The 72,089-nt window shown below is 33.1% G+C and overlaps 5 protein-coding genes across 6 annotated transcripts; 2 read left to right on the top strand and 3 right to left on the bottom strand.

Moving 5' to 3' along the window:
* The first annotated feature begins 9,880 nt into the window (after positions 1-9,880).
* On the top strand, positions 9,881-11,956 carry LOC131601395 (universal stress protein PHOS32-like). The gene is made up of 4 exons (XM_058873199.1): positions 9,881-10,121; positions 10,251-10,360; positions 10,456-10,574; positions 11,696-11,956. The coding sequence occupies exons 1-4, from the start codon at positions 9,947-9,949 to the stop codon at positions 11,787-11,789; spliced, it is 498 nt and encodes a 165-aa protein (XP_058729182.1). The 5' UTR covers positions 9,881-9,946; the 3' UTR covers positions 11,790-11,956.
* Positions 11,957-14,605: 2,649 nt separating this feature from the next.
* Positions 14,606-15,930, bottom strand: LOC131606342 (probable glutathione S-transferase). Its single transcript, XM_058878590.1, has 2 exons — positions 15,540-15,930; positions 14,606-15,217 (listed from the first exon to the last, which is right to left on the bottom strand). Exons 1-2 carry the CDS (start codon positions 15,846-15,848, stop codon positions 14,861-14,863), a joined length of 666 nt encoding a protein of 221 aa, XP_058734573.1. The 5' UTR covers positions 15,849-15,930; the 3' UTR covers positions 14,606-14,860.
* Positions 15,931-21,685: 5,755 nt separating this feature from the next.
* Positions 21,686-23,673, top strand: LOC131601394 (probable glutathione S-transferase). The gene is made up of 2 exons (XM_058873198.1): positions 21,686-22,143; positions 22,865-23,673. The coding sequence occupies exons 1-2, from the start codon at positions 21,820-21,822 to the stop codon at positions 23,201-23,203; spliced, it is 663 nt and encodes a 220-aa protein (XP_058729181.1). The 5' UTR covers positions 21,686-21,819; the 3' UTR covers positions 23,204-23,673.
* Positions 23,674-24,762: 1,089 nt separating this feature from the next.
* LOC131601393 (rop guanine nucleotide exchange factor 7-like) lies at positions 24,763-27,521 on the bottom strand. Of its 2 annotated transcripts, XM_058873196.1 has the most exons (7): positions 27,210-27,521; positions 26,990-27,112; positions 26,732-26,886; positions 26,440-26,514; positions 26,071-26,361; positions 25,618-25,974; positions 24,764-25,289 (listed from the first exon to the last, which is right to left on the bottom strand). In XM_058873196.1, exons 1-7 carry the CDS (start codon positions 27,409-27,411, stop codon positions 24,930-24,932), a joined length of 1,563 nt encoding a protein of 520 aa, XP_058729179.1. In that variant the 5' UTR covers positions 27,412-27,521; the 3' UTR covers positions 24,764-24,929. The 2 variants fall into 2 exon arrangements, with proteins under 2 accessions (XP_058729178.1, XP_058729179.1); XM_058873195.1 differs by having other exon boundaries at positions 24,763-25,289; positions 26,071-26,514.
* A 27,584-nt stretch (positions 27,522-55,105) lies between these two features.
* LOC131604276 (uncharacterized) lies at positions 55,106-57,806 on the bottom strand. Its single transcript, XM_058876728.1, has 5 exons — positions 57,684-57,806; positions 57,258-57,342; positions 55,552-55,733; positions 55,271-55,331; positions 55,106-55,161 (listed from the first exon to the last, which is right to left on the bottom strand). Exons 1-5 carry the CDS (start codon positions 57,804-57,806, stop codon positions 55,145-55,147), a joined length of 468 nt encoding a protein of 155 aa, XP_058732711.1. The 3' UTR covers positions 55,106-55,144.
* Positions 57,807-72,089: the final 14,283 nt, after the last annotated feature.

Here is a 72,089-nt window from a genome sequence, read left to right as displayed (position 1 = left end):
TCTCATTGCTAAGGTATCCTCGTCGGTTGCCTAAAGATTAAATGACTATTCTATCCTTCCCTGAGACTACCTACCCTCTATATGGTAGGAACAATTTTATGGCGAACGATAATTTCTCGATGACCCTTAACATCCAATGAAAGGACTTCCTACCCTCTCATGGTATGGATAGCCTTTTCAAACTAAAAAGCTTAAAGAACAGAAATCTTAAAATTAGGGTAGTTGCTACTAATTGCTTGCTCTGATTTAAATTCAAAACTCTTTTTCCCACTCATTTTCAAATACTTTCAAAAACAAGGCTACACTTATTTACAAGCTAAAGTCCTTAACATAGTTTTTCAATTCACACACGACACTTTTCAAACAATTTAAACAAACTAGTGAACTAAGCAATTAAGAGCCCATAGATAACCATGGATACAAAGGGTGCTTACACCTTCCCTTTGTATAACCTACCCCCCGAACTCCAAATATTTTTAAAAGGTCTTTTCCTGTTCTTTTAGCCTTTCTATATATTGGATAAAATACAAGTCGGTGTCGACTCTTGCTATCCGCAACATTTCAAAAAAGTCAGTTCTCCCACCGTATTACACTCACCCCAACAGAAATTAAGACTACAAAAAGGACTTGCAAAACTTTAGTATTCTACTCTGTAGAGATTAATCCTAGAGAATAAAAGCCAAGGAAACGTTTGAGTCAAGATCACAATAGGATAAAAGAACAAAAATCTAGTGTTACAAATATTTACAGTAGTAGTGAGGTGAGTAAAAAAGAAGGGGGTGTAGAACAAAGAGATGTGATATAATGTGAAAGAAAAACAAAAACAAAGGATAACTGTTTTTATAATTGTTAGTAATATTGTTTGAATTTTAACACTAATTGTAAGGGTAATTGTGTTCAGCTCATAAGTGTTTGCTTGCAGAGGATTGCCGGGATGAGGATTCATCATATCTATCAAATAGCCAACTAAATGCTTATCATAGAAAAAAAAACAAAGTTTTGATCAGTAAAATGCAAGTGAACCATTTTATATAATTCTATCGTAATGGTAATAGTACACTATTTAATATAATGCATGAAGTTTGTATTTAACTGTGGTTATGAGAAATGGTAGCTACAGGTTGTTAGGATGTATATATCACAACATTAGAATGTAAACGGAATTCTGAAATATACGATCCGAAAGTAGCATTTGTTATCAAAATAAATGAAATTGAAACTAAGGAATTTATTAGAAATCAATAATCTATTGCAATATAACTCTTTCATATTACAGTGAACAATATCTTGAGATGTTATTCAAATTTTGTTCCAAAAAGCCAATGCAAAATCTGGAAAAAACAATAGTTACACAATATGTACGTATCGATAAGCGAAACATAATTGTAATACCTGATTGGAATCTTATTGCTCTTATCATCTTGCACTGCGTTTGAAATTAGGATAGAAACCTACATGACAAATGCATTAGATGGATCAATATTGAAATCTCAATTCTAAATTATCGATATTTTGACAGTTGATATCAACTGTAAATTCTAAATTACTAACCATAGTCCATGAGGCTCATACAGAGTAAAAAGCCAAAAACATGCATCTGATTCTTATAATTATAAGATACACCATATAAATTGAGATGAATGTATCTGGCTCAGATAAATAACTCAGAAGCAAGATTCAGGTATGATAAATTTTGACATCAGTAAATATATTTCTAGCAAATATATAACACAACCAGCACAAAATCATGGTTCATGTAACACTTGAAGGCTCACCAGTAAGTGTAACTTTTACACTGTCAGATTATAGATCAAAAGGGAAGAAACTGGATCTAGAAGAAGGAAATGAACATGAACATCTTCACACCTTGACACCTAAAAACTGGATCAGAAAAAATACAACCAAGTAAAGATTGTAGAAGTCAGGTTGGGGGTAGAAGTACACATGAATGAAATCAAAGATTAAAGATTGTACCTCAGGAAATCTCATTATTACTTGATTTGCACTATCAGGATCGAGAGGAAGAATATTGAAAGGGACTAAGATCTCCGTCTTTTCAGCAATTTTATTTCGTGTTTCCAAAATCTACTACAATGGAAACACAAATCAACCAAATAAATAGTACAACAGCAAGTATAAAGCTAACATGATGGAATTGAAATTGGAGCAGCTCCAGACTCGGTGGAGAAAGGGGCGGCAACGGCGGAGCTAGGGTTTGAGGGGGGTAAAGAGAGAACAGAGAAAAGAGGGAAAGAGAGAGAGAGAGAGAGAGAGAGAGAGAGAGAGAGAGAGAGAGAGAAATGGATGGTCGTGTTATACAATGGTGAGTGAACAGAGAGACGGGGCAGAAAACAGACCAATGAGAACACAACGTTTGGCATGTTCTATTTTTTATATTGTTAATTACATGATTAACCTTTTGTATGGATAAAGAAATTTTAAGGGAAGGACAAAATGGACAGTTTGGGCGATGTGGCCCTGCGATGGTATATGAGCTTATTGAGATTTTCATTCGTCAGTTATCAAGATCTGACCAAGAAGAAGGTGCAACACTTCTCGGCTAGCAAGCATAAAAATGTGTCAACCATGAGCCTGTTCAATGTCTGCCAAGGATATTCTAAGTCACTCGGGGAATATTTGGTGCGATTCAACAAAGAGTTTCGAAGGAATACATTTTTATTTTTATTAGAATAAAAAGCAACATAATATATTAATAAATAGAATTTAAGTACACACTGAGGATCCTGTTAAATGGAATGAAATGGAGGAAAAGAGCTTAATGCAAAGAACAAAGATAAACTGGATCTAGATGGGAGATAAAAACAATGCTTATTTTCATGTTTATTTGAAAGCCAGGGGGAATGCAAAGAGTATCCAGTTCCTCCAAAAAGATGATGGGATAATTGTGACAACTCAAAAGGACATTGAAGAGGAATTTTTGAACCTGTATAGAAATCTTATGGGCAAGGCTGATCACAAAATTAGTCATATTGATGTAGATGCCATGAGAAGAGGTAAGAAGCTTGGGATGGGTTATAACAATCTTTTAATTATCCAGGTTACTAATGATGAGATTATTGAGGCTCTCAAAGGCATTAGAGATCTGAAATCACAGGGGTAGATGGGTATGGATCCAAGTTCTTTAAAGCTTGTTGGAATATTGTTAAAGAAGATGTCATAGCTGCCATCCAGGAATTCTTCAAACACGGTAGGATTCTAAGGAATTTCACTAGAACAGGGGTGACTTTAATCCTAAAAACTAATGACGCCAAGCAAGCAAGAGATTACAGACCTATAGCAGGATGTTCTACTGTCTATAAAATAATTTCAAGGATCCTGACTAAAAGATTGGGTATTGTCCTCCCTAGTATAATTAATCTCAATCAGGTAGCTTTTATTCCTGGCCAAGTGATTCATAGCCACATAATGCTAGCTTTTGAGATGCTTAGAGGCTACACTAGAAAAGGAGGGCCTCCAAAGTGTATGCTCCAGCTGGATCTACAAAAAGCTTATGACATGGTTGATTGGTATGCCTTGGAAAAAGTGCTGCAAGAAATAGGGATGCCTCATCTATTTACTCAGTGTATAAAAGTTGCAGTGACTAATGTGTCCTATGAATTTAATGTGAATGGTCATACATCATAGATTTGCAGACAAAGAGAGGTCTTAGGAAAGGGGACCCTATATCCCCCTTGCTTTTTGTACTCATGATGGAATACTTTGATAGGCTCATGATCAAGAGGCAAGTTAATCCTGATTTTAACTATCACTCAAAGTGTGAGAAAGTTGGTATAACCAATCTCACCATTGCTGATGATATCTTATTATTTTGCAAAGGATATGCTATATCAGTGCAACTGATGCTTAAAACTATGTAGGCCTTTTCTGAGTCAACAGGATTGGTGATTAATCCTAAGAAGTGCAAAGTTTTTTGTGGGGGAATGAATAGAGAGACCAAGGATCTTATGAATCAGGCTACTGGGTTTGATGAGGGTCAATTACCTATGAAATATTTAGGGGTGCCTATAACCAGTAAGAGATTAAATATTAATCATTATATGCCTTTGATTGACAGGATTATACAAAGGATGAATCATTAGACTACAAGGCTGCTTAGCTATTCAGTAAGGATTATGCTTGTGAAGAGTATTGTGCTGGCAATCACCCAATATTGGATGCAATGCCTACCCCTGCCTCAGTTTGTCATTAAAAAAATTGATACTATGTGCAGAACTTTTGTGTGGACAGGTAATCTTGAAGCTAGCAAGAAGAGCCTTGTGGCTTGGAGTACTGTGTGCAGCCCTAATGGATCCACATGTATTATATGAAAAGGAAAAATATGATGGAGGCAAGGGTTACTCATAGTAGTTCTTGGGTGATAAAGAGAATCATGGATCTTAGGGATGAGGTGCAACATTATCAACTGGTTTGGGACAGACTGTTGACTCAAAATAAGTTCAAAATGAAGATGCTATATGATGCTATGAATGAAGATGCTAACCTTATGGATTGGAGGTGATTATTTCAAAGAAATGCTTCCAGGCCTCGAGCTAAGTTCATAGCCTGGCTACTCTGCCATGGGAAGCTTGCCACTAAAGATAAATTGCAAAGATTCAACTTGATAACTGATAGTACTCGTAGCCTTTGCCATAATGCTAAGGAAAACATTTCCCACTTGTTTTTTTGATTGCAGGGATAATGTTTATACCTGGAGACAAGTTCTAGTTTGGCTAAACAGAAATCATCAACCTCTCCCCTAGGCTGATGAGCTGCAATGGCTGTTGCAGGAAGTATCGAAGAAAGGGTAGAGAGCAAGTGTCTTGAAAATTGCTTTTACTGAGACTGTATATGGCATTTGGAACAGGAGAAATAGTATAGTTTTTACAAATACTACCAATAGAGATATTGTGAAGAGTATTATAAATAATATTGTCTGTAGAGGTTGGAATTATAGGAGAACTAGGAATTACATAGCACAATTGATGTTGTAGGTTTGTTTGGTTGGAAGGTTGGATCTTGTGATCACCTTTTGTATTAACTGTTTTTTTGATAGTAATATATTCTTTATTTACTTCAATTTTTTTTTTTTAATTGTTATGCAAACTGTCAGTATAAATTTTTTTACACCATCACTACATAATAATTATTCAATTATATTATTTTAAAAAATTTAAAATAAAAGATCAAATTTCTAACTTATTAACGGTTGTGATTAACATGTAAAACTTTTTTGCACTATCTGTATATTTCAATTAAATTTTAATATATAATGTTTTATTATTTTTAAATATCAAATACATATTAAAATATAGACATGACTTTTCAAAATTCATACTTCCAAACCTTTTAAAAACTAACTTGCAATAAGATCTCAAACAAATTAGTTAAGCCTCTGTTTGGTAAGTCATATTTTCGAGCTTATATCTTATGTCTTATAAGCTTATATGATAATTTAGACCAGTTTAGTAACGGTTTTTTCATCACGAGCTTATAGCTTATTTTATTAGCTTATAGCTTATTTTTCAGACGCTATTTCAAATAGCGTTTTAGCTTATGTCTTATAGTTTTTTCTCCATTTTTTATCCTTATTATTTTAATAAAATCCATTTTTAACCCTTATAATTTATTTTAATTTAAAATAAAATAATTATATATTAAATATCTTTTATGTCATTTTATATTTATAAGTTAATTGAACCGCTAATTTTACCAAACACTTCAATGAGCTTATAAGCTATCAGTCTCAACCATCCGCTATAAGCTATAAGTCATCAGCCATCAGCCATCATTCATAAGCTATAAGCTATCAATTAACTTATCAGTCAACCGCTATTTTTACCAAACAGACCCTAATATAACTATGAATCGACTTATACAAAACAAAAGCAAACCAATAAGTTAATATCATAAATATATAATTTTTAATTTTTAATGAAGAAATTGTTCTTGACCTTATCTATTAAAATAAAGTATTTGAATCTACATGAGAAGCATGACTCACTTAATGTACATCTGAGATGGGTGTAGATAAGACTCCTTTTTTATAAACAAAAACAAAAATTATTGAGTTGTCCCACCACTTTATAGCTATATTCTATTTGATGTGAGCACATGTTCCTGTCTTATTTATATCTTCCTACAGCAAGGTTCTCGTTTACTTGTACTTTAACTTAAAAAAAAAATGCTGTTGATTTTAGTTTATTAATTAAAATGTGACTGAGACTGTTAAATTGCGTGATTATAAAAAATAAATTTAGAGATAATACATTTAAAAAAAAAGGATTATTTTGACATTGTATTATTAGGCTGGTTAATAGTCCGCAAGATCAATCCAATGTGTTTAATCTTTTTAAAAATGGATATAACTATTCTTTTTATGGGTTTATTTTTTCTTTATCAAGTAAAATTAACATAAATTTAAAATATTAAGAACTATAATTAGACACTTATTAAATTATATGTTTTTTTTCCATTTTTTTTTTATGTTTACAACATTAAAATTTTAAATTAAGTTTTCTATAATGGTTATTTTTATATTGTAAATCCAAACATTGTTTCATAACGATATTTAAATTTGTGAATTTGAATGTTGTTTATGATAAAGATATTATTAAAAAAAATGAAATAAAGAAAGAGTATATCTATGTAAATTAACTCTAAATTTACACCATCATGATATTTTTTTATTTGAAACCCTTTCCGGATACAAATTAGAAATAATAGTTATGTTAAGAAATGTGGTCAGACTTAACTCAACCCTATAAGATTGGTTTGTAGGGTGAGGATTGCCCCCACTTATAAGGACATGTTCAAGCCATATGTTATCCGATGTGAGACTCTTAACACACCCCCTCACGTTCAGGACTAGACAACTGAAGCGTGTAAATAAATGACGGGTGGCCCGCTAGCGGAAACCATAGAAGGTGGCCCACCGGATCTTAAACGAGGCTCTTGATACCATGTTAAGAAATGTGGTTGGGCCTAACTCAATCCTATAAAATCGGCTTGTTTGGTGAGGATTGTCCCTACTTATAAGGACATGTTCACGCCATATATTGTCCGATGTAAGACTCTTAACACACCCCCTCACGTCCAGGACTAGACAACTAGAACGTGGAAATAAATGGCGGGTACCCCGATAGCAGAAAACATAGTAGGTGGCCCACCGGATCTTAAACTAGGCTCTGATACCATGTTAAGAAATGTGGTTGGGCCTAACTCAATCCTATAAAATCGGCTTGTAGGGTGAGGATTGCCCTCACTTATAAGAACATGTTCAGGCCATATATTGTCCAATGTGAAACTCTTAACAAGTTGTCATGTTATTCCAGTTTAATAGGTAGGAGACATCCGATTATAATGATGCAGGTTTGATCTGGCAACATCTAATAGAGTTTCAAACTTTGTGATCAAATTGACAAAAAATATGAGGGAATGAAAGAAGGGATGTTCAAAACCAAATTGGCCCAATAGAAATCACAAATTCGAACAAAACTAAATCGAAACCGTAAAAAATCGCATTTGGTTCGAATGTGGTTGAGCCATTTTCTAATAAACTGCGCGGTTCGGTTCGGTTTGCGGATTGTATTTTACATACCGAATCAAATCAAACCAAACCGTATTATGTTACAAACCCCAAACTTCGCTTAACATATATCTAACCCTAACTCAAACCTATTATGTCTAAACCGTACGATTATGAATGATTTTCTCTTCCTCACACTTAAGGTTTTAGTTTAAGTTTTCTCAAATCTCTCCTAGCGGTATTGCGCATTGTTCTCATCTTTTTTTTCTTCCAAATGCATATCACCTCTTATTTTCTAGTCTTTCATCACTTAAGCTCTTTCTTTTTCATCTTATTATTTTTATTCTATTGTTCTCTCTTCCAATTACGTTTTTAATGTTCCTCTTCTTATTTAATCTCTCCTATCGTCTGCTCTTTCTTTTTCATCTTCTCTAATTTTTCATCTCCTCTTTTTTCTATTTTATTATAATGTTTTTGATATTGTTTTATGCTACTATTTTATGTTTTTTATGCCAGTTTTATCTAATCTTATTTTTGTATATTAAATGAAAATTTGTTATCCAAATATGATGAATTTTGTTGTTATTTGATAACACATAAATGACTAAATACAAAGTTATGTTGTCATCTATATAATATGTGCATGTATGACTCAATAAAATTTTTTCAAAATCGAACCGCATTGGTTTGATTTGATTTGACTTGATTTTATTTCTAAAAGTCAACCGAACCAAATCGAATCGCACATTTTTTCTCTTGCGGTTCAGATGGTTTTTTATGTCAAAATTGTCCAAACCGCACCGCGAATGCCCCTAAATGAAAGTATTGATTTTCATTAACATTAAAGTAAAAGCAAAACAAACTTGTCTGACCCGCTCTTTTTTTTGACAGACTTAAGGCGGGGCAGACTGTCCGTTTTGCTACCACTAAATTACCATAACAATGTTTCAAACTCGGCGATAAAATTGATAGAAAACATGAGTGAATGAAAATATTAATTCTAATTAACATTAAAGTGAGAGTAAAACAAATTTATATAAAGGCAGAATTCAAGAGCTAATTAATTAAAAAAGCATAAAAAAAAACTGCCTTAACAATTAAGCATATATCATATTTTCTAAGCAGGGCCGGTGGAGGAGCTGTGCAAACAGACCTATTGCACAGGGCCTCTTAATGCATAGGGCCTCATAATTTGTAGTATTTTTTTTATTTAAGGTATGTCATGATATAATTTCAGTATTTATAACAATTATATTATGAAATTGATGACACAGCTGTTTGGAATTGGAACCATATACTAAAAATAGAGAATAAATATATACTAATAAGTAATAACTGTCTAAAGCTATTTCTTCCCACTGTCTAAAGCTATTTCTTCCCCCTTTTCCATTTAATAATATGAAATGAATTAATGGCATAAATGGGTAGAAAAAAATATATCCTACGGTTTATTTTAATATAAATAAAATAATAAGGCTATAGGTAACATAAATTCTTTTTATTTTATTGTTTTATTTATTAATTTTTAATTATTACCTCACCATATATGTGGTTTATTTTTTTTAAAAGTGTATGATTAAAATATTTTCAACCAATTATTCTTTTGTAGGGTTAAAGTGTTTTAATTTTTTTTTTAATGATTTAGTTCGATTTAGTTATTAGTTTAAATTATTATAGAATATGTTGAACAAATCAATTAAATAAGAATCAAATTGAAAAGCACTATTAAATCTAATTTAAATTAAAAATATGTGTAATTGTAAATAGAGCATTCTATAATAAATTACAAGAAAATCTCGACAAGTTTTAAGGGTTAAAACTTTAATGTGTAAGATAAGTTTAAGCATATGATAATGTTGAGCTAGAAAATAAATATATTACAATTTTTTTTATTAAGGGCCTAATTATAATATTAGAACAGGGCCTCCATATTATTTGGGACGGCCCTGTTTCTAAGTATAACTCTAGAAACCTAATAACTTTCATAACAAGTTACTTACATTGCTTTTATCAATTACACTGCCTTCTCAATATAACTTGCTGAACAAGTTACTTATATTCATCATCTATTGTTAACATTCATTTATTTTGTTTTTATTTATTTTTAAAAATGAAATTATAATTATTACTAATACTAGACAAAAAATTATTAGTTGTCTTTAAAGCAAAATTTATTGTATCACATGCTACACGATGCCATCTATTTTTTATATATAAAACTTTAATCAAAATTAATTACTACTACCATTTATTTAATTTTTATTCTTGCATTGCGTGAGCGTGACTCTGTCTCTTTCCTCGCCGAAAGCATGTAGCATTTTTTTTTGCAATATATATACACTTTCTCAATAACTTTCAAACACTTGTCAAATCCATTTCTTCTTCTTCTTATCTCAACTCAACTTTTTCTCAGTCACAAAAATGCCGAAAGATAGAACCATCGGTGTAGCTTTGGATTTCTCCAAAAGCAGCAAGAATGCTCTCAAATGGGCTCTTGAAAATTTAGCTGACAAAGGTGACAACATTTATGTCATCCACATCAGCCAAGAGAATCTCGATGAGTCTCGCAACCAGCTCTGGTCCAAATCCGGTTCTCGTAAGCACTGTTCATTTTTCTCAATCAATCCATAATTTGAGTTTTTTAATGTTTTTAGTAATTTTCTTATCTGATATTATATAGTTTAATTTTATTTATTTATTTGTTTATTTTTGTGTGTGTGTGAAGCTTTGATTCCTTTGAAAGAGTTCAGAGAACCTGAGATCATGAATAAGTATGGTGTTCAAATTGATGTTGAGGTTCTTGATTTGCTTGACACTTTTTCAAGACAAAAAGAGGTTTTTTTTTTTGTTTTTGTTTTTTTTTTCTGTCTCTTTTCTTAATAGTTGATTTTTTAGGAGATTTAATTGTTTTAATTATGATTTATTTTTAGGTGAATATTGTTACAAAAGTGTATTGGGGTGATGCTAGAGAGAAACTTTTGGATGCTGTTGAAGATCTGAAGCTGGATTCTCTTGTTATGGGTAGCAGGGGACTCAGCACAATTCAAAGGTTCATTTTTTGAAACCCTAATTTTTGAATCTTGATTTTCATGTTTCTTTTGGATATTTTTTTGTTGATCTTATGTATATTATTCTGAAGTGATGTTTATGGAAAATGAAATTGTTCATGTAGAGTTTGTTTTGGAATGAAAGTTGGTGAGTTAAAAATAAAATGCTAAAGATTAAGCTTATAGAATTTAACCTGAATAGCCTGCGATGGTAACTAAACACGGTTTTATATAGTAAACGGTCTATCGATCGTTAATCAATGATCAAGCGGATAATAATTCACAATTATAAAATTAGCTTTAAGCAATCTCGACTGTTAATTGAGACGGGGCGATTGATATATGTAGCACCGAGACTTCCGAACAAAGTTGTGTCCAGCTGACACAAACACTTGTGTCATATCATATGGATGCCGGACACCAATTCAAAGAGTGTCATATGGATGTTGGACACCAATCTGTTTTAACTTTTAAGACACTTTTTTTGGCTTTTTGACCACTTATTTGACTTTTTTGAAAGACACCGGCCCGTGTCGGACACCACGACATGCATACTCTAGGTGTTCCTACTTCATAGATTAGGAGAAGTAAATCCTTTAAATATATCTCGATACAACGATGGAGGTGTTGGGTTCAACCTTTCATGACAGGATACTAATCTTACGGATTACTGTTTTAAAACCAAACCATACCAGACGGTCCAGCTGATTAAATCTTGAACCGGCTTTGTCTACTATTCGATAATTTGAACGGTTCTACCGCGGTTTTGCATAGTTTGAGTAGCTTAAAGCAATTGATCTGTAACCTAGAGATCTTATGAATAATGTTTTAAAAACCAAACCATACCAGATGGTCCAACTGATTAAATCTTGAACCGGCATTGTCTACTGTTCGATAATTTGAACGGTTCTACCATGGTTTTGCATAGTTTGAGTGGTTTAAAACAATTGAACTGTGGCCTAGAGACTTTACTGAACCGACGACTTGTTCAGTTTTTAAAATATTACTTTGAATGAATAGATTTATCATATACTTATTGTAATGTAATTTTTCTGTTTAATTTTATTGAAACTCGAATCTCACGAACGTGTCTCTTTGTGATCTTACAAAAAAAACAAAACAGGATCATAATGGGAAGTGTAAGCAACTTTGTGATGACTAATGCTCCTTGCCCTGTGACTATTGTCAAGGATAATATCAGCACCAGCAGCAAGTAAAGCCGATCAATTTGCGATGGCATTTAAGTATGAAATGTTCTGTTTCCTGCATTGTACTTGAACTCTTGTCGATCATCTTCTGTTTCCTTATTTCAGATTATATATTATGACTATATCCATCTGGTTTACTTTGTCGAAAAAATAATAATGTAGTTTTAGTTTTATCATCCATATTGTGCCATAAGTTATATTACAGATTTATTCACAAACAGAAGCACAAATTGAGTGTGTGTTTGGTTATGCGGTGTCAAGAATTGATTATGAGAATTGATTCTGAGAATCGATTCTGAGTGAAATTGTTATGGTGTGCCTTTTCTTTTGACATTGGAAACTTGAAAGGAACTAGTGCCTTTTCCTTTTCTGTTACAATGGTATGTTTACTTTATCATATGACTTTTAGAGAGTGCACATATGTTTTTGGCTAAGTTGCCAGATTTATGCACATGGTGGAGTCACTATCATGAGAGCACATGTTGGCTAAGATATTAGGTAGGGTACAGAAAAGTTTGAAAAATCATAACATGTTTACATAGGAGCTCACTAGAAACATAACTATTAAGAGTGCCCTGTCCCCAAAAACAATAATAATTTGATTCCCTCTAAAATGACAACAAGTACTTTAATAGATGATCTACAAATCAATGTGTAGCTGTACAATATGGTGTTTCAATTAATATTTTTTTTTATATCACTGGGCTGGTGACCAAGAAAACTCAAATAGATCCTCTCTCGTGGAGAGAGTTTTACCTGGCACCCCACACTTCACAATTTTTCATAATACCTAAAATATTCTTGTCAAATTTTTATCATCATAAAGAAGACACAAAAAACTCAGGTATCAATCTAAAAATTCGGTAGAGTAAGTGAAAAAATGATTTATCAGATTTTTTAGAAGACTTTAAAAAATTTGGTAGTGTAATTTTCAACGGTTGAAATTTTGTCGACAGTTTGTACGGTTGTGATTGCATCCGCAGTTGAGTGTGGTCTATAATGTATCCAAATTTGTATAAATAGGGACCACGTATTGTTAAAAAAACATCGTAGAATGTTTGATTATTCGTTTAAGACAATTGTGTATTTCAATGGGGTGAAATCTCCTGTTGATTTTGGGCTCCCGGAGGACACCACTTGATTCGTTCTTCTGAGATCCAAATTGGATAACATATTGCTCGTCATCAAGAATAGAAAGGTGAGTAAAATCGAGTTTCGTGCACCATGGATTGGTACTGATGGAATGGTGAAATACAACTCTATTGAGTTGAAGACGGATGAAGATTTGAATGTTATATGGAGAATATATCACTTTAGGCTAACAAAGGGACCAATGAAGTTTGATACGACAATTTTTAGATCTGTCGACGACATAATTAAGTTGTTGAAATGTCCAGAATCATCTAGTAGTGTATAGGTTATGTTATTTATTATTGTTAAGTTATGTTAATTGTAATGTGTTAAGTTATGTTTATGTTGCAATAATGAAAACAACACAAAATTATCTAATAAACTGTATGGTGCAAATGTTTGAGTAATAATACACATAATATATAAATAATTAAAAATAGTAATAATGTCTACATAGGTGTCCCACGAGCTATGTGTGTTGCCCGCGATGCCAAAGTATAAACCTCACCATTTAGACTTACCAAACTCATGAGATTATCCATAGATGCTGCTGGTCAACCACACTAGGTGGAGGCAGTGAAGGTGTTGACACATCGTCAGAAGGCCCCCTAGCATCATAAGGTTCAAATCATCTTCATGTTCAACATGTAAGTTGATGTGAGGATATGATACAATAAGGTACCCACTCCAAGCATTAGAGGTTATATAAACTAACTCTTGTAATGCTATGGAATTAATCAATTAACAAAACAATCAAAGCTTGATTACAATGGCGAAGTGCATATTTTCCTCTTTCTTCATGAACAAGCTATTGTTCTAACATAGGTGATCTACAAATTAATGTATTATCGCACAATTTGGTGTTTTAATTAATAGTTTTTTTATTTTACTGGTCCAATGACCAACACAAACTTAAATAGATACTCTCTCCCAGGAGGAGAAAATATAGTGATCCAGATTTGAATTCAAATTTCTTATCCGTGTTTGCACATTTGCACTCCTTCCGAACATGATTCATTATTCTTAACATTTTTGGATTAGTGACTCTAAACACGAAACACTAGTAAATTTTTAGTTGTCAAGTCCTATTGAGTTTTGACTGATTCTAGCATGCCCACAATCTTTGTAAACTTCAACGGACTTGAGAAAAATCTATCTAGCATTCTGGTGTATTTGCACTATTTCGATTGACTAAGGAAACATTGATTGACAGTTAATCATTTGTTAGTCAATCGCTCAATCTCGACCAACAAATTATTTGTTTCGAGGTGTAAAAACATACTCAATATGTTGCATTCCCTCGGATGTGAGACGACGCGACATAGACAACAATTATTGCATGTAAAATTAGAAAGGTAACCATGCTTGAGGAAGCATATTTCAAAGGTATGATCTATCCTACAAGAATGAGTGTATATTTTATTGGAAATTGACAGGGATGGCCTAAACAACCTCTTCCTATATCTTGACCATCATCATGATTAAGAAACATTGGATTAAGAGGATGATGAAGAAACCTTTTGATGCCTTAGAATGTTGAAAGTTTTAAGGCAAGTTAATACAACAAAAATATTTCACTTTTAATTGACTTAGACTATTTCAAAAATGGTTTCGACTATATAACCAATCATTCAAACATGTTCAAAGATGCAGATTTTAAACATTCAATCAAAGTAATAAGAATGACAGAGTGATTGCACACAAAGATTTTATATTTGATTCACTCATAACTAAGCTATCAACCATAGAAAATAGGATACTTAAACTAATTATAAAATCAAATTTGTCCTCATAAATCATAATAATCTCAAAACACTGCTCACATGATAACATCTAAACTAAAATGATTTAGCTTCAACATTTCTAATTCCTAAGATTAGTCTAAAACCTCATCATGCCACTGCATCTATTTTTATTCATTACACGTCGCAATCGCTCCTAAAATCGATCTAATTCGCAGCAGCACTAATCGCGGCATATCGAGATTTGAAAAACCCTAATAGTCCCTCTCTAGCAGGAAGAATCTCTTTCACAATAGGTTGATTGATGAACTCTTGACTCCATTTATGGAGCTTAGGAAACTTGTCAGCACCAAGCAACTTCAATCCAACAGCTTCTTCAAGGGTAGGAAGCCAAAAAGATAAATAGGAAGCAGCAATGTCCACAATATTAATATTTTCTCCACCAAAGAATTTGCTCTTGAGTTCATTCTCAAGAAATTGTAGACCCTGCAATGCTTCTTCAGTGCCTTTCTCTCTTTCCTCTTTGTTCACTGTCCATGCTGCCTTCGATATCGCCGGCAAGATCTACATTCATAAAAAAGAAATTCATGAAATTACATCCTACTCCGCATCTGTCTCGATTAATGTATCTGATCTATATATATATATAGTCTGAATTTATTGATTATTCACGCATTAAAAAATAATTTCTTTTTAAACCCGTATATAGTCTAAGGACCGACTAATCCAAAAAAACAATCTCACTGTCTTTAAATGAAGTACAATTAAAGTCGGAATAATTATAACAATTGTTCTGCATGAACTGATCCAACACATAAATTATCGATAAAATATTATTATATGTAAGAAGAATACAAAATAAAAGAAGCAAATAAATCTAACTTACCTTGTCATCAATGAACTTAGACCAAAACCTAGCTAAGGCTTTCTCATGAGCTTGTTGCGGAAAAATGTGATAATTCTCCCAAGTTTCATCAATGTATTCAATGATCACAAGTGACTCAGATAATGGTTTTCCATTGTGGACAAATACAGGCACTTTCTTATGAATAGGGTTGTACTTAAGAAGAAGGTCACTTTTGTTTCTTAGATTTTCTTCAATGAAAGTGTACTCAATGCCCTTTAGTTTTAGAGCATATTGCACTCTTTGAACAAATGGGCTTCCTCTTACACCCAACAATTGAACTTCAGCCATTGCAAAGTGAACAAATTTCCTAAGATCTTAAGAAAATGTGGATGAGAATTTTGGTTTGAACTGATTTTGTTGTTACTCTTTGGGTTGGGATTCTTTATATTGTAATAGATGAGTTTGGTAAAGTTTGTGAAGGAGAACTTACCACGTTTTCATGAATATTAGGTTGTAACTACCAAACTATGAATTAATGTTTTTGAAAAATGTATCAAAACAGTTACTGGTCACATATAGAAAGGTTATAAACAAATTATAAAATTATATAAAATTATAGAGCGGAAAACATAAGGGATAAAATTGATTAAAGTTAGCATTTTAATTTTTTTTTAAGAATTAAGCTGAACTGTCGAATGAACTAAAGTTAAAATAATTAAATTGTTTAATTTGATTTGGTTTTTTTAGAAACGTTATTCAGGAGGACCACAAATATATTTAATTCTTATATAATTATTAAAATAATTTTAGAATAAATTAATTAAGTTTGTTTTCAATCACCAAAATATCACAATTTTTAGCATTTAGTTTCTCATTTTTTTAGGACTTATTTGGTCATTTATTTCTTAAAATGCCTTAAGTGTAGCTATTTGAAATTTTATGCCGAGGATTGGTAGGTACAACAAAACCTCTGCAACCATTCAAATACATTTAAGTAGCCACCAAGAGTGGATAGTTTTTTTCCTAGACTCACTAATAGATAGAGGTGGCTATAAGAACAAAACTAGATATAATTTTGTAGATGACCTTTACAAAGGATGAGTCATCTCTTTATTAGATATCCGATCCATAGGAAGTTATAGAAAATTATCCAAATAAATAAATAAATTGATCTATTATAATTTTATGATCTTCACTGAACAACTTGATATTGAGTATATATATGGTGAGTCATCCATAACACATTGTTCTTCACTGGAAGTCTTGATGGTGTTAGACTTTCTGTCTCATTTAGATCTGTTTTGTAAAAATTCGCTAAGAAAAGGGGATGGTACATAATTGAAAATGCGGATCTAAAACTTTAACATGTCCCACAAAAATATGGGGGCGAGACACGGAGGGTCTGCTGACATTGCATCTTTTTTTCTTCTAACAATTAGTATCAGAGCCTGATTTGGTAGGGTATAAATTTTAGTATACTCTGTGGTTGGAGTTTTGTCTGATCTTCCATATCAGAAAAGGAATTTTATACTTTGTTTTGCTGCAGGAAAGATTTTGCCTGCAATGTCAAAGTTTTCAAGTGCAATGAGAATTGACTTAGAGAAATTGATGGAAGAATCAATTTTTCTTTGTAGAAAATTCAAGTCAAAAATGTTTTGATACAATAAGAATCACAAAAGGCGTTGAAAGGAAACATTTTCAACATGGATAACAAGAAGTGGGAAAGACTAGATTTGTGAGTTTCAAATACAAACCACTTGTCTTTGTAAAGGAAGAAGAAGTCCAAAACTATATAAAAGATTCAAGTTCTTCGTTACAACATGCACCAGTCAAAAACACTTTAAGTTTGCATTTGACTTTCTTTGTTCTTTTATACTCTTGTATTAGAGTGTTGTGAGATGCAGTTAAATATTTATTTTAGAGGATGTGAGTGTACTGAAGTTTGAGGTAGTTGAGGATATATGATAGGAAGATTCCTATCAAGACTATAAAATTAGGGTTTTCTAACTAAAAGGGGAAGAACATTAAAAGTAAAGGAAACTAAAATAAAGATAACTTTGATTTCTTTGATTGATTTTCAAGTGTCAAAGACAATACATATATATAATAATACTAATGGATAATACTCTAAAGGCCCATACTAATTAAAGCCCAACTCAACACATTTAAAGATCCTAAGAACATTCTAGAAAGCATTAACTAATATTAATATAAATTCCACTTCTAATTAATCGTAATTCTTACTCTATCATTGCCGCCCGGTTCACATTGAACCTTGTCCTCAAGGTTCAGTCATAAAAGTTGGATGCTTGAGTAAATCGTCTGGATCCCACTGCTTGAATTTGGAGAGCCAAACTTCAGTGCACATCTTCAATTGCTCACTAGGATCTGCATCATTCAAGTCACTTTGTTTCTTTTCCCTTTTTTTCAATAACTTACATTGCTTTCCAAAAAGCTTCTCAGTAGCTTTAATCTCCGCCATAAGAAAATCTCTGGAAGCATTACTGTCATCACAGTTTTGATGCTCATTTGCAAATGATTTCAGCATATCGACTAACCGATCAGTGCAATGCATTCGGTTCTCATTAGGATATTCTTCAAATTCACCTTGAACCGGAACAAGCTTCTGAGCCCATACAGGAATTCCAACAATAGACTTGTCTATTTTGGACAGAAGTAAATGAGACTTAAACAGCTTCTGCTCTTCATCTCTGGCCTCTTCATAAGACTCATCGCCGATTCGATTCCTTACACAAACATAACCAAGACCTGGACTTAAAATCCGGCAACTCTTGGTCACTGTCCCAGCAGGAAAAACCAGACTCATTGTCTTCTGAGTCTTAATCATATCCTTAAGCAAACTAAAATTGTGAACTTTCCACGTGAACTTCCCACTCAAAACATCAAAAACAAGACCTGCAACAAACAACGAAGACACCAACGACGATGACGGCAGAGCCGAAGACTGCACCTTATTATGATGTCGGCTACAATTAAAAGACTCATTATGAATAAGAATATCAACTACGCTATCCAGCCATCGCAATTCAACTCCTAAAGTAGCATAAGTAGCCAACACAATATCATATGTTCGCATTTCATCGGCATCTTGAGTTCTTCTATCACTATAATATATGCAAACCTTCAATGAACCACAATCATTACGCTCTTCTAATTGAGTAATCCAAATTGAATTAACAGAAGGAAGAGACACAAACAATGTAGCATTTGTCTTGATAACACTTCCATGTGTTGCTGCAAGAACACATAATTTGCTTCCAATAACACTGTTACACTCATAACCAGTAGTGAGAATCAATCCTAAATAAAAGCCTTCAGTTATCTCATGTTTTTCCTGTAGTGACTTAATGCAATCCCTTAAACATGAGCCAACTAATAATGCATTATTTCGAATATTATTCTTCTCAATGACACCCAAAATTGTGACCATAGCAGCAATACAAACAGAAATTCCCACAAATGTAATAATAAAGTTGTTGAATGTCAAATGGTGTGGCCCAGGGTCGAAAACCAGAGTGGTGGTTAGCGAAAGATTTGCAAATTTTAGAGTAAGCTTTTTGATATCAAACCACATGAGATGTGCAGAAACGAACACAGTGAAAAGGAGATTTGTCAATAAGTTATGAAAAGAATACCTTGTCTGAATCATGGTCGTGGATGAGAATGAAAGTTTCAGTGGTTGTGGATAAATAGTAAATCTGCATACTCTTTCTATCTTTGAGATAACATCAAGAGGTTTTGGAGGAATTTCGTAATCGACGTTGTCGTGAAAATATCCAATGTTGGAACCAATTGCTAGCCACTTCGTAGGGTCGAGATTCATGAAAACCTTTGAAACAATGTCCTGCAATTGCTCTTTAAGATGAGAGGATAAATTGTAAATAAGGTTATCGTTGAACTCAGATTTCACCTTATCCACGTTATCGACTAAAAGCTCCGAACCCTTGTTGGATGGGGTTAAGATGGGAATGAGGGTTTGAGTTGCAATAGGACTACTCAACTCAGCTTCATCATTTTCCTCGACAAGGTGTTTACCATTGAAAACCAAGGAAGACGCCTGTAACTGCTTCGTGGGAATGTTGATGTCATCCGGATCCGTCGAAGAAGATTGGAACGATGACTCCTCGTCATCATCATCCGGTACTGCAAAATCTCGATCTCCAATAACAGGTGAAGAATAATGTGTGTTGAAATCACATAATCCTTCTTCTATCCCTGTTGATTGTTTAGTAACAATCTCACAAGCTCTTCTGTAACTATGGCAGAGACCTAGTTGTTCCTTTTCCAAATCTCTTGGCTTGGGAAAGGATAGGGTGTGGGTTTGGTGCTGAGAGAGAAGGGTGAATCTGAAGGTTTTTGGGATTTTTTTTTGAGGTTTTCTTAAAAGAGGGATGAGATACTTGTAAACGTTTCTCAAAATCTTTTTTAAATGTGTGATAGGTTTTTGTTGGTTGCAGTGGTTGATGATGATTATTGTAGTAGAATGGATAATGAGATGATGAATATGAGTTATGTGGTGGTGGATATGAGGTAGGTGTATGAGGTGAGTATCCATGATTTAGATAAAATTTTGGTGATGAAGATCCATGAGTGTAGTAAGGTGTGAAGAGTTCCCATGGGAATGATGGAAATGAAGGTGGTGGTGTGGGTGAGGGATAGGTAGGAGGAATGCTACATGGATAATATGAAGATGTATGAGAAGAATAATCCATAGGAGAATTTGAGTACATGATGAAAGCACCAATTGATAGGAAGATTCCTATCAAGACTATAAAATTAGGGTTTTCTAACTAAAAGGGGAAGAACATTAAAAGTAAAGGAAACTAAAATAAAGATAACTTTGATTTCTTTGATTGATTTTCAAGTGTCAAAGACAATACATATATATAATAATACTAATGGATAATACTCTAAAGGCCCATACTAATTAAAGCCCAATTCAACACATTTAAAGATCCTAAGAACATTCTAGAAAGCATTAACTAGAATGTATGAGGTGAGTATCCATGATTTAGATAAAATTTTGGTGATGAAGATCCATGAGTGTAGTAAGGTGTGAAGAGTTCCCATGGGAATGATGGAAATGAAGGTGGTGGTGTGGGTGAGGGATAGGTAGGAGGAATGCTACATGGATAATATGAAGATGTATGAGAAGAATAATCCATAGGAGAATTTGAGTACATGATGAAAGCACCAATTGATAGGAAGATTCCTATCAAGACTATAAAATTAGGGTTTTCTAACTAAAAGGGGAAGAACATTAAAAGTAAAGGAAACTAAAATAAAGATAACTTTGATTTCTTTGATTGATTTTCAAGTGTCAAAGACAATACATATATATAATAATACTAATGGATAATACTCTAAAGGCCCATACTAATTAAAGCCCAATTCAACACATTTAAAGATCCTAAGAACATTCTAGAAAGCATTAACTAATATTAATATAAATTCCACTTCTAATTAATCGTAATTCTTACTCTATCAATATATTATGTGTTGTAACAATTTTTTATTAGTATTATTCTTTAATTGTCATTTGACAACGTTCATGATTTTTTTTCTCTTCTTTAAAGGTTCTACATTATGTCCTTCTTTTCTGATTGTGTCCCTATTTTTCTATGCTTTCTTTGTTTTTTTTTCTAACAGTATCCCTATTTTCCATTATAACGACCCCTCATCTTAAAACTCCTCTCTCAAAGAGGTTCTCAAAATATTAGTTAGTCAAGAAGATCAAGATAGTCTCCAAAAACTACTCGCTAACATGTGTACTCGTCCTCGTTTTAGGGGGGAGTGGGGAGGGTCAAGTTCTGAGAACTTCTCTTGCTCATATTAGCCTAAAACATGGAGGAAGAAAATGATTTCAAAATTATCAAATCTATCCTTCCTCCATCATTCAAATGAAAAGAGTTCCTCTTAGAATGATGACTTTCTTTTTATTTTTTTTGGATCATTTTTGGAATATACAAAAGCTAGAAAGATTTAATTAAACAAAATATGACCAAGTGCTCTGCCACTAGTTGAAGCATAAGCATCAATCTGAATAAAAAATTTCCTAACAAATTAATCATTTTTAATTTCGATGAAGGTGACCATAAGATACATACAAGTCCCCACGTATAATAATAATAATATTATATATAACATGACATGAGATTCAATAACCTACCTACCCACCAACCCAAAGATTCCCATCCATCAAAGTTGACCAAAAACTATCACAAACGAAACACTAATCATTTTTCTATAAAGATCAAAAACTCTTAATCATCTCCTAAAAATCACAATTCACATAAAAATGGGTTCTACAAATCAAGAAGAAGTGAGGCTATTAGGAAAATGGGCAAGTCCATTTAGCAACCGAATAGATCTTGCTTTGAAACTCAAAGGTGTTCCATACGAATACTCTGAGGAAAATCTACCTATTAAAAGTGAAGATCTTCTCAAGTACAATCCTGTTTACAAGAAGGTACCTGTTCTTGTTCACAATGGAAATCCAATTGCTGAGTCACTTGTCATTCTTGAGTATATTGATGAGACATGGACAAATAATTCTCTTTTGTCTCAAGATCCTTATGAGAGAGGTTTGGCTCGGTTTTGGGCTAAGACTCTAGATGACAAGGTTAGTATCATGTTCTTTATTGTTACACTCTTATGATTAATGTTTTAAATTCATATATGCAATATCCATAACATTGATAAGATATCTATAATCCCTTTCAACTAGACTGTTTTAAGTTTTTTAGGTCATCGGTAGGTTAGTCACAATTTAATCCTGACAAAATAAATATAAATTTTATTTAACTAGACTTTAAGGATGACAGGTCATATTTACAAGTGATTTAATTGTGATAAAATTTGGGTTTGCACCGTAGACCGTCTTACATGCAATCAAAAAGTTTTTTTCCTTAAAACAAAGGCGTGTCTATTATTTTAAATTGTGATTGCGATTGCTGTGATGTGCATTGTGACATAAATTTTAATTGAGAGGTGTTTGAAATAAATGGTTAAAAAATATTTTATGTTAAAAAATTTATTAGATAGGAAATAAATTGAATTTTGAGTTATGAAATTTTGAATATTTAATAAAAATACTTAAGAAACATAGACACAATTCTCTGATGTGATTTGTAATGTCGGTTGAAGGCATGATTTTAATTTACATCGCTATTGTAGTCTAATGTAATTCCGAAGGTTACCGCATCAATAATGTTGCGGCTGCAATTACAACCGTGGTCTGCATTTTAAAACCATGGATCATGGACGTATCTGATATTTGATACGACATAAACACACTTATGTTTAATTTATTCATTTTTTTTCAATTTAATTTTTGGATTTAGATCTTGCCTGCGATATGGAATGCATGCCGGGGTGCTGAAAAGGGAAGTGAAAAATCTGTGGAAGAAGCCTTTGAAGCTCTAAAGCTACTAGAAGATGAAATCAAAGACAAGAAATTCTTTGGTGGAGAAACCATAGGACTTGTTGATATTGCTGCAAGTTTCATAGGTTATTGGGTTGATATATTACAAGAAATTGCTGGATTAAAGTTACTTACTATTGAGAAATTTCCAAAGGTGTTTAAATGGAGTCAAGAATTTATCAATCACCCTGTTATCAAAGAAGGGTTGCCTCCAAGAGATAAACTATTTGCTTTTTTTAAAGCCTCAGCTCCAAAATAGAGACAATCTTTGAGGTTGGGTTCATATTTTGTTGTCATGATTTAATTTTCCTTCAAAGAAATGAAGTTACTGATTTGAGTTGTAAGCCAAAAACTTTTTCTGTGTTTGATTGATGAACTTAACAAAATGTGTTTCATATTGGATATGTTTCATATTGGATATATCATTAGTGATATATCTGTTTTTTTTATTTTATTTATTTTTTTAATTTTTAAATTTGAATATGCTTTGATCATTGTCTTCACGCGATCAAGATTCTTTTAGTCATATATTTTGATATGATCAACGGGGGAATGTATCGTCGATGATTTCATTTGGAATATTAAGATGACAGCTTGGAAATGGTCGTTCATCGGCAAAATTGCGTTCACCAAATGTAACTTCAATGATTTTAGTAGAAATTTTTTGGTTTATTTAAAATAGATATCACTTGGTTTGTAATTTTGTCGGATTTGAATTTATGTGCTCTTCTTTTATAAGCGGATTTGAGTTTATGTGCTCTACACAAGGTTTCTAAAAATTTGAAACGACCATGTCTCTAGTCTTTGTCTCTTTTGAGGCAAATATAGGGAGATAAAACACATTATGGTCTTTTCGGTTTTGTTCTCATAAATGCTTTGTTATATTATGTTTTTGTTTTTTTTTTATTTTTTATTATCTATTGTATGCTTTGCCATCTAGATGATTCTCTTTATTTGAAGAGATGACTTTCTTTTACTAAAAAAAAACTTTTTCAGTTTTTAAGTGTTTCGTATTTTGTTTTATTGAGTTTTTGCATTTTCTTTGTAATACCCTATTTTTTTAAGGATTTTTTAAAATATTTTAGAAGGATATAATATTTGGTCTGTAATTATGATTTTAATCACGTCACATAATTTTCCTTTTGCAAATATTTGAGAGAGTGTTTGAATGAAAGTAAAGGGTTATATTCAGTGGAAGCCTAAGTCGAATTTTACGGATGATATTAAAAAAATGACATTGAATTGAGAGAATTCATATGAGACCGTCTGTGTACTATTGATTATTGATTTAATAAATTTTCTTTCGTTGGATTAATACTGTCCAAACATATGCGATGTTGTATCGAATTAGATTAACAATTATCTTTGGTATTTAAATTGTTGAATTGTTATTCTGTTCTTTTAAATCATATTATATTAAATATTGTCTCAACATTGTGAGTGATATTTTGTTGTTTATCTCGAAAAGAATTTCAATACTCATTAATTAGGTAATGACTGGCTAATAAAGACAAAATTTGGATTCAAATTATGCATGCAAAGTATGATTATGGCCCTATAAGCACATGATTTCTAAAGTTTGGCTTATTTCTAATAACATTCATGGATTATTAGAGATAGTCAAAAACCATCTATTGGAAGGATTGTTAGTTGTCAAATGAAAGCTATCTAAAAGCAATTTTGTTAACTTTATTCCCATTAGAGAAGAAAAACTATCGATTGCTAGTTAGTAATCAGCCTCTGATTGAAACAAAATCAAAGTTCTATCCTTGCAGAACACATCTATTGGTGAGGGCAAAGAATCTTCTTGAGAAATTGCAATCAAAACTACAAAACAACACTTTATTTTCTATTCCTCAATTTCTTCTCTTTGAAATTTCACATAGTTTCTTGAAACTCTTCACTTTCACATAATATACAAACACCCCAAAATAGAAATTACAAAATCAGAAAAATGTTATCTCATCTATGAGATCAAAAACCTCTCACTCAATCCATGCCTGATCCATTACATCAAGCTTAAAATCTTCTATGCAATCACTTGATGCTTTATCTGTCTCAGAGGCTGCCACTTCATCAAATGTATTTAGTTTTGGAACCAACTTTGTATCAATTGGACAACCATAGTCCTCTTTTCTCCCAATGCTAAGCAAATTTGTCACAACCTTATATGGAACCGAAATACTCTTACGAGGAATTACACCGACTTTTGATAGAGACGAGAATTCATCAGAATGTTTCGTTAAGTCGTCTACGTAGAGAACATCATCAATTCGCGCAACAATATTGGACGCCAGACTCTCTAGTACTCGCGAATAACTCTCTAGAATGGATTTTCCGACATCCTACATAACACAAAATTGTAAAACTAAGATTAATCTTTATCAACACTCAATATCTAAACAAAATTTAGGACATGTAGCATCCTCGGCTCGTCTCAAGTTTTTTGAGATCCGTATAGGTTAACTGTAATTCAATCATGACAAAATAAATATAGATTCTATTTAACCACGATTTGACTGTGACAAATATTTTAGGAGACTCTATTTAACCACGGTTTATCCGCAGTAAATTTCAGATCCTTTGCAGTAGTCCGCCTTGCACACCCTAAAAAATGACAGCAAACAGGCCTTTATTATAGAACATGATGGAAACAAAAACAAAGTAACAAACCTTGTTGCATTGGATTTTGCTGACATCTAAGGATGTTTGAGGGAGAAAAGGAAAATGTTGTTTCAAGGATAGTAGAAGGCTTTCTCCTCTCTCTATAAGCATTTCACTTTTGTCTCCTTCAACAATCAAATCCTTGAACATTTCCCAGGATGATCTTGAACTTGATCTCGTAGCGCGATTCACGGGCTTTAAGTTGTTCTTTTTACGCCAAATATGGATCGAAGCTTCTACCCGATTTGCAATCTTAATGGCTTCATACTCCGAAGATATTTCAAGAGAAGCTAACAAACTTTCAGGCGAAAAATTATCCGACGTAATATATCGATAAATAACATCTCCCAAACCGGTTCTCGCAGTCTGTAAAAAAAAGTTGGATCAACAATTTTTCCATCATGTATAATGCATTGTGATAAGCGCTATAAGCGCTTATGAAAGAGTAGAGAACATTAGTACCTTTGGAAGAGCATCTAAATAGGTATGAGGAACCTGCATTTCATCCAAAGTGCTGTTGTTAATAGCCATTGCAGCTTTCGATATTTGGTTTGCGCAATCGCGCTTATTCTGCAACTGCTTTCTCGAATTTTCTTGGAGGCCACAAGGAGGGATTTGAGGTACAGGAAGCCACCATTTCTCTTCTTGTCTCTGAACCGACCGGTGAAAAGACGATAAACCGTCTTCGTCTGAGGCCATAACACCTTGATCGATATACCTGAACTCGGTATCAACAAAACTGTCTAGTATTTCCTGCATAATGAGAAAGTGCTTAGAAAGTTTTGCTTCTGAAAACTGAATTAATGTGCAGAAAATGTAGAAGAATCTTACGAGAAGCATGTTGTCGAGTTTTCGCAAAGCTGGGAGATTGATGTAAAGATCTGAGCGTGGTCTACAAGTCATGACCTGATTCGCATTTAAGAATAAATACGGTTAAGCATCAAACAATTTGTAAAAGCCTTGACACAGACGCATACACCAAACTGATTCTAATACAACTGACACGGATACCAGACACGGATACTAATACAGACACTGACACGGATACCAGACACGACTCTCTCTTGTATAAGCGATTTCAAACAAGTGCACACAAAAACTCTTTTTGAAGATGTAATTGTACCTCAAACTTGCTTCCATCTGGAAATGTTTGCCAACTAGGCTTAAATTCAACAATATGATCACTAACACAAAGAAGCCATTCCATCTCTCTTTGCCACATTGCTTTCTTCTCTGGTGACAATGGTTCCAATCTCCAAAGTTGGCCGAAAATAGTGGCTACAGATTCAGAAAATGTATAAAAAGTTCAAACTTTAGAATTCAAACATCATTAAATTCAACAGAAAAAAAAGCACATAGAAACTGTTTTATGAACACATACCACATAAATTAGTTATGGCATTTGATATAGCCAATGCTGTAGGAACTCCATTTCCACAACCCGACATATCTTCTCCGAGCAACAATTTCGCAAACCTTTCCTTCATCATCTCAACCTCTAGTCCTAATAATCGAATTCAAAAACGGTCTCATAAATACTTATGTCAGTAAATAAATTTAAAACCAGCGTGTAAATAAAATACTCGTTGAATATAAAATACCTGGTAATACCAAAACTTGTTTCTCGAAATCCTCACAACCAAAATCCTTTTTCTCTTCAACTTCACTTCCGTGTGAACTAGTACTTTCAGACGCAGAAACTTCTCGAACGGGCGAATCCATTGAAAGCGGAGAAGATAAGTCCAAGCTCACATCATTAGTATTATTAACTTCATTCTCCTCAATCACATTCACACTCTCCATTGAAATTCTCCTCTTCTTCAAGAAAACAATGATATTTAGTAGTGTTAGTTATTGTTGAGGTTATGCTTTTTCTCTTTGTTTGGTGTAGTCACTTTCTATTAGTTGTTAACAATGTTATGATAATGAAAGGTAGATAGATGGATAGATAAATTGTTGGAATGTTTTGTGAGCTACCTTTGATTGCTTACTTGTATGTGAAGGATGAAGACAATCATCATTACTCAAAAATGTTCAAAACACGTGAAGTTGAGAGAGACTTGTGAAAAATATAGATAACTCATACTTCAAATTTTGGAGAACGCTCTCTTTATCCTTATTATTATAATTATCAACAATGATATTTAAAAATTCTTAATTCTTCAACATTGATTCAGAATCTCATAATGTTTCATAATGTTTAAGTATCATGCATGATCAATAATATATATATTTTTTACATTTTTTCTACATTACAATTATAAATAAACATAAATTTATAAATAATATATAAAAGTCAAATATTTTAAATAATTTTACAGATAATTATGGATGCAAAAATAATTAATTTTTCGATAAAAATAGACATAATTTTATAGGTAGGTTAAGAGTGAAATATGTTTAATAAAAAACACAATTATAATTGATAAAAAAATAAAACTTTATACTCTTCCTTAGATGAATTAAAATCTATTTTATATATCTTATCCAAGTTTGAATTTGTAATATAACTAGAATTTTAAAAAGAGAATTTCTTTTTTGACTCCCTTCTTTTTGTCACCCGCGGCGAAAATCCCAAAATGCCCCTAAACTTCGAAAATATATTTTCGAAGTCACCTTTTTATGAGAAAAAATATGGTTTCGGAAATGCACTTCCGAAATAAAGTGATTTTTCAGAAAATAGGTGAATTCAGAAGTGCATTTCCGAATTCACCCCCCTTAGAAGAATTCGGAAATGTACTTCCGAAATAATGTCTGATACAGAAAAAAAATAACAAACAACAACGATTCGATTTATTTAAAGCATGAAGATTACAAACATCACATTACATAAAATTAAAATTACATATTGTTAAACACGGGTAATTGACGATGAGTTCGGTTAGATTCAGATTTTGACGGATCTAAAATAATTATCCGAGACCGAGCGAAACAACAATATAATATCCAAATTAAACAACTGAATTAACCCGACACCCACTCTAACACAATTGATTGCACAAAATAACCAACGGTCGGTCGTGTAACGCCCGGAAATTTGATTATTCGCTTAATCTAGACGTTCAGAGTGTTTAGTGAAGTTTTCGTATTTTGAGACGATTTAGCCGGTATTAGTTCAGGATAGAGGATTGATATTTAATCAAGAGTTTCAATATTTTCAATATTAGAAATATTATTGGAATAATATTTGAAGTTTTGAGAATTTTCTGAGTAATTAAGATTAGACCGGAAATATGATATATTGGTCGAATTTGGATTGTCGGTGTTATTTTAAGAAGCATATTTGAATTTATTAAGTTAAAAGTTAGATTTTAGTCGGACGGTCGAATAATAATATTAAGAATAATATTATTTAGAAGTTGGAATTTATTATATTGTTGGAATATTAATAAAAGTGATATTTTGATTTAATTTGAGTTATATAACTTATTGGGCCTAATTAGTTGTGGAGAATAATAAAGAGGAGACTTAAACACTAAGCCCAATTGGTTTTATATTAGGGTTTTAGAGATGAGAAAGAGTAGTGTTGTCATTTGGGAGAAAACAAGGTTTGAAGAGAAAGAGGCAAGCCTTGAGAAGAGGAATGAGCTTGGAGATTTCCATCCATGGTGCCAAATCGGAAGTGCAATCGGAGACTTCAAATTGAATAAGGTAAGGGAGAGGTTCTCTTCCTATAATGGGGCTTATGAAACCTTGTATGTTGGGGATTAGGGATTTATGTTATCGCATTTGTTGTGTTAAATTGTTGCTGGAAATTAGGAATCTATGAAATATTACTTTGTGTTAATTGCTGCTGTTGTTATTTGAGTTTGTCGTCGGATTCTGGAATTTAGAATTTGAAATTGGGGATTAGTGTCGAAAATACTCTGGGAATGAATAAAAACGAAGAGACCTTGCCATTCTGCTATGCCCATGACGGCGGCAAGACCACACGAGGGACGCCTATTAGTATGTTATTTCATGACGGGCTTCGTGTATGCAATGTTTGAGACGTCATGTTATGATCATGACTTACTGTTCCATTTTCTTTCCCTATGCTAGTTGCTGTTGCTATGTTAATAAGTTATTTCATTTTCTATGTTAGTTACATGATAATATATTGAGAATTGATATTCATACACCACATGTGACAACTTACACCGTACTTTCATACCATTTTGTTCTTTTTAGTATATTTAATAATAATTTTTTATTTTTCTAAGACAAATAATCACATGTTGTAGCTGTATTTTAGAAGGTGTATGTATAAGGTGTATGATTTGGGTGTCAAAATAGCAAACCTCTAATATATTATCATATGTATATACTGGAAATGAATATGAATGTTATGAAGTTGGAATATAATGAAAATAGTAGATAAAGTATTTATGAAACAATAGGAATTATAGAATCGATGTATTCCAAACAGTCCCGTTTCATCGAAATAGTCGAATTAAGTGTTATAATTAGTTGTCCGAAATTTGATGAAAATTTACGTGGTAGCTAAGTTTAATTAGTACATTAACGTGGCGGCGTTCCTTTGTCGAAATTGTGATATTAATTGGTCGATTAAATTAATAGTTGAATTAATTTTCAATGAGCCTATTTAATTGGAATAAACTTGAACTTTGATTAACTATTCGGTTTATTGGTAAATTACGATCTTGAGTGTTTAATCGAATGAATTGAATAATCGGTAAAGAATAGAATTGTATCCGAATTAACCGGTTGAGTTGTGTTTTTGGTGACTTGGAAGTGTAACCCGAAAATTCGTAAAGTCGTGAATATTAAGGATTTAACCGGAACTTAGATAACTGGTAGTGACGTAGGATGTATATAATTAGTTAGAGAATATTAGGCGGATGATTTTGATTAGTTGATAGTGTGTTAGTTAGTTGATTAAATGACTAATTTATAGAGAATTATGAGACTGATGTGAATTGACTCAATGTGTTGATTTGTTGTGATATACTGAAACATGATGATTTTGTTAATGTTTGAAATTATATGTTTGTCGTGATGTGTCAGAACATGAGGATGTTTGTGATGATTGGTAATACGTGATTTTGTATATATATTCGTAACGATAATTTTGTGACTAAGTGAAGGTGAAATATTATGGTGACGTGAATTACCTTGTATAATGGTAATTGATTGTGATATAGGCTTATGCCTCGTGACGATATGTGATTGTGATGAGTATGCCATGTTGTCTTGTTTGTCGAGTCACATTTCATATGCATACTTTGTGACGGCCTGGATTGGCAAATTAGTGACGAAGGCTTATGCCTTGTGCCTCAGATTCGGGCAATTGGTGACGGGGGCTGAAGCTCCGATTGGTACCACATGCATATACATGAGTCATGTCCCATGTGTCTTATGTGATTCATAGTTGTGACGTTTTGTGAATATATTGTGATTGTATTTGGTGACTTGTTAAATGATGGAAGTATGTGAAAATGTGAATTGATGATTTTATGAATAGTATGAAGATATCAATACCTGTGAGTGCAATTAACTGAATATGTCTGGGTGACTTAAATGTGATGTTTTTGTGACTAGATGTATGACTTATATGCGGTGATGTTTTAGGATTAGAATTGTGATTTATACTTATAATGAATTGTGACTTGGCTTGCAAAGTAAATGAAGTATATATATAATTGATATGAATATGAAGTGTTGTGACTTGTTGTGAGATTTGTGAATTAGTGAAAGCATGAAGTGTATAGCAATATTAATACGTGCGATGTGATAACTATATATTCCTGGATCCTAATATACAATTTATCATACGCTCACTTATATGATTTGATATCTCACCCTTTTCTCTTGTTCGCCGTTGCCTTTATATTGGTAACGTGCAGGTGTTCGAGTATGAAGATTTAGTTGCCGTTAATCGAGTTGGTTGTCGCTCTGATACGTAGCACTCGGGGGGACGATTTATAATGTTTATGTTGTTGTTTATTGTTTCATCTTAGTTGAACATGATGTTATTGATTTAAAGATTAAGAACTATGATTCTCCCATGTTCTAATAAAAGAAGTCACTTTGATTTGAAAAGTATTATATGCTGAGTATTTATTTGATTGATCAAAGAAAGTGCTATGTATCCGCTAAATGCGATGAAGTGATTTATTGTTGAAGTGAATATGTGACGCCTCATTTGTTTGTCGAGAAATTTTTAAATACTCTGATATTTTCCGCATTATAATTGCCGGGTAGAAATGGGGTGTTACATTAGTGGTATCAGAGCCTGGTTGGTCTGTCCGGCCAATGTTGTCTAATTGTTGTCTATCCCTTGGTACACGACGAGTGTGTGAACACTGTCGGTACTTGTTTGTTTTGATTTAAGGAATTGGTTTGACGATGAGTGGGGGAGAAGCCTTGCTTCTCGAAGAGGTTTTTGTTGTAAGAGATAATTTGGTATGCTGTCGACAAGCGACGGTGCAAGCGATGTTGAGAGTTTTGGATGTTATCTGGATTCGAAGGCGACGTGAAGTTGTGAATGATTTTGGGAAGCAGAATTTAGAGAGTTGCGATGTTCAGCACGGTTGAGGACTGTGAAGTTGTCGGTACGAGTAACCTTTGCGTGGGATGCCGATGTTTGAAAAGTGATAGAGTAATGAAGTTGCAGTGGGCTTTATGTTGGACTCGCATAAGTAACTGTTGGACGTGGTCGATGCTTGGAGTTGTGAATCGCGAGTTCGAGTTGGAAACTCGAGGATGCACGTAGCTTGTAAAAAGAATTGTAGTCTTCGTGATATCAAGACTGGAATTTTGATGAAAGAATGCATCTCTCGAGTTATAAGGAGTTATGCTAGAGGCTGTTTGGGATGTGTTTGAGTCGAAGAAAAGTGAGTTTTGGAGTAAGATCTCCTTAAGCAAGTCGCAAAAAAATTCAGAATCATTGTGAAACTTTAAAATTTCATAACTTGAGTTCCGGATATCCGATTTGAGCTCAGTTTGAAGCGTCGGAAAGATAATGAGATGAATTGTGAAGTACGAGTATAGAAGTAATTTTGGAGATGGAAAGATGTTTGACGATTGTGTGATGCTAAGTGACTACGAAGCAGAGTTTGTAATATGCTTGGACGTTGGTGTCTCATCGACAAGATATAACGAGTAGGAAGTTGTGGGTATTGTAAAAATCCAAGGTGAATCATTGGATTATGACGTGTTAATGGATTTGAGTGAAATTTCGGAGATGACGCTATTACGAAGTAACAACGGTTTATACTCCACTATGGTTGTCGAATACTAATTGACAAATTGGGGAACTGATCACACCCTCGATCCATTGTTAATGGTAAATGACAATCGTACTGAATTTTATAGATCTGTCTTGCTATCTTAATAGTAGAGAAAGAGTATTGATGTTACGTCGCGAAGGTAGTCGCTCACCAGTTTGTGTAACTTGATAAGCGGAGTGGTTGAGTAAGAGTTTGAAGAAATGAACAATTCGAAGTAGTGAGTATTGTATAAGCGAGTGTCGCAAGGGATAGATTGGGAAGTAACAGTGAAACAACGATGTGAAAATGAGTATTAAGGAAAGTCTGCGTTGGATTGAAAATTTGTGAACCATACAGTTGACGGAGTTTTAACAAGGCAATGACTTAAAGAAGAATTATCAGAGTTGTGCAGCGGAAGCATTGCGTTGCACTGTTGTTATATGACTTGTAAAAAGTGAAGGACGATATGTCAGAAGACTGTGAAGTGGATTTATCTTGATGTTTGGATTGATAGACTGTTTGGAATAAGTGCGATGAGCCAGGATGCTGCATTGGGTCGTGGATTATTGTGAATCTGGTAAGAATAGTAATGTGTTTGTGTTCTTGTGGAATCATTGTTAAGCCGAAGAAGTAGTGATTGAAGTGTTACCAAACGCGTTTTGGATATTTGAGAATTGGATACGAGATTTGGTTACGATGGTGTTGTCAAGTAGATTTTCGAGGACGAAAATATTCTAAGTGGGGGAGAGTTGTAACGCCCGGAAATTTGATTATTCGCTTAATCTAGACGTTCAGAGTGTTTAGTGAAGTTTTCGTATTTTGAGACGATTTAGCCGGTATTAGTTGAGGATAGCGGATTGATATTTAATCAAGAGTTTCAATATTTTCAATATTAGAAATATTATTGGAATAATATTTGAAGTTTGGAGAATTTTCTGAGTAATTAAGATTAGACCGGAAATATGATATATTGGTCGAATTTGGATTGTCGGTGTTATTTTAAGAAGCATATTTGAATTTATTAAGTTAAAAGTTAGATTTTAGTCGGACGGTCGAATAATAATATTAAGAATAATATTATTTAGAAGTTGGAATTTATTATATTGTTGGAATATTAATAAAAGTGATATTTTGATTTAATTTGAGTTATATAACTTATTGGGCCTAATTAGTTGTGGAGAATAATAAAGAGGAGACTTAAACACTAAGCCCAATTGGTTTTATATTAGGGTTTTAGAGATGAGAAAGAGTAGTGTTGTCATTTGGGAGAAAACAAGGTTTGAAGAGAAAGAGGCAAGCCTTGAGAAGAGGAATGAGCTTGGAGATTTCCATCCATGGTGCCAAATCGGAAGTGCAATCGGAGACTTCAAATTGAATAAGGTAAGGGTGAGGTTCTCTTCCTATAATGGGGCTTATGAAACCTTGTATGTTGGGGATTAGGGATTTATGTTATCGCATTTGTTGTGTTAAATTGTTGCTGGAAATTAGGAATCTATGAAATATTACTTTGTGTTAATTGCTGCTGTTGTTATTTGAGTTTGTCGTCGGATTCTGGAATTTAGAATTTGAAATTGGGGATTAGTGTCGAAAATACTCTGGGAATGAATAAAAACGAAGAGACCTTGCCATTCTGCTATGCCCATGACGGCGGCAAAACCACACGAGGGACGCCTATTAGTATGTTATTTCATGACGGGCTTCGTGTATGCAATGTTTGAGACGTCATGTTATGTTCATGACTTACTGTTCCATTTTCTTTCCCTATGCTAGTTGCTGTTGCTATGTTAATAAGTTATTTCATTTTCTATGTTAGTTACATGATAATATATTATCATATGTATATACTGGAAATGAATATGAATGTTATGAAGTTGGAATATAATGAAAATAGTAGATAAAGTATTTATGAAACAATAGGAATTATAGAATCGATGTATTCCAAACAGTCCCGTTTCATCGAAATAGCCGAATTAAGTGTTATAATTAGTTGTCCGAAATTTGATGAAAATTTACGTGGTAGCTAAGTTTAATTAGTACATTAACGTGGCGGCGTTCCTTTGTCGAAATTGTGATATTAATTGGTCGATTAAATTAATAGTTGAATTAATTTTCAATGAGCCTATTTAATTGGAATAAACTTGAACTTTGATTAACTATTCGGTTTATCGGTAAATTACGATCTTGAGTGTTTAATCGAATGAATTGAATAATCGGTAAAGAATAGAATTGTATCCGAATTAACCGGTTGAGTTGTGTTTTTGGTGACTTGGAAGTGTAACCCGAAAATTCGTAAAGTCGTGAATATTAAGGATTTAACCGGAACTTAGATAACTGGTAGTGACGTAGGATGTATATAATTAGTTAGAGAATATTAGGCGGATGATTTTGATTAGTTGATAGTGTGTTAGTGAGTTGATTAAATGACTAATTTATAGAGAATTATGAGACTGATGTGAATTGACTCAATGTGTTGATTTGTTGTGATATACTGAAACATGATGATTTTGTTAATGTTTGAAATTATATGTTTGTCGTGATGTGTCAGAACATGAGGATGTTTGTGATGATTGGTAATACGTGATTTTGTATATATATTCGTAACGATAATTTTGTGACTAAGTGAAGGTGAAATATTATGGTGACGTGAATTACCTTGTATAATGGTAATTGATTGTGATATAGGCTTATGCCTCGTGACGATATGTGATTGTGATGAGTATGCCATGTTGTCTTGTTTGTCGAGTCACATTTCATATGCATACTTTGTGACGGCCTGGATTGGCAAATTAGTGACGAAGGCTTATGCCTTGTGCCTCAGATTCGGGCAATTGGTGACGGGGGCTGAAGCTCCGATTGGTACCACATGCATATACATGAGTCATGTCCCATGTGTCTTATGTGATTCATAGTTGTGACGTTTTGTGAATATATTGTGATTGTATTTGGTGACTTGTTAAATGATGGAAGTATGTGAAAATGTGAATTGATGATTTTATGAATAGTATGAAGATATCAATACCTGTGAGTGCAATTAACTGAATATGTCTGGGTGACTTAAATGTGATGTTTTTGTGACTAGATGTATGACTTATATGCGGTGATGTTTTAGGATTAGAATTGTGATTTATACTTATAATGAATTGTGACTTGGCTTGCAAAGTAAATGAAGTATATATATAATTGATATGAATATGAAGTGTTGTGACTTGTTGTGAGATTTGTGAATTAGTGAAAGCATGAAGTGTATAGCAATATTAATACGTGCGATGTGATAACTATATATTCCTGGATCCTAATATACAATTTATCATACGCTCACTTATATGATTTGATATCTCACCCTTTTCTCTTGTTCGCCGTTGCCTTTATATTGGTAACGTGCAGGTGTTCGAGTATGAAGATTTAGTTGCCGTTAATCGAGTTGGTTGTCGCTCTGATACGTAGCACTCGGGGGGACGATTTATAATGTTTATGTTGTTGTTTATTGTTTCATCTTAGTTGAACATGATGTTATTGATTTAAAGATTAAGAACTATGATTCTCCCATGTTCTAATAAAAGAAGTCACTTTGATTTGAAAAGTATTATATGCTGAGTATTTATTTGATTGATCAAAGAAAGTGCTATGTATCCGCTAAATGCGATGAAGTGATTTATTGTTGAAGTGAATATGTGACGCCTCATTTGTTTGTCGAGAAATTTTTAAATACTCTGATATTTTCCGCATTATAATTGCCGGGTAGAAATGGGGTGTTACAGGTCGGTTTGAATCGGGCGTACAATTTGTTTGGTGTTGAGTGATTGATGGATTCCTTTTCTTCTTCTTTGACGCCATACTTCCTTCTCTCTCTCTCTCTATGTTCTTTTTAGTACTCTTACCAACATGCCTTTCTCTCTTCAATTCTTAAAGTATCTCATCACATCACATTCCTAACGCTCTGTCTTATTCCACTTTCTCTCTCTCTCTCTCTCTCTCTCTCTCTCTCTCTCTCTCTCTCTCTCTCTCTCTCTCTCTCTCTCTCTCTCTCTCCACTAATGCAAGCAAAGGTAAACTGACACCAATTAAACCCATACAAAGCTAAAGTTTTTTTCTTCTTTTGTTATTGTTCTTGTGTTTGTCACAATGGTTGGTGTTTCGAGTCGTACTCAAAGTAGGAATGTTCCACTCTTCAGTAGTATTCCATTTCATGGCTCATGTGCGTGTTCGTTGAAATCTAAGCGTAAAAAAAGTGATATGGGTTTGAGCTCTAAAAAAAGAAAGCCAAATGAAGAGACTTTTGTGTTGCATGAAGATGTTATTTGCATTGACAGTGACAAGGAAGGAGATCAAGAGGGGTTGAAGTATTCTAATAAGAAACTTTCTGAGACATGTGTTGAACAGGTAGAAAATGTTGATGGTGATGCTGATGAGGTTGACGACATTGATGTTAAAAATGAGGAACAAAGTAGAGATATTGTTGATATTGGTGGTGAAGGAGGGTTGAGAGATTATGAAATGAACAGTTTTGAGGGTTGTGTTTATGCTGATGAGGATGATAATGGTGATCTTTCATTTCCTGGATCGTGTTCATTGAAATCTAAGGGTAGAAAAAGTGTTATGGGTTTGAGCTCTAAAAAAGGGAAGCCAAATGAAGAGTATTTTGTGTTGCATGAAGATGCTGATGTTATTCGCATTGGTAGTGACGAGGAAGGAGATGAAGAGGGGTTGAAATTTTGTGATAAGAAATTTTCTCAGATTATTTCGGAAATGTACTTCAGAAATAATACCTGACTGTTAAAACTGAATTTTCATGCATTTCGGAGATGCATTTCCGAGGTCTGGAAAAATCTATAAAAAAATTACTTCGGAGATACATCTCCAAAGCAGAGGCAAGTTTGAAATTTCGCTGGGGGTCACCACCATAGGAGGGTCAACAAAGAAATTCTCTTTTAAAAATAGTGTGTCATTGATAAATTAGGAATTATAATAAGGTATCCTTCTAAATTCAAGCTTTTACCTTTGACATTTTCCGTTTTACGGTAAAAGTGAGTAATAGCCTTATTCGCCTAGATAGTGATTCTGAAAGTAGTGTTTCTTTGGCTATGGGAATATGGGTAGCTCACGATTCATGTTTTCCTATCGTTACTCATGATTACATGGGCCATGAAGTCGTATCATTGACTGATGATTTTGATTCAGAAAGGGTATCGGGGAACTCCCTCGATGAGAGAGTTTCCTCGGTGGATTCTTTGGAGGCTCTTCTGTCAGATGACAATGGTGAGGAGGATCACACTGAAGACCTTATGCCCCCATCCCTTTCTGACTGATACAGAAATACAAGCTGTTAAGTTGATGAGAGAATGCATTGACGATTTTGTCCTGGAATCTCTAAGGAAGAGGTTCCATTATTCCCTTTAACATGCTATGCAGGGCGTGTACGAGATCCGTGGTCAAGACGTGGATCAGGCAAAGTAATTTTGTCCTAATGTCCCTATTCTTGTTGTAGGGTTGGACCCCTCACCTGCTTGGGATGAGGTATTTATAGAGGCTTTAGGACTTGAAGTTAAGGTTTCCTTGAGAATGATAATTGCCCACTTAGTCACCTGGTGGACCGTTGAATCCCTACTTCCTAGGTGTCATGGATTAACCTATTGACCCTAACTTCTTTCTAATCGAGGAACATCTTTTCCCAAGTTTCCCATGACTGGTGAGTAGAGAGTACTTAGGGCAAGAATGTCCCTAATTGAGGGCAGTAGATGGGAGTTTCCTCACTGGCGGTTGTAATCTCATCACTCTTACTTAGACTTTTACAAATATATCACTACACAATCCTTCAAGAACAAGAGCTTTGATAAAGGGCGAAGTGATATAAACGACAAAGCATTATGGGTATCTGTCTGATGAAATCCCAAGCCCCTTATGTGATATTATATTTTGAGCCTTCAATGGTTTGAGATGAATATTCTGGATGCGTTAAGGGGATCCATTGTAATCTGGTTGTACCCTTAAATAAGAATCCAAAAAGCTTAGCGTACGATAGTTTGAGGATCCATCAATTAGGCCATCAATATTTGGTGAAGGATATGGGCCTTTGTGGAAAGTTGTATTATGGTCGGTGAAATCCATGCACATGCACCACTTGTTCACTTATTTCCTTACCAACACTATAATAGCTAACTAGGTTGGATATTTTATTTTAGTGATGGAATCAACGCTTGCTAGATTGCTTACCTCTTTATCCATAACGACTCTCTTCTCCTCGCCAATTTTCCGCCACTGGCCTTGCGGAAGATTTGACGGCGAGGCGGTGACACACCGCTCTGATGTCTATCCCTGGCATGTCGAATGCAGCCCAGGAAAATTAGTCGATGTTTCTTATGAATTGATTGACTAGCTCGTGCTATTCTTCTTTAGAAAGTGATGTTCCTATCTTTGTCACTTGGTGAGGAAAATGACTTATATGAACTTCCTCCAGGTCCTCTATGGGCGTGAGCCTGTCATTGTCTATGCTCAGTCTGGGATTTCGACTATCAATGTTTGTATCCAACGCTTTGGGAAGTGGGATGGCCCCAAAGGCGAGCTCTTCCCTTCCCATTTCTAGGATGCCCTGGTAACATTCTTGGGCTCTTTGTGGGTCTTCTCAAACAGTCTCGACCCCCCACTTGACATCAGGAATTTCAGGACTAAACATTAGGTGAATATAATCTCCCCAAACACATTGATGGTTGGTCCGCCAAAGATGACATTATAGGGAAATAAAGTGTCCATTATGAGACGGTTGACCTCAATTTACTTTGAGTATGATCTCATGCCGCATCTTGTCTCTAAGATTATGTGACCCCTTACTTGCACTTGTTCGCCTGACAAACCTACTATGGGACGCCTTGATGTTGCTGAGATCAAGCTGGAGTTTTTAGAAATTTTTATACAATAGGATGCCAGCTGAACTTTCAGGGTTTATCTAAACTATCTTGATATCCTAGTTTCAATGTTGCACACAAATGGCCATGGGGCTGTTATCGTGAGGAAGGATTCCTGAGAAGTCACTGCTAGAGAAAGTGATGCTGACCCCCAATTCTCTCCTGTCAGCTTTGGCGAATCATGGGGATATTACATTCGCAGTCAGCATCTATGTGTCATATTTTCTCCGGGAAGAGCCGAAACTTCCTTCATTAGCAAAACCTCCGACTATAGTGTTAACCATGAAGTCTGGATCTTTGTTAGCCATTTTCAAAGGAAGGTGGCGAAAAATGGAGATGACGAGAGTGTGGCTCAGGTTTGTGTTACTGGGGCTCCACAGCGGGTGTTATTGTACTTGTCAAAAAATACATAATGCGTGACACCCTTATGCTGGTATGGATAGCCAAATGCCTTTGTAATTTTCTCTGGGTTAAGGCTTGCTCACGCCAGTGAGAAACCCTATTCAGTAGTATTTATAGTGAAGAGAGAAAAAAAATCATGTGAGGTGAGAAGCTTTGTAGCTTTTAGGGGTATATAATGTATATTATGATTTGCCCCTTAACCTACTAGGGATGAGGTATTTACAGAGACTTTGTGACCTGAAGTTATGGTTTTCTTGGAAACGATAATCGCCTACTTAATTAGTGGTGGAACGTTGAATCCTTACTTCCTATGGAGACGTAAATTAACATGTTGACTCTGACTTCTCTCTGACTGAGTAGCGTTTTTTCCCATGTTTTCCATGATTGGGAGAGTAGAGAGCACCCTGAGCGAGGTGGTCCCTAATTGTGGATGACAAATAGGAATCGTGTTAACGGCGATCGTTATCTCCAATCTTTAATAGGTCTTTTACAAATATATCACTACATAATTTATTTATATTTATTTAAATAGACTTACCAGATAAGTTTAAAAGACTCTTTTATGAGTCATGACCTAGCATTTTTAACTAAATATACTTTAAAAAAACCTTGGCATTTTGGATTTAAAAAAGTGATCTAAACTAAACTATTATCGGGTAGATAGATGTATGTCTTTGTTTGTTGGTATCATCTATTATCATTAAATTCATTCCCTTCCCTCCTCCCCTTCCCTCCCCCTCTCTCATTTGAATCAAACAGGTCAACCAACACATTTAATAACACGCCAAAAAAAAATCTATCCAGGTTACCCTATTCATATGAAATTTCCACATATTATAAGGACTATACTAAACACGTGACTTTGAGAATTAATAACCTAAAGAAGACGAATCAATTAAAATATAAGTCAGAAATTTGAATTAAACTTTTCTCTTTCACCAACCTAGTTGTTATGTTGGTCTTTGGTAGAACTTTTTTCTTAGTGATTTCAGTTGGAACAACCAGTATTATTATGAATTAGAGGATTGTTAGCTTTTTTATCATTAAAAAATGTGTTAGCTTCAACATTAGGAAATGACTTGTAACGAAAGTTAGAAATTATGTTATTTTAGAAGTTAGTTAGTTTTTCTAAAGAAATCGGATGATATGAACAAGTTTTCTTTTCTATTATGGAGAGATTCGAATTCATTTAAAAAAATATAACAGTTAAATCAATTAATTATTTATTGTTGAATCAACTAATTTTACTTATCACCTTTTCTATATAAGTTGTATGTGATATTTAACAAATATTTGTGTGCACCTTACACGTGCTTATTGTAACATCTCACGAACAAATTAAAATTATTATTCTAAAATATATAATATAAGAAAATTAGATGTTTTGGAAAACATCATTTTAACCTTTTACTTTTATCTCTCACCTCACTATTTTGGGGACATTTTGTGTTTAAAATTTATTTTTTGCAACTAAACTATACTTTTGGTTCTAAATTTAAATTTTACAACTAAATTGTACTTTTTGCAACTAAATTGTACCATTTCGAGGGCATTTTGTGTCTAAAATTTAATTTTTGCATGTGTAAAATAATTATACACTTTCGGTGCATGAATATTATTCACTTTTTTTAATTAACAAGTAAATTAGTTTCTAAAATATGTTATTAGTCGAATTATGTGTCAAATGTTTGTTATGGGTCAAAGTCAAATTCAATTATTAATCTAAATATTTTTATAAATGATGCCTACAAAAAAAAATAATATTTGTGTACGAGGTAAAATATATATGATCCATGTATTTTAATAAACGATGTTATTTTTATAAACAGAAAAATTTACTATTGATCTAAGTAGTTTTATATACGCTAACTTACTATTGATCAAGATATTTTTATAAATGATACATAAACATAAATAATTTTTATATACGGAAAAAAATCTATTATTAATCTAAATATTTTTATATACGAAATATGGTATTTATGATCCAAAAATGGTATACGAAAAAAATTTAGGGTTAAATATGTTTTTGGTCCCTATAAATATCTCAACTTTCATTTTTAGTCCCTATTAAAAAAATAATATATTTTAGTCCCTACAAAATTGTTATGCATGTAATTTTAGTCACTCTTCTTAAACCAATGTGTATTTTTGAATGATTATTTTGAAGACATATTTAGAACGTTATAAAAAGTTCATCTGAAAAAAGAAACTCAAAACTTGATTTCTAAGTCGAGGTTTTTATTACTTTTATCATTATCTTTTAAAATTTAATAAATTCATATTTAATTCTTCTTATTTTAAAAATTCTAAAATTTGGTAAAGAAATATTTTATTGTATTCTAAACATGTATGAAAAAAATTATTCAAAAATTGAAAAGTTTAAGGGTACTTAAACAGTTTTCAAAATTTTAGAAAATAGCAAGGACTAAAACTGCATGCATGAAATTTTTGTAGGGATTAAAATATATTATTTTTTTAATAGGGACTAAAAATGAAAGTTGAGATATTTATAGGGACCAAAAACATATTTAACCCAAAAATTTATTATTGACGTAAATATTTTTATACAAAAATTTACTATTGATCCGATTAGTTTTGTAAATGATACCTAAACATAAATGATATTTGTATACAAGAAAAAATTTATTATTGATATAAATATTTTTATAAACGAAAAATGGCATTTATGATCCATAATAAAATTTTAATTCAAAAATGGTATACGGGAAAAAATCTATTATTGATCTAAATATTTTTATATACTACAATTTACTATTGATCCATATATTTTTGTAAATGATATCTAAACATAAATAATATTTGCACACAGAAAAAAAATCTATTATTGATTTAGATATTTTTTTATACGAAATATGATATTTATGATGCAAAAATGGTATACGGAAAAAAAATCTAATATTGATTTAAATATTTTTATATACGAAAAAATCTATTATTAATTTAAATTTATATATTTTTAACATTCTATTTAAAATAAATATATTATGGAAACAAATGCGCGTACTAGACCATAACCCGTACGTATGCACGAATTTATTACTAGTTTAAACTTGAACTTTCTCTTGTAAATATGGAAAAAATTGTATTTTCAACGATAAATGATTATAAATAATGTTTTTCAAAAAATAAATTAATTGTGTAATTTACCCAATGGATACAACACCAGACCCTGAGCCTAGTCCATATCCCACACAAGCCCAATATATAAGTTACTTGCTAAATATTTAGGGCTAATGCTTTTTGATTCTAAATACTTTAATATAAATTTTTGTGCTCTAATTAAAATGTGAGTTATGTTTTATACTTACAAAAGAAAATTATTACTAAAAAAAAAACTGAAATCAAAGTGAGGGATTGAAATTCCCATAACATCCATTACATCATATTTTACATAATTTACAATTCTTACTAAAGTGAATTGTCATTGTCACTTTATATGACCAAGACGTGGAAATTTGGCACATTGGTGTAAGTTTATGATACGGGGAGAGAGCTGATTTGCAAAGTTATCACTTTAACGCTCAAGTCAGTAAGAGAATAAAAAATTGTGTGAATGTGAGAATGAATTTGAATCATACATTTTTTTTCATGTGTGATCCTTTATATATGAGAATTGGTTGGAGTGTTTCAGATCTGGATCAAATGTGGGCTTTCTTTTATAGTACCTTTTGTCTGCCCAAAACAGTTGTACCCAAGACTTCTTGTAGCATGTTAGCGAGAATACTTTTAGAGAGCTAGGCAGGGTTCCTCGCACCAAGGTTGTTGCTTGGAGAAGTGGAATAGGTTTGGCAGGTGGCGTGCACAACCTACGGAATATGTGCATTAAATGTGAGTATCATCATTGAGACGTTTCACAAAATTTGTTTAGCATGTGGCCATATGTTTCTAGATCAAGAAATGGCGCTTCTTCTCATGATATTCAAGTGCACTCAATTGTCATTGTCTTCTCGAGGCAAAAAACTAACCATTTCTTTCTTGCCTCTCCATTTCCTTTCATTCTGATCCCTTAATTATTTGGTCTCTCTTTTCTATATAAGGGTCACTTGAGATTTCAAAGCTCTTTTCGCCCTTTACACAAACTGCAAGCTCTCTTTCTTCTACACACTTCGATTTTCTTCTCTAAACATTGTCAATATTTCTTCTTCTTTGGGTTATACACTTCATGGTCCAACATACCTTATGGGCTATCTCCTTTAGTTGTTATCTCCTTTTTTAGTTAAATCAGGTACCATATTTCTTTGTTTCGTTTACATTTCATTGCTCTCCTCTATTGTTATTGATATGGCCCACATAAGAAATACATATGCAAATGTAATAAATATACTCAGCAGTGATGATTCCTCTTTAGCCAATAAGATAGTGAACAAAAGAAAGTCAAATGTTGACTCTTTAGAAACTAACAAACCATTGTGAACCTTATCGTGCTTAGTGATAACTTTGGGCCTAGAGAGGGTTCATTTGAAGATGGATGTTAAAGGTGTAGATAATTCTTCTAAAGGAGATTAAGGGAGGGACCATGATAGTCCTTTTGGTAAATCAATTGGGCATGGATGTCGACTCCCTTACTCTCATGTTGTCTCCCATAGATTGTAATATGTTGAGGTTTCTTGGAACAAATGATCGACTAACTATTTAATTAAATCTTCTACGGAGAAAAATGAATGGGATCCAAATGACAGATAGGTTAGAGATCATATTATCTTTTGAAGTCATTCTCGGATTCATTATTAACATTATCTTTTTCATGACAGTTGGGAAGATATGGTCAGGAAGGAACACTAGCATTTGGTGTCGCTTGAGAATGTAGTCCAGTACCACTGAGTGGATGAGGAATCATTAGGGTTGGCTTCTGACTTCAACAATGTTGTCCGTCTAGAGGGTGTTCATACTGATGTGTGGTTGTCATTTAACTAGACGGTCTTTCATGCTAACTGTTCCAAGAGAATATGTAGTTCCTATGACAGGTTCAAGATTCCATTATTCGGATATTTGTTTTTAAGATTGAAGTTCAAACTAAGTTTTAGTGACTTTAAGAAGTGCATCTCTAGATAGCTCTGTCCTAGATACACCAGTCTCCTGGTAATTTTTCAAGTATTCTTTTACTGGTGCGAGTACTAAGAGAAAGAACATTTTCTGAATTTGTTCTTCTATTTATTTTCCCTAAATCATACCTATGCTGGCGAAAATCGAGATTAGGGGCTAATCTTGCTCCACTAGCCAAAAAGTATATGAATTTTACCTTGAAAGTTGGAAGAATTTCAAGGACTGTTAATTTTTGGTGACTCTTCTGATCCCAGAGGCCCATTATGTATTCTTTAAGACCCCTAAAGGTAGGTCTCCCTTGCCCAATCCCTTAGGCTCTAAACTGATGCAAGAAAATAATTTTCAACTACTGGGTCAAAAACCATTCTTACAGGGGATCAAGGACCTACACTTACTTGTCTGAATCTCTGACCCTAGGGGAAAGACATCGAAGGCAGACTTGATAGCCTTTTGGGAGAGCTTAAGCTTTAAAGAGGGGGTTGGTCCTTCAGAAGAATAACATATCCCGCAGAAAAAGAGCTTTATCAACACATGGGCGATTTTGGATGCGACAACCGCTCTAAAGAGAAAAAACTTGTTTGGTTAGGGATGATTTATAATGTGTTTTCCTTTGGCGTTCTAATATTATTATGCTTACCATCATTTTTCCTCTGTTGCAAATAACATGCCATCTCTTAAGAATCTTTTCAAAATAAGGAAGGCATTTGTTGTGGATGAGGTGCTCACTTCTCCTTCTCCAACTCTAACTCCGGTCTAGACACACTCATATAATGATATGATCCTGGTAGAACATGAAACTTGTTAGGGAATAAGAATAAGACTACTGAATAAGGATGCTACTTCTTCGAGAGGCGGAGCAAGAACTTGAATGAGAGACCTTCCATTTCTATCTTGTATGTAAAAATTCAAAGGAGAGCATAATGCCAAAAAAATTCAAACCATCGGGACTGAAAAATCTAGGATTTGTCTTAAGTGGTAACATACCTCCTCTTCCCATTTTTAAATATCCATCAGTCTTTGTGTCCTCGCACTTACTAGGAGGTAAGATATTGCATCGCTTATGGGGACTATACCTATGTCTGAAAACTCATCGACACTGCTAAACTAGAGTTGGTTGCAAAGACGACCTATCATATGCAACTAGGTATTACTCGGTTGTCTCTAGTGGCAGTTAGTCGTGGTGAGGTGATGGCCCACAGGAATCCTTCAAAAAAGAAATAGAACTAGAAAGGTCAACACAACCTTGTTTCCTATGATTTGAATTAATTCTCAAAATTATTGACGGCTTCTAACAAGGTGTGGCTACCCATGGTACTTCTATTAACCTTGCTTCATAAAACATTGCTCTAAAAGTGTCCCTTGCCGAGAAGGAGAAAAATCTTGAAGTTTTGAGGATTTCATTGGAAAATTTTGAAGCGGTGAAGTCAACACTGACCCCCCGAGTAGATAAGTTGAGGGATTCTTGGAGGAGGAGGAGGAGAAGGTGGAGAAAGAGAAAATAAGGTGGAAGAGAAGAAACAAAATGAGGTTTACCAACTATGGCTTGGTGTGGCCGATTCATCTTTAATCCAGCTTTCTTATAAGAGACAATCATGTAAAGTCAAAAAAAGTTCATTTCATTCTTTATATCAAAGCATTAAATTAACTAATAAATAATCACTTCATATTTGGGCAACCTTGGTGATATTCAACTAATGTACCATTTGAGCTTGAATGTGTTCCACATCCTGAGAATTGTTTCCCGAGTCAGGGTTTTCAGGGTGTATGCTATGTTCCTAGTACTAGCTTTTATCCTTTATAGTCCTTCCCATTTGGGTGCAAGCTTCCCATCCCCGACATTCTTCCCTATAACGTCGGCACACCTTAGTGTCAAGTCTTTGGGTTGGAACTCTTGAGGTCAGACCCTTTTATTTTATTTGGTTGTAATTAATTGCTTCACAATGGAACTCGCGAGGGTGGTAAATTCTTTCCTTTCTTCTAAAATGCCGGCTTCCTCCCTGGTCGCACGGGTATTGTCTTCCTATAGCAAGGGGTGTGTTGTCCTCCAACTAAGCTCCCCTATTTCAACAAGAATGACAACCTCAGTTTCGTACGTGAGTCGATAGAGTGTTTCACATGTTTTTCAATGAGGTTTAGTATGGTACGCCCAAAGGAAACATGGAAGTTCATCTACCCAAATTCTTTTATTCGTCTCCAACTTTTGCTTCAATCATTTCAGCAAAATTCAATTCACCGCTTTGACCTTTCGATTTGTGTGAAGATGTTTTAGGTACGTGAAGTGTTTCTTAAAATTTAAGCCCTCCAATTTCTTATCCACAAACTATGTCCCGTTATCCATTACTATGGACTGAGGGATCCCATACCTGGCTAAAATGTTTCTCTTTAAGAACTTTACAATATCGGTGCACTAATTTTTGCTAAAGCCTCTGCTTCAACCCACTTGGTGAAGTAATCAATTGCCACAATTATAGATTTGAGTTGGCCCGATGCTAGGGGAAAAGGTCCAGGGATGTCCATTACCCATTGTGAAAAGACTAGGACACCATTAACATGTGTAACTTAGATTGAAAGGGGTTGTGGATGTCCCCTTGCTTTTAGAACTGGTTGCACTTTTTCTCATACTTTAGAATTCTGGATCATAGACGGATTACAATATATGGCTTTAAGGACCTTATTGGCCAATGTCCATGCGCCGAGATGTTGGACGATAATTCCTTTATGTACTCCGACAAGAGTGTAAATGATCTCTTACTCTTCCAGACATTTCAATAGGGGGTGGACAAGCCTCTTCTATAAAAGGCCCATTCTATTAGAGAATACGAATCAATTTTTCTCTTCACCAAAGCAACCTCGTTGTGTCCAAGGGGACTATTCTTTGCTCAATAAAATTTATGATGGGCGATATCCAGAAGGGTTGTGAGACGTCTTCTATGACCATCACCATCATTCCTAAAATCTCAATGGTCGGACCCCTCAATGTCTCCTGGATGAAGGAGTCTAGGAGCCTGGTGTTGGAAATTTTTGAGAGCATGTCTATTATAATGTTTTATTCTCTTGGGCGTGCAAGATTTCAAAAGGTCTAAACTTCTTTAGTTTTCCTTTGGTCAAAGCGAAATATCTCTACAATAATGGATCTTTAGTTTAGGTCTCCCTTTTTTACTTGCGACACCCGAAATTAGGAATTTGTCAGTTGTTTGATGTTTTCTACTCCCTATTGGGTTTCCAGTGTAAGTCTAACAATGAAGGCTTCATACTCGGCTTGATTATTGGTGGTGGGGAACTCAAAGCAAAAGGATACTTCAATCACAAATCTGACATTATTATCTAAAATGAGATTGGGCAAAGTATCTCAACTATTAAATGACTTGTCTGTTAACCTGACCCAAACATTTGTTGTTCCTGAAGTCATTTATGCAATTCAATTTACCACTTCTTCAGTCGTTCTTCCAAATATTGTTGTGGAGAACTTGTTTCAAGGGTAAATCTGACATGACTATGATGACGTGTGCCGGAAAGTATTGTCGTAGATTCCTGGATGCAGTTACCAATGCCAATGCCACTTTATCTATCTTTTGATAACATATTTCGGGTCCAACCATGGCCTTGGAGTGAAGTAGTGCAGACTATGAATTGAATTTGGCTCTTGATAGATTCCCTTATAAAGAGAACATATTTAAAAGGGGATGGTGTCTAGTGATCGTAGATAGATTTCGTTCCCTTTTTGTAGGGATTCAGTTAGTCGACTTCCCATCTTCTTGTCACTTGTGAGTTAGCTTTATTAGTGTGTGTAGCAGTGAAATTGGTGAGACTAAAGTCATTGTATAGACGTAGCTCATTTGTTTTAAACAGAGTCGCCACTGCGCTTTATTGTTTCCAAAAGGAATGGAGAAAGAGCGAATAAAACCCACCGAAGTTTTTAAAATCAAAACTTATAAACTTATCAGAGATTTGGGTAAGGGGGTTTGTTATACAAGAGGAAGGTTTTAATCACCCCTCATATCCATGGTACTCCATGGGAACCTCTTTGAAAATGTTATTGTTTTTGTGTACATGTATTATGAAAGTCATATGTGAACTTGTTTAAAATAGATGGTGGGGATGGGAAAAGAAATTTTTGAAAGTGAGCTTGATAAGACATCGTATCTTAGGCCTACATACCCCTTTTAAAGAAAAGGGAAGTTAGAGCTTTTGTAGTTCCCCTTAAAAAGGAAAAAGGGCCAAAGTGGCCAAAATCTTTTTGGGTGTGAGCTTTAAAATACTCACAGGTTTTTAAAAGAGGGTTAAGCTTTAAAATACTTAACAAGTTTAAAAGGGTTAAGCTTTAATAATACTTAATAATTTTTAAAATAAGAAGGGACCAAGCTTTAACAATACAAGGTCAATGGGTTAGGAGAAGTTTCACCGGGAATAATTCTTCTCTTAACACCAAGGTTTTAAAACAAAGAGACCTAGCTTTAACAATACAAAGGTCAATGGACTAAAAGTAGTTTCACCAGGAATAATTCTCCTCTTAGTACCAAGGTTTAAAAAACAAAAGGTTTTGGTTTGATCTTTAACAATACAAAACCATAAGACAAGTGAAAAGCTTTAACAATACTTTAACACAAAAATAAAAGAGATTGGAAAAGAGTTTGAGTACCTTGACAATTTTAGTCAATACCATTCCCATTCTTTTGGATTTTCAACAAACAACTTAAGAAAACATTCAATGGATACCTCAAGTGTGTGTGTGTGATAACATGTGTCACAAAAGGACAAACAAGTAATTATGATAATCATCAATGATAATGAACAAGGATATTTGTACCTTTGGATGGATTCATATATGAATGAATGATGGATGATGAATGTTTAACTTATGCACAATGGTTAGATAAACAAAGTATGATAATAACAAGTACAAAACACATGGATAGAAAATCAACAAGTATATGTACAAAAGATAATGGTTAAGATAAACATATAAGTACAAAAGCATGGATTAAAATCAACAAGTATGTACAAGGTAACAAGTTCATGGATAATAAAGATCAACATGTTTTTGGATTAGGGTTTTAAACCTAGGGTTTTGAAATTAGGGCTTGAAATTAGGGTTTTGAAGTTAACACCTAAACCTAATTAATTTTAATGATTAAATACCAAATCCTAAAAGAGGATTGGTCTAAGGGTACATGGTAAAGTCAATGACATTAAATCCTAACCCTAAACAAACATATACAAAAATGTACTAAGTCTCTTTGAAGAAAATATTCAAAAGAAATGATTTTTAGTTGATTTTTTAATATATAAAAGACATATTTTTCATTAATTTTTAAGTGACAAAATAATAAATATTTTTGAGTTTTTTAAACATGATATGAAAATACAAAAGTTGAATAAACTACACAAAAAAAGAACAACTAACAAAGATTAATTTTCCTATTTTTATGATTTTTTTGAAGTTTAATAAAAATGGATAAAAACTAGTGATAAAAAAGAAGGTTTTGTTGGCCATAGAGCTTGAACCCACGCCACTGAACACACTACTCAAAACTCTAGCCACTCAACCAACGCGTGCGTTGTGACAAGGAAATGCCCTCAATTCAATATATCTCAAAACAGGTGTTAAACGTGTGAAAAAAAATAAAACCAGTAAGGTCTGGGGAGAGGGGGATTCGAACCCCAAACCTTGGGCACGCGTTAAGTACACACACATTTACCAGCTGGGCTATAAGGATGTATTCGTTAAGCAAATGCGCCCAATACATTATATTTTAAAACATGTTTCAAAATGGAATTTTTAGAACTTCATCTTCTTTAACTTAGACACGAAGAACAACAACAACACATCAATGGCGCCAAGTTTGAATTTCTCTAAAACTCAATCATTTTTAACAAAATAAGATACTAACATGATAAGAAATTAGTTACGAAATCAACCATACAATTATCAAACGTTAATTCAAATCAAAACTCATGAATTTTTGGAAAAACTTATGAACCTAGAAATTGATTTTCAAAATTAAACTCTTAATACAAACAATCAATCATCAGGACCTTAGGGCTATCATTCCACATGTAAAAACGAACATTTTGGTATCAAGAAATGCGCAAATGGAACTCCATTCAAGGAGTTCAAAGTTGAACTACATACCTCTGAAAATGAGGTCGAGCAGAGAGCTTGAGAGGATCTAGGAGTGAATTGAAGATCCAGCTAGGTTCAATAATCCACCAGGAAGCTATTGCAATGCTCAAAATGATCTACAAGTTCCTGCAACTTCAAACACGATACCACCTAGAACATGAGTTAGAAAAAATGGCAAATGATGATTAAGGTGTTACAGATGCAATTTCTTGTTTTGGATAGCTTATATGAGTGATATGGAAGGTGTTTGGATGTTTAGTTTGGTTTGAAATGGCCTGTATGGTTCTGCACAACTTCAAGTGCAAGTGAGGTGTGAAAATTTGGAACTTGGGGAAGATGATGTTATAGGTTCAAATTAATGGTTTGGATGGCTTCTAATGGATATATAGAAGCTAATTGGGGTGCTAGTTTGGTAGGTTTGTGTTTGGTTTGGATTTTGGCAAGTTAAAACCTTAAATGGACCTTTATGAGAGTGAAAATGGTGATTTTTGGTTAGAGGGGTTTTGGAATGTTATGGAAATGGTAGACAGCTTCTAAATGATATTTAGAAGTTGTTTGAAACCTTGGTTGACACCCAGAACTTGTGGAACTCAAAATCACTAGAAAAATGCAAAGATTGAAAAAAAAAAGAGAATTTCAAGTGATAGGTGACTTGGAGAATTCTGGTGTGTTTGATGCAAGAGGCAAGGGCCTCTATTTATAGGCACAATTTAGGATTTGTGGAGGGAAAAATCTCAGAGTTTTAAGTTCACATGTGATACTTGTACCTCTTTACTTGTTTGTGAAGAAATGAGAAAAATGGATTTCCAATGGAAGGTACAAGGCTCAAGCATGCTTGTGAGACTTTATTCTGCACATTAGGAGCTTGCTTGTTGTGTTTGCAATGCTTTTGGTGCAGAGGAGACATGGGGGATACTCAAGGAGAGTGGATTTTGCAAAAGCAATGCTTTTCTAGAATGGAAGTGTGACCTTTATGCCATTAATGGAATGATCACTTGTATAATGGCTTAAGCACTTGGATCATAGTCCTAAAATGTGTGTAATATTATGATTATGGCCTCTTAAACAAGTTAGAGGGGCTGTACTTTGAAGATTCTTGCAGATTTGAACAAAATTCAAACTTGTTCTTCATGTTCATCTTTATTTTCCAAGTGTTCATGGAGCCTTCTTCACAAAATCGTATCTCTTAGCTCAAGCCATAAATTTTCATGCTATTGATCTCTTTGAAAAGCCCTTGCTACATACTTCAATCCACTTCTTAAAAGTTTTCTCAAACTTCTTTGGGATCATGGAGAAAAATAGCCATAAAGTTGAGAAAAATCTAAGTGAAAACACTTAAAGTTTTCTAAGTTTTTTGAACATAATCTTCAAAATTTCATATCTCTCAAAATAATCATTTTTTGAAGAAATATTCAATGGTATGAGTTGTTTGTTTGATCAAGATCTACAACTTTCATGTTTGGAGATTTTTGAGTTTGTAGGCAAAATTTGGAGTTCCCAAAATTAGGTCAAAATTCACTTAAAACCCTAATTTTGACTTTTGTTGACTTTTTTATTCTTGATGAATTTTCTTGATTTTCTTTGGCCAAATGTCTTCAATAATCATATGATGATTATTTGAATCCTTAAAAGTTCATAGTTGACCATTTTTCTCAAAAGTCAATGGTTGACCCACATAGTTGATTTTTTCCAAATGAACTGCAGTTTTGTGATTTCCAAATGGATCAAGGTCTCATATTCAAATGAATGATATGAATGGACTATAATGTTGATTTGGATGCCCTTAAATCATGGTTTGAGTCTTGGAGCCATGTCCTGATTAAAAGTCAACCCTCTAGTGTAATTAGGTCAAAACCCTAATTTTGGGGCCTCAGGTGATCTTGAGAGTTGTTGATCTTGAATTGGGTTATCTTTGGTCTTAGATATTGATGAGAGAACCTTTTGAACATAGGAGAGTGTTTGAACTTCCTTGTGGGCCTCAAAACCCTAATTTGCTCAGTCTCCTCTTTGATCAGTCTCCTGTCTTAGGACACAAGCAACAAACAACAATTTTTGTATTTTTGGGTTAACAAATGATATATGCATAATGATAATGATAATGATGATGATCCTACTATTTGGAATATGGTGGGATCTCAGTGGTCAAAAATTAGGGTACAACAGTGTGGTATATGATCTTCCAATGGTTGGGTTGACAAGTGGTTCTTCCTAATAATCTCAGTTTTTTTTTTTAGTATTTTCTGTCTTTAGGCAGTAGGACCAAGTCTAAGGATGCCGAATAATATGAGTTTATTAGACATAAATATTACTCTTGTCTCTCTCTGTCTATCTCTCACAATAAGTGTTTTCATTCTAATTTTTACACTTTTTAAGATAATGATTAATTGTGTTAATTTTAATTATTAAATAAACATTATTTATTAAAATAACTAATAATATATTAATACTTTAAAATGATAAATAATTTAAGATAAATAATAATTCAAAAGAGATCATCTATTAAGAGACGGATGGAATAATACATTCTTCCCAACCAATGGTGTGGTGATATACTTCTCGACCTGGTTCATTAAATAGTTTGATGAATATCTCATTTTTTCTTTTTGAGAGTTCCAATTGACATTAAATTTGGTCAATATGGAGATAAGAATATTATGTCTTAGGTCAAAACCCTAATTTGGGGCCTCAGGTGATCTTGAGAGTTGTTGATCTTGAATTGGGTTATCTTTGGTCTTAGATATTGATGAGAGAACCTTTTGAACATAGGAGAGTGTTTGAACTTCCTTGTGGGCCTCAAAACCCTAATTTGCTCAGTCTCCTCTTTGATCAGTCTCCTGTCTTAGGACACAAGCAACAAACAACAATTTTTGTATTTTTGGGTTAATAAATGATATATGCATAATGATAATGATAATGATGATGATCCTACTATTTGGAATATGGTGGGATCTCAGTGGTCAAAAATTGGGGTACAACAGTGTGGTATATGATCTTCCAATGATTGGGTTGACAAGTGGTTCTTCCTAATAATCTCAGGTTTTTTTTTTAGTATTTTCTGTCTTTAGGCAGTAGGACCAAGTCTAAGGATGATTTTGTCACGGTATGACATGTTGTTGTCTGGACCATTTTAAAATTTTATAATGATGTTTTCTTTAATGGAGTTAAAAAACTGTAAAAGAGGTGGAGGAGAAGAGCACTTTTTGGGGCTGAAAATAACTTCTAGATAAATCAGTGGTGAACTCGTACATATACTTTGATTTGTTTCACAATCCTATCCTCTTTATTAATTTATAGTGGGTCAAATGTTCGCTATGAAGTAGGTGTTGGTATATGGTTTTCACCTTTATTTTATTAATATATTTTTCATTGAAAAAATAGAGAAAACTATAAATAACCAAACACTGAAGTAAATAACACTAAAGTTTTTGCAATAAGGTGATCGATAATACATCAAATTCTTAAATACCATAAGTTTTTGCAATAAATAGTAAAAAGTTGCAAATGATTGTGTTTTGTTTGCAAACACAACTAGTTTTCCATAATATTTTGACTCCACTTTACTTCAGCTTTAGAACTAGGTTTAACTATAATGCCATGCACCTGTAATATCCATTAAAGTGATGAATATATCATATACTATAATACTATAATCAAAATATGAACATGTAGAAAAGAAAATATAACGAGAATATCATATCATATATAGATTTTAGAATATTATAAATATAAAAAATTTGATTATAATTGAAATTTTTTTAAAAAAAAAAAAATATAGATTTTAAAATATCAGATATACCTGATGAAGCATAGTCTTAGAGTAGGCATTGATGATATTAATAATAAAGACCTCCTATATAATAAAATAACAAGATAGTATAAGAATGATAATAACTATAAGCCATATGCAAATCTTTTCATCTCATAAAAATTAATTAAAAAAACTATATGTTATAACATACCCTGCCACCAGTCTCCTCTTGTAGCCATTTCTGAATCATCTTCTCCTCCATTATTATTGTACTATTAAAATAAAAATCATGTTAAGCATTCATGATTGTAAAAAAAAGTATTAACCATATAAATATAATATAATAATAATAATAATTTATATAAAGACAAAGATTTGTTTATGTTTGTAATACAATATGTAGTTTTAACTTTTCTCTATTGAATTTATGGTATCAATAAAAATATACTCTATACATAAATTAAATATATTGTTGAATGCATTATCACTCACCAAGGAGTTGAATGAAGCATTTTGTGAACTTTGAGTTTGAGGATATATATCTTGGCCACCATAAAAAATTGATGAACTTAGATGACATGTATGAACATTATGATTCTGGTACAAGCAAGAAATGTCTGTGTTTTTTGTGTTATGAGCTCCACCATTGTTGTCCTTAAAGATGCTATCTATTCCTAAAAGATAACAAAATGAAAAATAAATGTTATATATATTCTTATGGATTTATAATATTTATTATATCTAATATTAAAGAATTATTTTTAGGCCGATTAAAATATTTTTGTGTAGTATAGATAAACTGTATTTATTTTTTAGGCAAAATAGAGAGACTGTAAGGGTAATGGTGAGATATATGGAAAAGCTTCACCAATTAAATTTAAATGGTCAAAATTCAAAAGTAACATTTTAAAAACAATTATTTATAATATTTTTACAAATATAAAATCTGATATTTATTATGAAAAATGGGTGTAAGGAAAATTTGGAATAAAGTGGGAAAAGTGATTCTAATATTTAAATTTTTAAATGGAAGGTAAATAAAGTCTGAACAAATAATTCGTAATTTAACCATGTTAAGTAATTGAGTTCAACCTTTTGGTTGAAAATACTTATTATATTTGATATTTAAGAATTGTTTTTGACCAAATTAAAGATATTTTTGTAGGTATGTGTTATACTCTGTACTTATTTTTTTAAGACAAAATATATTGTAAGTATTTTTATAAATGGATAACTTATAACTTTTGTCCCTTTATTTTACCTCATTCATAATAATAATTTTTTATTTTAAATTTAAACTATTTTATTTTTTCTTTCAATTCTTGCATTAAAATTTTGTGATGTCCCTATTTTAAAATGACTTACATTTGTGAAATATGACAAATCTTTAAATAAAACTTTTTTTAAAAATTTTAAACACAAAATATAGAAGTTACATATCATAAAAAAGTGAACATTTTATTGATTTTATCTTAGAAAGAAAAATTACATGGCATGAACAATGAATGTGTCATCAATTTTAAATAAGATTAAGATTTTGTTTGGCAAATCTGTTTGATAATAGTCTTTTTTATCAGGAGTTTATAACTTATTTTTTAGACGTTATTTTATAGCTTATAACTTATCATTTTTTTCATGAATACCCTTATAAATTTTAACTATTTTACATGTGCTTTTAATTATTAATTAAAAGATATTTTTTTATGTTATTTTATATTTATAAGTTAGTTAAACTGCTAATTTTATCAAACACTTTAATTAGTTTATTAACTATCAATCATCAACTACAAACTATAAGCTATCAGTCATCAGTTATAAATTATAAGTTAACTTATCACTCAACCGTTAATTTTATCAAACAGAGTCTAAATAAAGATTAAAGCTAATATATATATATATATATATATATATATATATATATATATATATATATATATATAACCAATTAAATTTAATGTGTTCAAATTCAAAAGTAAAAATAAAAATAAAATATTTTTATGACTTTTTACAAATATAAAAATCTGATCATTATTATGAATAATGCAGATAAGGAAACTTTGAAGAAAAGAAAAAAAAAAGAGAAAGGAAAAGTGACCTAAAGAAATATTCTATCATTATTTTATGACTTTTCTGTATTATATTTAAAAATATTACCACAAATCTTACATACCAGAACTGAATGAAACAAAGTACACTACCTTGAGTTTCAACTTTAGAGTTCACTGTCTCTTTCTTAGTTTTGCTGCCACTTGCTTCAAATCGCACAGATTCTCTTCTTAAAATCTGAAACAAAATTTCTCGGACATAGAAAATATTAGAGCTAGTTCATAAATCCAATTTTAAATAAGAATAACAAAAAGCATGAAATGAACTTGAAATAAAAAATATTTGGACATATAGTTGATATATTGACATCGATAATAATTTAAAAAATAAATAAATTGAATGTCATACGTTTTTAAGTGTTGTATTATGTTGGACACCAACACGTAAAACAGATACCAAATACGCTTGTCATCGATCATGTAAACTTTATGTTGTTCTAAGATGAAATTATATTGATCAAGAAAACCAAGACTACAAAAAATCATAACACTAAGACTAAAGAAATGAAAAATCAGTACCTTAGGTGAATGAGTTGAAACTATGGAGCCATAAATTCCTGCAGAAGGGTGACATATTTTAGACTCAAAGATTTGAGAACCAAGTGAAGAAGAAGTACCCTTTTGCTTATTCTTTTCTGCCATTCTCTAATAAAAAATTCTTTCAACAAAAGTGAGTTTTTCTTATGATCAAAGTTCGTAAAACACCCTTTAAAAAGGGAAAAAAAAAGAAAAAAAAAAGAAAAATTCAATTACGTTTTTATTTGGAAAGAATCAGAATGAGTGGAAAGTAGAGAAAAGGTTAAAGAAGAGAAGAGAACAAAAAGAAAAAGAAAAGAAGAAAGTGTAAAAAATATATATCAAAGAGCTTGCGTCAATGTGTATAATATGGTAAGTGATGTATGAAATGATATTTTTTCTTCTTTTTTCCGCTAATTGGAACTTTAAGCAGGTGATAAAAGTTTATTTTTATAAATTCAAAGTATTGAGTCTGAATCCTCTCAAAAAGTATTGGTACGTTTCGGTCTCTCACATAAAACATTTCATCTATCTCATGTCTCATGTTTGAAAAATTGTGTACATTCTCTTCATTACTAACCTCATACTTGAAGGACTGTGTACATTCCTGTTATCTGAGCCAGATCCAAACTCAAACGTAGCATAACCCGCCTTAACCTAATTCATTCACGGGGAAGGATTAAGCCAAATCACTCCTAATGTGTCAGGTCAAGCATGTCGGTCCAGGTTCAATACAACACATTTTTGATCAATACCCTTTATATATAGACAAAGTACTTAAGTTATTGAATAGCCTTAAAAGGCCGACCCGACATTGGACAAAGAAACTTGAGACTTGATTTTCTTTATTGCTTTTAGCCGACGAGTAAGGAGACATATCATAGTGACAATTAAATCAATTAGAAAATACCACTACTACAAAATACACCTAACGTAACATGCTATTACCTCCGATATTACGTCAATAGAAGTAATAGCTCTTATTTAGGTGGCTGCATTTTTATTTCTTTTATTAAAAGACATTTCACAACAGTCCATACACTACAAAAAAAAAGGTCTCCTGCCACGCCCAAGAAACCGAGGCTATATGCAAAATAACCGTGGCGTAACGCTGAGGCCACGGTTTGGCCACGAAAATCCAACTGTGGGATATGCGGCCGTGGCCTAAAGTATAGTCCACAGTTTTTTGGTATATACCACGTTTTTTTGACAACCGTGGCTTTTATAGGCCACGGTTTAGGTAGTTTGATTAAGGCCGCGACTTATATATTTTTTTTGTTGGAGAAAATAGAATATATATTAATCCAAAAACAGTTTCAGTACAATGCCGATCCGTAGATCCAAGCTTCACTCAATACAAGAAAAACAAACTACAAAACAGAGAACACGAGATACTCTAAGCCTTCAGCTATGATTGTTCCTGCACTTTGCCAGACAAGCCTCAACTCTTTCTTTATATCACCACTGTTCAACTTTTCATTGCGGTTCTGAAAAATGATAAGATTTCTGGTTGTCCAAATGCTGTACAAAGTCTCAGCAAAGATGACTTTGATTTTCCTGCATTGTAGCGATTTCCCCTTGGACATATCACTAAACCATCCTATGTCTACCTTCCAATTAATGGGTCTTTTGTGTGTTTCCAGCCAATCCAACATACTGGCCCAGATAAGCTTAGCATGCTCACACTCAAAACAAAGGTGATTAATGCTTTCTTGCAAGCCACAATAAGCACAAAGTCCATCAATAAGGATCCCAAATCTGTTCAGCCTGTCTTTGGTTGGTATTCTACCAAGACAAGCCATCCACGCAACAAAAATGGCCCTTGGCCTCGCAAAATTTCCCAACAGAATCCGTCTCCAGCTTACTTTTGGCTTATCCCCTTTTAGCATCTTGTACATATCCTTAGTAGTGTAATCCCCCTTGGTCAGAAAGTTGGTCCATGCTGCAGAATTCATCAAGAAGTCTCGAGTTTTGAACATTGCTTTCAAAAGCCAGGAACCATGAATAGGAGGTTGATACACCGCACAATTAGTACCCTTCAGATAGTAGTGATGAATCTAGTTAATCCACATCTTATCTTTCTTCTCACTTAGGTTCCATAAGAGTTTCCCTATGGTTGCTTTGTTCCATTCAACCAAAGAAATCATGTTGAGACCTCCTGCTACCTTCGAGCTACAGATTTGGTCCCAAGAGACCGGCGCCTTTTTACTCATTGCGTCCTTACCCGTCCATAAAAAACGTCTGCAAAGACTTTCAATATGTTGAATTACCTTCTTAGGGAGAGGGAAGACCTGCATCCAATAGTTGGCTATGGAGAAAATAACACTTTTAACAAGTAAGAATCTACCAGCATAAGACAGAAGGTTTGTGCTTTAGTGGTTCATTCTACTTAGCATTCTATCTATAAGGGGCTTACAGCTATTTATTGTCAATTTCTTGCTGTCAAGGGGGACCCCTAAATACTTAAAAGGCAGCTTACCTCTATCAAAACCAGTAGCTTCTTGGATGCTTCTGATGCTGCTATCATCAATCCCCCCACAGTAAACTTTGCTCTTTGGGATACTGATGGTCAAACCAGTGGCAGCAGAAAATCCTGCTATCTTGCTCATAATAATCCCAACAGATCCCACATCCCCCTAGCAAATAACAAAATATCGTCAGCAAAACAAATATTAGTGATTTGCATTTTTGCACGTTTCGGGTGGAAGTTAAAGTTCAGAATATTGCTAACTTCAAGTAACACTCTATTAATGTATTCCATGATGATCACAAATAAAAGCGGGGAGATAGGATCTCCCTGTCTCAACCCTCGGTTTATATTTGCCATGATTACAGAACTGTGGCCATATGGTAAAGCCACGGTTTCAATTTAACGTTTAACATACAATTTTGGTTCAAGATATAGCCACAGTTTGGTTATGACCACAGATTTAAAACCGTGATTATATGTTATGCATTCTAAACCATTTATCTTGCCACGGTTTATTTCTGTATCATTACATAAATATGTCATTATATATATATATATATATATATATATATATATATATATATATATATATATATATATATATATATATATATATATATATATATATATATATATATATATATATCAATATAAAATTAACAATAATATTGATGATTAGAATCTAATTAATTACAAGCAAATTAACATTAACGTCAATAGAGCTGATATAGAATTAAATTTAAAGAATAAGTAAATAGCATTTTTCCTAAACTATTCATCAATGGTAAATTCTATTTTACATGTATGTTGCTTACATATATAAGCCCAGGATGCAGCAAGAGCTGATAAAAAAAAAATCTAAATTTAAGACCGAACTTCATAAATCCAAGCAATTACATTGGTTATATCAATTGAGTTAGACCAACAATTTTCCTTTTTTTGTTTACAAAATGTGTATGTCACTTATAATTTTAATATTTATATATAAATTAAAATAGCTTTCATCACAGTTTGGAGTAGCAACCACTGTGAAATGTACTTACATTTAATTACGGCCGTTTTTATCAACCGTGGTGAAAAGTATAACTTATATTAATTAAGAGAAATTTTGCTCTTTTAGGACAGAAAATCGTATCTCTCTTAACAAAACTCTAACACTCTCTCTCGTCTTACTTCATGAATGACTGCATACCAAGGAAATGTGTTACACAAAACATATTTCTTTCACTTTCTCTTACATTAGGTACGTACACGTTTCCACCTTTCACTTCCTCTTCACATTTTTAATGATAAAAGTTGTATGTTGTTGATCATAAAGTTCTATGTTGTTTAGGGTATGTTGTTGATGATAAAAATTGTATGTTGTTGATGATTTTGATTTTGTTGAGCAAAAGTGTATGTTGTTGTTGATAAAATTTATATGTTGTTTAGAGTATGTTGTTGATGATAAAAGTTGTATGCTATTGATGCTTTTGTTTTTGTTGAGCAAATTTGTATGTTGTTTAAGGTATTTTATTGTTGATAAAAGTTCTATGTTATTGATGATATTATTTTTGTTGATAAAATTTGTATGTTGTTTAAGACATGTTGTGGTTGATAAAAGTTATATGTTGTTTAGGGTGTGTTATTAGTATGTTGTTGATGATAAAAGTTATATGTTATTGATGCTTTTGTTTTTGTTGAGCAAATTTGTATGTTGTTTAAGGTATTTTATTGTTGATAAAAGTTCTATGTTGTTGATGATATTATTTTTGTTGATAAAATTTGTATGTTGTTTAAGACATGTTGTGGTTGATAAAAGTTCTATGTTGTTTAGTGTATGTTATTAATGATAAAAGTTGTATATTGTTGATGTTTTTTTTTGTTGAGAAAAGGTGTATGTTGTTGTTGATAAAAGTTCTATGTTGTTGATGATCATGTTTTTGTTGATAAAATTTGTATGTTTTTAAAAATATAGTTTTGTTGATAAAAGTTGTATGGTGTTAATGATTTTGTTTTTGTTGAGCTATGTTGTATGTTGTTTAAGGTATGTTGTTATTGATAAAAGTTCTATTTTCTTTATGATTTTGTTGATAAAAGTTGTATGTTGTTTAAGGTGTGTTGTTGTTGATAAAATTTGTATGTTATTGATGATTTTGTTTTTGTTGAGTTATGTTGTATGTTGTTTAAGGTATGTTGTTGTTGATAAAAGTTTTATGTTGTTGTACGTACGTGTCAACATGTAATAAAAGACGAGTTTATTATATCATATGTAGTTTGAGTGTTTTTCTAACCCCTCAATGAATATATATAACCTTAAATTGAGTTATAAAATATTAATATGAGTTGTTAAGTTATATTATAAAAAAACTTATTCTTATCAATGTGTTACAAGCTTTTAGCAGCCTATTATTTGTATCTTACTCTTTAACAGTTAGAACTTGATTCAATGCTTCTAGTTCTCCAGCTATCACTTCCTTCACATCTAATTTTGTCTATAAAGTAAATAATATTTTGTAAAGTAAACTAGAGGTGAAGGAAGTGTTAGCAAAAGAATTAGGAACATTGAAACAAATTCTAATAGTTAAAGAGCAAAATATGGATAATTGTAAAAAGCTCGTACAACATTGATTATTGTAACTTGTTTTTCTACATAAGTTATAATAAACTTAAGTAAGCATATCACCACGGTTGGATTCTGTAACATCCCTAAATCTATACTACTCAAATAAAGCATACATTTGCATAAATCAGAGTAAATAAACATGCATCACATGAGGGACTACACACAATTACCAAAAATAACACTCTAACATGCTATGGTCACATACAAGTAACACAAAATTAAGGATTCAAAACGAACATGCAGAACCACAGCGGAATAATTATCTCATCCAAAAAATGGTAATCTCGGATGATTCCCATACATCATCCACCATATCACAATATCTTGGCTCAAGGCCACACATCAAAATATAACATATTCAAATAGGAAATACATATGAGTAAAACAATATCTCATAACATCAATTCAAAGATAATAAACTCAAAATCCCAAGTGTTACATTGACCAGAGCACAATATGACTACCTAGTCAAGACACACTACAAGAGATCTAAACCTCCAAGTTAAGCCTCCTCCGAAGCACCACTATCTTCGGTACCTGAGCGATGTTGCATAGAACATTATTCCAACAAAAGGGTGAAAATTTACATCATCATAAAAATATGTGAAAATAAGCATTGCATAGCCTACATATATAAGAATTCATCACACTTTGCATAATCATGTAAATAGCATTTCTCAAGTCTATTTCACATAGTCAAATATGCAACAAATCTCAACATAGCATCCACACAATCATTCACAAATCACATCATCACATAACAACCACACAATTATATGTATGTGACGCGACATCAACATAATGCAACTCATGCATGTGGTACCAACTCTTTTATCCTTTCCAGACATACCGAGTCCATCTCCCAGACAGATAACATACAAAATCCCGTTCTCTAAGCTTTTAGGCCCCCTCTCTGAGCTTGGGACAAGTCACTAGTTTCCACGAGAACTAGCACCCATTGCCTCTTGACACAAATGATGTATGTGAAACTCAATAACAACATATGCAAATTAAGACCATCTCTCAATCTTAATAATATACGCATACCACAATAATCCAACATATATGAATTACTCACCAAAAGTTGCACAAAATGCATCAAATAATCATTCTCAATAAAGAGCATCCAAATAGCATATATTCATTGCACACATCATGAATCATATATAATACAACATACCAATATCATATTATTCACAGCTCATCAAGTCATACATGCACATATACATAATTACATGTTATTCACACCATAACATCATAATTAAGTCATCGAGTGCTAACGATTCTAGTTCTATCACAAGGATAATTACATTAGCTTCCTAATGCTTCGAACGACACATAACACGGAGTTATGGACCAAAAGTTATGAATTTTAGAATTTTTGCAAAATAAGGCATATTCGCCTGACGAAGGAAATGACTCGTCCGAAGCTTTATTACATAAACATGGTCACCAAAAACCTCCTCTCACCCGCTGGTCTCGCCTGGCGAAGGCTCACAAGCGAACGCTCGCGCGACGAAGCAAAACGCTCGCCCGACGGCTCGCACCAGAACCAAAAAAATCTGTGTGTTTTTCAGCACCTCCATCACTATCCCAATCCGATTTTCACATGTTATAGGTTCTAAATACACCAACTTAACACCAGATTCCATTATACAACAACAACCTAATGTATTGATCATTATGGGCACTAAACCTAACACATGATTTCACCTATTTAATCATCAAATTCAAGTTTTATGTTAAAACTCTAACTATCCAAAACCCCGTAAATTGGAACACCCAATTCTAAACATGTATCCTATTCATTGCATAGAATCACATAGAATCATAACAATGGGAAGTTAAACCCTTACCTTGAAGAATCTCCTTCTTCTTCTTCTAGTACCAAACTTCCTATTTTTCCCTTCCCTTCCTTTCTTCTCTTCTTTCTCTCCAAAATGATAATTTATTCTTACTTCACTAAAACCCTAACTTGGTGTTATGTTATTTTGGGCTTAACCCACCAAAACAATTATTTAGGCCAACTAGTTATATTTCTCCAATAACTAAATTAACCCAAATAGCGCAAATACACACATAATTAAATAATTAAGTAATTAGTATACCACATAATAATTAAATAAATCAATAATTAATAAAACACCAAATAAAATAATTAATGAAATAGCTAGTAAAATCGGGATGTTACATATTCTATGACTGTAGTGAAATGTTGTGCGCTAAGTGTTTCACCATGGTTTAGATATAGAATCGTGGGGAAATGTATTGAAATATGCGAAAATTTTGTCGCTGGTATCGAACCCATGACCTCAACCTTTTACTATAGTTGTTTAATACAATTGTAGTGGTATGTTATATGCTACTATGTTGTTAGCATGACTGGTAGCTCGTGATGGTAAAGAGGCCCATACAATCACACCTTGCGATATGATATGTGGAACCACTTCACCAGGGTGGAAGGTCATAAGGAAAAAGTTAAATGTCAATACTGTGAAGTCTTAATTAAGTATAGTAATGGAACAACCGAACAAGTGGTATCCGGACTCATCTAGGTAGATGCACTGCTTATGATAATGATGAAACCCAAGAGACCCAACCAAACAAAAGGAGAAAAACAACTACAGAAGGGCAAGTAGTTTGTTAGCCAAGCTATGCTAAATTTGATCAAGAGGCATGCCGAGCGCAAATTGTGAAAACATTTGTGTGTGTTGAGCTACGATTTTGTTTTGCGGAGAATAAAGAATTTAAAAATCTATTAATCAAGATAATTTATTAGAACAACTTATAAACACATATAAAAACCATTAAAATTTATTTTCTTTTTTCTTGAAAATGGCTTATTGTTTACCGTGAAAATTGGTAAACAAGCGCTAGTCTTCCAAAAGTGAAAAACTTTTGGTTACTCACAAGATCGACTAGATTAATCCTAGGACATGTGCTTTATATTCTAAATATTCCCATAGAAAGTAAAGAACAATTCGACACAAATTACATTTTTCGTTTTGGAATTTGTTTAATTTACGCAGATCTTGTTTAAGATAGCATTGTAACTTGTAAAATAAACAATGTAAAGGCAATTGAAGGATAAATTTCAATAATGTAAATGACAAGAATATAAAATTCTGGAAATGTTAAAACTATATTAAACTGTAAAAAGGAATATAAAAGTGGTGTTTTTATACGTACATTCTCAGACTGACTCGTTTCTCACACACAGGTACTTTGAGTAAATTAATGAGATTTTGTACAAAGTGAACACACCGAATCTGAATGCTAAGACTCCTATATTTACTAATTTGAAATAATCGTCCCAACGGTTTTTCGGTCAGAGATTTCTAAGTTGCGCTTGGCATGCTTTCCTTTTGTCCCGAAGCTCCACGCGTCCCTTTACACAACAGATCAAAACAAAAAGCGGTTACGCCTTCGTTCAGACTTAACTTCCTGTTGAAGGCTCGTTTCCGTCGAACCAAATATCAAAACTTATAAAATATTTCTAAGTCCGTGTCCAACAACTTTTCTTATCAAAAGAACACTTCGACAAGCTTTCTTCAATCATGTCATCTTGTCGAACATTTCCAATCTTCTCAATATACATTTCATTTTCTTCAACAATAATATAGTGTCGAAAATTCCAACTAACACTTATACAAGCTTATTCGTAAGCGCTTATTTTTGTAAGCAATTATGCTATAAGATGTAAAAAAACTGAAAAATGAAGAACGCGTGTCCGATTTTTTCTTCTTTGTCCTTCGGGCTTTTGAAGATATAAGAAAAGCTAGTGAGGTTTTTCTTCTTCTTTGTATTCTTCGTTCACAATTTGGAAGAGAAGAAGTGATACCTGGCCGGAGGCACGACGGAGGAAGGAGGAAGAACGGTGATGGCGAGGTAGAGAGAACAACAAAGACGGCGAGGAGAAATATCTTAGAGAAGAACAATGAAGGTAATGAGATGCAAAACTTGTGTTTTGTTACTTTTGTTTTAAAATATTTAATTTTAAATAAGCTATGACAGCGCTTTTAAAAGCGCCTTTTTAACTAGCCCTATACCAGCGCTTTTTAGGAAAAAAACGCTTTTGTAGCCTACCCCTATAGCAGCGCTTTTAAAAGCGCTTTCATATCTTACCCTATAGCAGCGCTTTTATAAAGCGCTTTCGTAGGATCCCCTATAGCAGCGCTTTTTCCTTTGTTTTTTTAGTTTTGTTTTAGCGAAATCTATAGCAGCGCTTTTGCCTAAAAGCGCTTTCGTAGATGTGCTGCTAAAAGCCAAATTTGACGTAGTGCAAATAGCCCAAAATATTAGATATATAGCAGTTCACTTATTTGTGATTTTTTGAATGAATTTGAGATTTTGATTTGAAAAAATTTGTGATTTTTATTGTGAATGTAGATACAAAAGATTTTTTTAAAAAAAAAATAGGTAAAATAGTATATTAAAAAGATTTATAAAAAAATTTTAAAAATAAATTAAATATGTTTTTTATTAAAAAAAATTCAAAACCAAATATAATGGTTTGGTTCTTTAACAAATGGTTCGGTTTGAAAAAAAAATTATCTTTTAATGGTTTGGTATATTTCGGAATTCCGAAATGTTATACCAAACAAATTTTTTTTTTGTTTAGTTTGGTTTTAGAAAAATTAAAACGGTTCGGTTCGGAAGACCTTATTAATGGTCCGGTTCTGTCAGTTTTCTTATAGAATTGTACATGAACAACCCTAAAGTTGTACCATAAATCGTAGTTAAATTAAATTTATCACCACTTTAATTTAAAATTTTAATCTCAATAAATGGAAAAAAAATATGAAATTTCAACTTAATAATTAATTTTTTTAGAAATCTTGGTATCCGGCCTTGCGACCGACTAATTGTAGAGGGACCAAATCCACCGTCCACTAGCAGGGGCCCCGTTTAAAGGTAGAACAAAGTTCTGTATGGAATGGTCCAACACAAGGATCGATAGCACCTAGCAAGATTCGAACTCAGAACCTTGAGAGGAGCACACTCTCAAGACCCAAGCCTCCACCACTAGACCAACACTTAGGGGTTTCAACTTAATTATTATTATTTTCTCTAAAAATAAAAACATTTCAAACAATAAAAATAAATATTGCATTTTCATTTTTTGCGAAATTTTCAATTGGACGGATGAAATTAGGGTACTATAATTTGATAGTTTGAAAAAAAATTCGGGGTTAAATATACAAAACCCCCTGTAATATAGGCGAAATTCGTTTTTCCCCCATGTAAAATGTTTTTTTCAAACACCGCCTTGAAATATAAAAATACTATGTCTTTTCCCCCCTAAGTGTAAAGTTTACCCCCTGTAATATTTTTTGTTTGATTCCCCCCTAGATTTGGTGTTTAAATTGCACGCTTGGGAGGGGGGGGGGGGTAATCCAAATAAAAAATAATTATAGGGGGGAAACTAATAAAAAATATTACCAGGGGTAAAGCGAATTTCTCCTATGTTACAGGGGTGAAAAGTAATATTAACCAAAAAATTTCTAATCAAGCAAACAGTCCCCTAGTTAACTGGTTAGGCCTTGAAAATATTTTTAGGTGATATTTTTATGTAAAGAGAGACTTTAAAAGTATTTCACGTGTGTGTAATACAATTCATGACATAATACTTTAAATGCTCAAAAATTTCATGATCAATCAATTTAAATCATTATTGCAGTCTGCTCAAAAGGTTTGACATACCTATTAAGCCAAGTAGCAGTCTGCATACCAAGAATGTTCTGTGAACTCCTCCTTCTTTGGGATGGGTTAAATGTAACATAGATGGTGTTGTGGCTGGTACTTCTCGAATTGATGCGTGTGGAGGTATATTTCGAGATCATCAAGCCAATCACATTTTAAGTTTTAGCTCTTACATTGGCAGCAGCACCCCGAAAATGGTAGAGCTGACTGCTGTTATCATAGCATTGGAAATGGAAAAGAAAGAACAACACAAGCATCTTTGGATGGAAACCGATTGTAGGTTTGTTGTTAATACATTAAAAACTATGCTATGGTTCCTGGGAAGTTTCAGTCTCGTTGGCTTTCGTGTTTGGATTACACGTTGCACATTGATTTCAGGATCACCCACAACTATCTGAAGCCAATTTTTGTGCGGATTCCTTGGCTAGATATGGTTTACTTTCAAAAAATACAAATTGGTTTACCCACATTCATCAAAATATCATTAGCTATTACTTGTTAGACAAGTAGGGTACCCCTAGACTTAGGATTTGTTGATATAGGGTCTTGGCTTGGTCCCCCCCTTGTGTAATTGGTTCTCTTTTTGATTTATGATATTTTGATTTTTGCTTAAAAAAAATCATTATTGCATCTTCATACGTGATCAACTTCGAAACATTGTATTTAAAAACACTTTTTTTAGCAAATTTGAAGATGGTATTTGATTACCAAAAAACGATGTTCGATTATTGCTCCAATAGAAGAAAAATTGGCTTAGTGGTATTCAAATACCAATATATGATATCCAAATACCATTTGAAAAAAAATGCATATTTTTAAATTTTAAAAAGTGGTATTCGAATACCAATATGTGGTATCCAAATACTAGTTGAAAAAGATGCAGACTTTCATTCTTAAAAGAGTGGTATTCGAATACAAATAAATTGGATCCGAATACCAGTTTTTAAATTTTAAATTTTTGAACATTTTTGATGTGGTATTCGATTCTCATGTTATGGTATCCAAATACCAACCTAAAGCTATGCATTTTTATTCAAATTCAAAATGTTTCACAATCATTGTATTGTTTCATGGTTTCAAAAATCTTAATGGTAGCATTGCTTCATTATTTCAAATGTTTCTAACACATTGTAATGTTTTATGGAATATTTTTCAAACATGTGCATATTTTCATAATAATGCATGAATAAAAAATTGTTAAATTGAATTAATTCCTAAATAAATATGAGAAATGACAACTTGATATAGAAAATGTGCTAAGCAAACAAATGTATTTTAATGATAAATATGGGTTTGGATACTCTAAATTCGATAAATCAAGTACAAGTAAAATTATATTTGTTAAGACTAGCAATAAATTCAATAACATAGAATCAAGGAAAGTCCTAGTTGAAATTCATCCTAAAAGGTCCTAAGTTAAAAATAATTCTTATGTCTCTAAAGATAAGAACTTTTTTGAGCCTACATGCTTTTTATACTATACAAAAGGTCATAACTCTAATGCATGTTATATTAGAGATATTGGTGTACTTAGTGAAAAAATTGTATGATAGTTTCATTACAGCTGATAATAATGTAACTCAGAGCCAAGTGATACAACATAACTCTGTAAGACCTAGGGCTGTTGTGGCTTGTGGATGGCATGTCATGAGAGACTTGCCACCAAAGCTAGATTGAAACACCTTGGTATGTTGCAGGAGGATCACTGCAGCTTGTGCAATGAGGCTGTGGAGGACCTCAATAATTTGATGTTCAATTGTAGGGTCACATACATTATTTGGAAGGAAGTGCTTAAGTGGCTAGTGATAGTGCATAACCCATTATAGTGGCATGAAGAGATCACCTGGATTGCCAGATGATGCGTCCGCAAGTGCACGGATTTATCGAAGTAATATAAAAGATTGTCGAATCACAGAGACCAATGTCAACCTAGTGTAATCTATAGTTACTTTGTAAAGCTAAGGCTAATGAATGTTTGATAAGGGGGAAACTAACTACTAAAACTGAAATAAAACTAAGATTAAGATGAATATAAGAAAAGAGAGACCGGAATGTGATTTTGCGTACTTCGGGAACTCTGTAATTCGTTGGCTTATAAAAGTGTTAAAATCATATTTAGTAGAAAATATTAGCTTAAAGACTAAACCTTACACTCTCGTGGTTTTGAATAAAGTCATGCTCCTTAACCGTAGGATTTTGCTCTCGCTCGCCCACTTAAATCAAAGAACGTGTTTTAAAAACTAAACAAGTTCTAATTAATCCTAAAGCGCTCTCGGCTTGTTTAGGATTAATGCATAGCTTTTACTATCCGGTTTGACCCCCACGCTCTCGCAGTGCCGGTTCGAACCTTAATATACCTCTCATTCTCGTAACGAAATCGTGGTAGGTAACCTTTCACTCTCGTGACAAGGTTACCTAAATTAATATTAAAAACATAAACCAAAATATAATTTTATAATAATAACTAAGCCAACACAATAATTACCGAGTCCCGTCGGAGACGACGGTCCTCACACACCGGACTTAAAACAATTTAGCCGGACATGGAATTAAGCGTAAACAGATTGAACATGCGGATTGAAATTAAGAGCAACATGGAAATTAAATTAACAATGATAAATGAAAATGATAATAAATCAATAAAATGAAACCTGTTAATAATGCTAAAAGTAAAGCTGGAATTACGTCTGAAATAATGCAAAATAATCTTGGCATACAATAACTGGAACTGAATTTGAAACGAATGAAACAACACCTAATACTAATGGTGTGGTAGTTCCTCGATGTGAGAAACTACCACTTTTACATGGTAGAAAAAACTGCCTAAAAATTAAGAAATTAGAACTGGAGAAAAATGGTAGAACCGGCGAGAGAGAGAGAGAGAGAGAGAGAGAGAGAGAGAGAGAGAGAGAGAGAGAGAGAGAGAGAGAGAGAGAGAGAGAGAGAGAGAGAGAGAGAGAGAGAGAGAGAGAGTCCTGTTGTGATAAATGCCGAGTATTTATATTGCTCGTACATTGCTAGGTTGAGAAAATATAGGAGGAGGTGGCATTCCTTGCTTGACTCAGTATGTGGAGAAAATATAGGAACTGCATGTAACCACTCCGCGCCGTTCGCAACAAGCAAGGAGAAAAGATCTCCTTTTAAAAATGTGACGTTCGTCGGTAGTGGGCCAGAGGGTGTGACGGTCGTCACCCCTTTTTCCATGCCGTCCGTCAAGGACATAAATGTGACGTTAGTCACATTATGTGTAAATATATTTATATATATATATATATATATATATATTCTTTTCTCATTTCTTCCTTTTTGTGGTTTTAAGCTCGATTCTTCTCCATTTTTGCGACTTTCTTCATATATGCCTTATAAACAGTAAAAACCTGAAAAACATAGAAAATACCGGCATAATAAGAATAAAGAGTATCTTAATTAAAATAATATGAGGACATAATTCAAATAAATTGTGTCAACTATACGATACATTTTCGCGTTATCAAATATCCCACACTTAAACCATTGCTTGTCCTCAAGCAATCAACCAACACGGTAAAAGAAATGATTAAGCGCGATTTTTGAAACAAAGGCACGACACGACTCCTAGTCATATATAGCTGCTAGGCTAATGTTAGATTGA

This window comes from Vicia villosa, linkage group LG5, assembly GCF_029867415.1.
Source record: "Vicia villosa cultivar HV-30 ecotype Madison, WI linkage group LG5, Vvil1.0, whole genome shotgun sequence".
Lineage (NCBI taxonomy): Eukaryota > Viridiplantae > Streptophyta > Magnoliopsida > Fabales > Fabaceae > Vicia > Vicia villosa.
Note: the sequence above shows the minus strand (reverse complement) of the source record. Positions and strands in the feature narration are given on the sequence as shown.

Coding starts and splice junctions, on each gene's coding strand:
- LOC131601393 (XM_058873195.1), bottom strand. CDS start 27,411: ATGGAGAGTGTGAATGTGATTGAGGAGAATGAAGTTAATAATACTAAT. Junction 26,887..26,989: donor TGCCATAACTAATTTATGTG/GTATGTGTTCAT, acceptor CTGAATCTGTAG/CCACTATTTTCGGCCAACTT. Junction 25,290..25,617: donor GCAAAATCCAATGCAACAAG/GTTTGTTACTTT, acceptor TGTGTTATGTAG/GATGTCGGAAAATCCATTCT.
- LOC131601395 (XM_058873199.1), top strand. CDS start 9,947: ATGCCGAAAGATAGAACCATCGGTGTAGCTTTGGATTTCTCCAAAAGC. Junction 10,122..10,250: donor CTGGTCCAAATCCGGTTCTC/GTAAGCACTGTT, acceptor GTGTGTGTGAAG/CTTTGATTCCTTTGAAAGAG. Junction 10,575..11,695: donor GGACTCAGCACAATTCAAAG/GTTCATTTTTTG, acceptor AAAACAAAACAG/GATCATAATGGGAAGTGTAA.
- LOC131606342 (XM_058878590.1), bottom strand. CDS start 15,848: ATGGCTGAAGTTCAATTGTTGGGTGTAAGAGGAAGCCCATTTGTTCAA. Junction 15,218..15,539: donor CTAAGTTCATTGATGACAAG/GTAAGTTAGATT, acceptor TTATGAATGTAG/ATCTTGCCGGCGATATCGAA.
- LOC131601394 (XM_058873198.1), top strand. CDS start 21,820: ATGGGTTCTACAAATCAAGAAGAAGTGAGGCTATTAGGAAAATGGGCA. Junction 22,144..22,864: donor CTAAGACTCTAGATGACAAG/GTTAGTATCATG, acceptor TTTTGGATTTAG/ATCTTGCCTGCGATATGGAA.
- LOC131604276 (XM_058876728.1), bottom strand. CDS start 57,806: ATGGCAGAAAAGAATAAGCAAAAGGGTACTTCTTCTTCACTTGGTTCT. Junction 57,343..57,683: donor TTTCAACTCATTCACCTAAG/GTACTGATTTTT, acceptor ATTTTGTTTCAG/ATTTTAAGAAGAGAATCTGT. Junction 55,332..55,551: donor ATGCTTCATTCAACTCCTTG/GTGAGTGATAAT, acceptor TTATTTTAATAG/TACAATAATAATGGAGGAGA.